The sequence below is a fragment of the Electrona antarctica genome, assembly GCF_951216825.1.
Source record: "Electrona antarctica genome assembly, chromosome: 21".
NCBI lineage: Eukaryota > Metazoa > Chordata > Actinopteri > Myctophiformes > Myctophidae > Electrona > Electrona antarctica.
In genome coordinates this window covers 5,787,511-5,853,337 of record NC_136802.1, presented here as the reverse complement: position 1 = coordinate 5,853,337, position 65,827 = coordinate 5,787,511, and the positions used below count along the sequence as shown (strand labels likewise).

Here is a 65,827-nt window from a genome sequence, read left to right as displayed (position 1 = left end):
TATATTAGCGAGTGAGGCAACCACACTTTGCAATTTCCCAGAATTGCTTCTTTCTAGTTTCCTTTATTTACTGCGGATTGCATTCACACCTGCACCGAATCGTAATCTAGTGCGATTGGAAGCGAAGTGAAACCCCCGTTTTTGCTCGGAGTAGAATGCGGTTCTTTGATACGCATTAGGATTCGAATGAGCCTTCACACCTGCCAAACGAAGTGCACTTTCTGACAATGCACAGCAGGATTCGTTTTAATCGCAGCAAAGCTTTCTGGTGTGAATGTCACCTAAGTGACCAGATTTCACTGAGCTAAAGTGGTATTGCAGGCAAATGAGGCAATTCAACGGGGTGCTCGAACAAAATAATAAACTGCAAAAGAAGGATGTGTAGAATGTATAGAAAATCTATTGAAAATAGCCGATCTACAAGCTCACAATGCGTCGCAACGCGACGCATTGTGACATTAAATGTTGACATTAGATGTCAACATTTAATGTCTACATCCCAGTAGACATTGTAAAATGGAAGACATTTCAGAATATTCATCTATGTTTCCTATGCAAAGGTGGATCCAATACCAGTGCTGGTGCTTCAGTGGGAGAGTCCAGTGTTCGCTCAGAGGAACTAGCAGGTACAGAGCAACAACCATACAGTGGTAGTAAATTAAAGTCAATTCATTGTATTATGCTGGGTTTCCCAGCATGAGATTGACTAAGTGACCAGATTTCACTGAGCTAAAGTGGTATTGCAGGCAAATGAGGCAATTCAACGGGGTGCTCGAACAAAATAATAAACTGCAAAAGAAGGATGTGTAGAAAATCTATTGAAAATAGCCGATCTACAAGCTCACAATGCGTCGCAACGCGACGCATTGTGACATTAAATGTTGACATTAGATGTCAACATTTAATGTCTACATCCCAGTAGACATTGTAAAATGGAAGACATTTCAGAATATTCATCTATGTTTCCTATGCAAAGGTGGATCCAATACCAGGGCTGGTGCTTCAGTGGGAGAGTCCAGTGTTCGCTCAGAGGAACTAGCAGGTACAGAGCAACAACCATACAGTGGTAGTAAATTAAAGTAAATTCATTGTATTATGCTGGGTTTCCCAGCATGAGATTGACTAAGGTCACATTCCCACCTAATACTTCGGTAGACTCGATGCGAATGGGAGGAGAATTGGGACTTCTTGCATATTTAATTTGCTGCGGGTTGCCTTCACACTGTCATCCGCAGCTATTGGAAACGCAGCAGGGGGACCTTTATCAATGTGTTCCATTCATAAACTATAGCCTACACAGTGAAATCTATGGTGATACAATTATACTCATAACGTGCATGTGTCGTGCCGTCTGGGACTGGACCCCCCCTCTCTCTCTCTCTCTCTCTCTCTCACACTATACGCACGCAGCCACGCACTGTTCTTTTGGGCATGGAGGCACAGCGCTGAGCGCACTGATATAACAGACAGCAGCGCAAAATGTTTACAAGTTTATCGAGATAAAAGTCCCTACTCCCCAGTCCCCACACAGTGACAGCACTCCATGTTTACGGCACGCACAGACAGACATACAGACAGAATATTCTGTAGGCTATAATACACTGCAGTGTTTTTATGTGTTTCCTTAAGCAATTGATTGATGTACTCGTCCTAATTTCGATCAGGGCTTCAGACTCATTCCACCACGTCTATCCACGGTAACGGGACATCTTTGCGCTGCGTAAAATATGCCTTAAGTTCTCCGTCTCCAACTGTGTTCAGCTCCTCACCCGCCACATTGTTTGCTTCATTAGTGTGGTTGCCTATGGGCAACCATACTATTGTTCCCCTTACCTTTTATTGTGGGCTCGCAACAGCGAGCACACACTAGTTATTGCCAGTTTATATTTATTCTTGCTTTATTCCAATTTCCGCCCTTTTTTCGAATTCCTACTACTTTCACACACTTTATGCTAGAAATTTAGTTCAAACTTCAAACTGTTCAGCTCTTTGCAGTTATGTGTGCTTGCATTTAGATTTTTACAATTGTTTATACTTTTTTAACTTTTTAACTTTTTAACTTTTTTTGACATTCTTTATAATGAGAGTCGATGGGAGAAACGTCCCATTTTTCACAGTTGACTTTTTTGTGCTCTTATTACTCTGTCATACTTTCACTTTGAAACTCCATTCAAACTTTAAAATGTTCATCAATCTTTGAATTTTCATTGGTGAAAAAGTTGTTTTGAAAAAGTTTATACTTTTTAAAATATTTAACTTTATTTATAAAATGTTTCTCTCATAGACAATGTATGGGATTTTATCTCTAAATCAACCTCACTTTTGCAGCCTCATTACTCTGGCATACTTTGTCGTAGAAACGTGATTTAAACTTTAGCTAGCTCACACGGCTGTGGACTTTTTCGTGGTTCAAACCGTATTCGAATATGTTACACGGTTTCTCCGATATCGCAGTTCAATCGCAGGCCGTATCGTCTAATTAGTGTGCCCTTAGAGTGCGGGGCCTCCTTGAGTAGAGTGTGGAAACTGAAATGCTTCACCTCGGAAATCTACCAAACAAATTGTCGTCCTGGCCAAAATATTCACTTTACACGGATGTTCTTTGGTCATTTTGTAGCCACACATGTCCTCTTTCACACAATGTAACCACCAAAGCACAGATACATACAGAATGTGAACTACGGCCTTTTAAGTGACACAAATACAGTCAAGCTGCCCATTGACCTCCATTGTATAATTCTTACGAGGAAAGTATCGTGAAGACAATTCTTAACTCGCTCTTATAACCACATTTTCGATCGTACCAACACCACCATCGCACATGTTGTACCTCAATGGCTCAGGCCACTCAAAGTGAAAAAAATATTTGCATTCGACTTTTACTTTTTGCGATAGAGCAATTTGTTCGGGCATAGGTTTTTCCCTATTCAGGCCCATTGAAATCTCCCAGTCATAGTGAAGCACTGTTTTACTCTCCCACAGCTGAGACATATAAGGGCTTAATTACAGGGCTGACATTAGAGTTACAAGATCTCAATGAGTTGCTCTGCGAAACCTTGTGAGCTTGTAGGTCTGCTATTTGTGCAGTCACAGACACACGCATGCATACGCACGCACGCACGCACGCACGCACGCACGCACGCAGCTTGTAGGTCTGCTATTTGTGCAATTAGGCTCTACACACAGAGTCACAGACACACGCATGCATGCTCACGCACGCACGTGCACACGCACGTGCACGCGCACGCACACGCACACACACACACACACACACACACACACACACACACACAAAAACCCTGTCTTTTGCTTGCAGCATGCTACAGTCTTGCAATTTGCTCCATGGGCTTAGACCACCAATAGGAGCACGCTGTACTTAATTAATTGCTTAAGCCCCGCCCTTCTGTCTTCCCATTGGCTGGCCTTTACACAGCTCTAACTTTTGTTTGCAGCATGATACAGTCCTGACAATTTGTTTATGGACTTACACCACCAATAGGAACACTAATATAAACTTAAAAAATATATTTTTTTTAAACTTTTTTTTTTTTAACTTTTTTTTTTTTAACTTTTTTTTTTTTTAACTTTTTTTTTTTAAACTTTTTTTTTTAAACTTTTTTTTTTTAAACTTTTTTTTAACTTTTTTTTTTTAACTTTTTTTTTTAAAAAACTTTTTTTTTTAAAACTTTTTTTTTTTTAAACTTTTTTTTTAAAAACTTTTTTTTTTTAAACTTAAAAAAAAACTTAAAAATAAAAAACTTAAAAAAGAAAACTTAAAAATGAAAAACCAGTGTTCAGACTTGGTGGGTGGTCCCACAGACACAGCTATAACTTTATACATTGCGTTTTTAGCGAGCCCACGCAGTTTCTACAGGAACTGCTTTCTAGTTTCTTTCTTTGTTTTCTTTCTGTATAAACTTTATTTTGATGTGCTACTCCTCCCACAGTTTTTGCCGCACACACTTGAGCTATATGTCAAAACGACCGGCTTCATCGGGAATAGTGTGCTATCTCCTTGCTAAGACATCCGTTGTATAGTTTAATTGATATTAATTAATTAGTGGATTAAATTTCCCCATTGACATGAATGGGAAAATGCAAAAACTCACATTCAAGTATTTTTTCCTCTGAGACCGTATGGGCTACAGTTACAACACTTGGGGGGAAGGTTCATAATAATTACTAAAATTAATAACCTTATAAGTATATTGATCGGCCTCATGGTGGCGCTATAACAGCCCACTTTACGTTTTGGCGTATAACTCTTGAACCGTAGGTCGTAAAATCAAAATTATTTTTTCCTGGATTCCTTGGGTCATGATGCATCTCCCCATATAGGCCACGCCCATTTGCGTCTAGATAGATTTTCCGCCATTTTGAATTTTGTTCAAAACACACTTTTGGATCCTCCACCTACAGATTTTGTCCAAATCTCACAAAAATCGGTACACATGATCTCCGGACCTATTCGATTAAAACAGCACAGTCAGATTTTTGATCTTCCGTATCGTTCTTCCGTAATCGTCTTCCGAAGTTAGTGGGAGGGGCCTATTTTACAAAAAATGCCACAATTCACGCACGCAATGTCCGATCCATCCCAAATCCAAATCACATGTCGAGGGTGGCTTAATCAACGCAGTGCCAAAAGCAATTCCATTTTCATCCATAGGGGGCGCTACAATTGCAAAAACAATTACCCGTTTATTGCAAAAACATGATTTCAAGGGGGAAAAAACACTCTGAATTACTTACACATGATCACAAGGGTGACTTGACATTGTCATTGGCTAGCAAAATTACTGGGAGGGGCCTATATTAGCGAGTGAGGCAACCACACTTTGCAATTTCCCAGAATTGCTTCTTTCTAGTTTCCTTTATTTACTGCGGATTGCATTCACACCTGCACCGAATCGTAATCTAGTGCGATTGGAAGCGAAGTGAAACCCCCGTTTTTGCTCGGAGTAGAATGCGGTTCTTTGATACGCATTAGGATTCGAATGAGCCTTCACACCTGCCAAACGAAGTGCACTTTCTGACAATGCACAGCAGGATTCGTTTTAATCGCAGCAAAGCTTTCTGGTGTGAATGTCACCTAAGTGACCAGATTTCACTGAGCTAAAGTGGTATTGCAGGCAAATGAGGCAATTCAACGGGGTGCTCGAACAAAATAATAAACTGCAAAAGAAGGATGTGTAGAATGTATAGAAAATCTATTGAAAATAGCCGATCTACAAGCTCACAATGCGTCGCAACGCGACGCATTGTGACATTAAATGTTGACATTAGATGTCAACATTTAATGTCTACATCCCAGTAGACATTGTAAAATGGAAGACATTTCAGAATATTCATCTATGTTTCCTATGCAAAGGTGGATCCAATACCAGTGCTGGTGCTTCAGTGGGAGAGTCCAGTGTTCGCTCAGAGGAACTAGCAGGTACAGAGCAACAACCATACAGTGGTAGTAAATTAAAGTCAATTCATTGTATTATGCTGGGTTTCCCAGCATGAGATTGACTAAGTGACCAGATTTCACTGAGCTAAAGTGGTATTGCAGGCAAATGAGGCAATTCAACGGGGTGCTCGAACAAAATAATAAACTGCAAAAGAAGGATGTGTAGAAAATCTATTGAAAATAGCCGATCTACAAGCTCACAATGCGTCGCAACGCGACGCATTGTGACATTAAATGTTGACATTAGATGTCAACATTTAATGTCTACATCCCAGTAGACATTGTAAAATGGAAGACATTTCAGAATATTCATCTATGTTTCCTATGCAAAGGTGGATCCAATACCAGGGCTGGTGCTTCAGTGGGAGAGTCCAGTGTTCGCTCAGAGGAACTAGCAGGTACAGAGCAACAACCATACAGTGGTAGTAAATTAAAGTCAATTCATTGTATTATGCTGGGTTTCCCAGCATGAGATTGACTAAGGTCACATTCCCACCTAATACTTCGGTAGACTCGATGCGAATGGGAGGAGAATTGGGACTTCTTGCATATTTAATTTGCTGCGGGTTGCCTTCACACTGTCATCCGCAGCTATTGGAAACGCAGCAGGGGGACCTTTATCAATGTGTTCCATTCATAAACTATAGCCTACACAGTGAAATCTATGGTGATACAATTATACTCATAACGTGCATGTGTCGTGCCGTCTGGGACTGGACCCCCCCTCTCTCTCTCTCTCTCTCTCTCTCACACTATACGCACGCAGCCACGCACTGTTCTTTTGGGCATGGAGGCACAGCGCTGAGCGCACTGATATAACAGACAGCAGCGCAAAATGTTTACAAGTTTATCGAGATAAAAGTCCCTACTCCCCAGTCCCCACACAGTGACAGCACTCCATGTTTACGGCACGCACAGACAGACATACAGACAGAATATTCTGTAGGCTATAATACACTGCAGTGTTTTTATGTGTTTCCTTAAGCAATTGATTGATGTACTCGTCCTAATTTCGATCAGGGCTTCAGACTCATTCCACCACGTCTATCCACGGTAACGGGACATCTTTGCGCTGCGTAAAATATGCCTTAAGTTCTCCGTCTCCAACTGTGTTCAGCTCCTCACCCGCCACATTGTTTGCTTCATTAGTGTGGTTGCCTATGGGCAACCATACTATTGTTCCCCTTACCTTTTATTTCTTTCTTTGTTTTCTTTCTGTATAAACTTTATTTTGATGTGCTACTCCTCCCACAGTTTTTGCCGCACACACTTGAGCTATATGTCAAAACGACCGGCTTCATCGGGAATAGTGTGCTATCTCCTTGCTAAGACATCCGTTGTATAGTTTAATTGATATTAATTAATTAGTGGATTACATTTCCCCATTGACATGAATGGGAAAATGCAAAAACTCACATTCAAGTATTTTTTCCTCTGAGACCGTATGGGCTACAGTTACAACACTTGGGGGGAAGGTTCATAATAATTACTAAAATTAATAACCTTATAAGTATATTGATCGGCCTCATGGTGGCGCTATAACAGCCCACTTTACGTTTTGGCGTATAACTCTTGAACCGTAGGTCGTAAAATCAAAATTATTTTTTCCTGGATTCCTTGGGTCATGATGCATCTCCCCATATAGGCCACGCCCATTTGCGTCTAGATAGATTTTCCGCCATTTTGAATTTTGTTCAAAACACACTTTTGGATCCTCCACCTACAGATTTTGTCCAAATCTCACAAAAATCGGTACACATGATCTCCGGACCTATTCGATTAAAACAGCACAGTCAGATTTTTGATCTTCCGTATCGTTCTTCCGTAATCGTCTTCCGAAGTTAGTGGGAGGGGCCTATTTTACAAAAAATGCCACAATTCACGCACGCAATGTCCGATCCATCCCAAATCCAAATCACATGTCGAGGGTGGCTTAATCAACGCAGTGCCAAAAGCAATTCCATTTTCATCCATAGGGGGCGCTACAATTGCAAAAACAATTACCCGTTTATTGCAAAAACATGATTTCAAGGGGGAAAAAACACTCTGAATTACTTACACATGATCACAAGGGTGACTTGACATTGTCATTGGCTAGCAAAATTACTGGGAGGGGCCTATATTAGCGAGTGAGGCAACCACACTTTGCAATTTCCCAGAATTGCTTCTTTCTAGTTTCCTTTATTTACTGCGGATTGCATTCACACCTGCACCGAATCGTAATCTAGTGCGATTGGAAGCGAAGTGAAACCCCCGTTTTTGCTCGGAGTAGAATGCGGTTCTTTGATACGCATTAGGATTCGAATGAGCCTTCACACCTGCCAAACGAAGTGCACTTTCTGACAATGCGCAGCAGGATTCGTTTTAATCGCAGCAAAGCTTTCTGGTGTGAATGTCACCTAAGTGACCAGATTTCACTGAGCTAAAGTGGTATTGCAGGCAAATGAGGCAATTCAACGGGGTGCTCGAACAAAATAATAAACTGCAAAAGAAGGATGTGTAGAATGTATAGAAAATCTATTGAAAATAGCCGATCTACAAGCTCACAATGCGTCTTGTGACATTAAATGTTGACATTAGATGTCAACATTTAATGTCTACATCCCAGTAGACATTGTAAAATGGAAGACATTTCAGAATATTCTTCTATGTTTCCTATGCAAAGGTGGATCCAATACCAGTGCTGGTGCTTCAGTGGGAGAGTCCAGTGTTCGCTCAGAGGAACTAGCAGGTACAGAGCAACAACCATACAGTGGTAGTAAATTAAAGTCAATTCATTGTATTATGCTGGGTTTCCCAGCATGAGATTGACTAAGTGACCAGATTTCACTGAGCTAAAGTGGTATTGCAGGCAAATGAGGCAATTCAACGGGGTGCTCGAACAAAATAATAAACTGCAAAAGAAGGATGTGTAGAATGTGTAGAAAATCTATTGAAAATAGCCGATCTACAAGCTCACAATGCGTCACAACGCGACGCATTGTGACATTAAATGTTGACATTAGATGTCAACATTTAATGTCTACATCCCAGTAGACATTGTAAAATGGAAGACATTTCAGAATATTCATCTATGTTTCCTATGCAAAGGTGGATCCAATACCAGGGCTGGTGCTTCAGTGGGAGAGTCCAGTGTTCGCTCAGAGGAACTAGCAGGTACAGAGCAACAACCATACAGTGGTAGTAAATTAAAGTAAATTCATTGTATTATGCTGGGTTTCCCAGCATGAGATTGACTAAGGTCACATTCCCACCTAATACTTCGGTAGACTCGATGCGAATGGGAGGAGAATTGGGACTTCTTGCATATTTAATTTGCTGCGGGTTGCCTTCACACTGTCATCCGCAGCTATTGGAAACGCAGCAGGGGGACCTTTATCAATGTGTTCCATTCATAAACTATAGCCTACACAGTGAAATCTATGGTGATACAATTATACTCATAACGTGCATGTGTCGTGCCGTCTGGGACTGGACCCCCCCTCTCTCTCTCTCTCTCTCTCTCTCTCTCTCTCACACTATACGCACGCAGCCACGCACTGTTCTTTTGGGCATGGAGGCACAGCGCTGAGCGCACTGATATAACAGACAGCAGCGCAAAATGTTTACAAGTTTATCGAGATAAAAGTCCCTACTCCCCAGTCCCCACACAGTGACAGCACTCCATGTTTACGGCACGCACAGACAGACATACAGACAGAATATTCTGTAGGCTATAATACACTGCAGTGTTTTTATGTGTTTCCTTAAGCAATTGATTGATGTACTCGTCCTAATTTCGATCAGGGCTTCAGACTCATTCCACCACGTCTATCCACGGTAACGGGACATCTTTGCGCTGCGTAAAATATGCCTTAAGTTCTCCGTCTCCAACTGTGTTCAGCTCCTCACCCGCCACATTGTTTGCTTCATTAGTGTGGTTGCCTATGGGCAACCATACTATTGTTCCCCTTACCTTTTATTTCTTTCTTTGTTTTCTTTCTGTATAAACTTTATTTTGATGTGCTACTCCTCCCACAGTTTTTGCCGCACACACTTGAGCTATATGTCAAAACGACCGGCTTCATCGGGAATAGTGTGCTATCTCCTTGCTAAGACATCCGTTGTATAGTTTAATTGATATTAATTAATTAGTGGATTAAATTTCCCCATTGACATGAATGGGAAAATGCAAAAACTCACATTCAAGTATTTTTTCCTCTGAGACCGTATGGGCTACAGTTACAACACTTGGGGGGAAGGTTCATAATAATTACTAAAATTAATAACCTTATAAGTATATTGATCGGCCTCATGGTGGCGCTATAACAGCCCACTTTACGTTTTGGCGTATAACTCTTGAACCGTAGGTCGTAAAATCAAAATTATTTTTTCCTGGATTCCTTGGGTCATGATGCATCTCCCCATATAGGCCACGCCCATTTGCGTCTAGATAGATTTTCCGCCATTTTGAATTTTGTTCAAAACACACTTTTGGATCCTCCACCTACAGATTTTGTCCAAATCTCACAAAAATCGGTACACATGATCTCCGGACCTATTCGATTAAAACAGCACAGTCAGATTTTTGATCTTCCGTATCGTTCTTCCGTAATCGTCTTCCGAAGTTAGTGGGAGGGGCCTATTTTACAAAAAATGCCACAATTCACGCACGCAATGTCCGATCCATCCCAAATCCAAATCACATGTCGAGGGTGGCTTAATCAACGCAGTGCCAAAAGCAATTCCATTTTCATCCATAGGGGGCGCTACAATTGCAAAAACAATTACCCGTTTATTGCAAAAACATGATTTCAAGGGGGGAAAAACACTCTGAATTACTTACACATGATCACAAGGGTGACTTGACATTGTCATTGGCTAGCAAAATTACTGGGAGGGGCCTATATTAGCGAGTGAGGCAACCACACTTTGCAATTTCCCAGAATTGCTTCTTTCTAGTTTCCTTTATTTACTGCGGATTGCATTCACACCTGCACCGAATCGTAATCTAGTGCGATTGGAAGCGAAGTGAAACCCCCGTTTTTGCTCGGAGTAGAATGCGGTTCTTTGATACGCATTAGGATTCGAATGAGCCTTCACACCTGCCAAACGAAGTGCACTTTCTGACAATGCACAGCAGGATTCGTTTTAATCGCAGCAAAGCTTTCTGGTGTGAATGTCACCTAAGTGACCAGATTTCACTGAGCTAAAGTGGTATTGCAGGCAAATGAGGCAATTCAACGGGGTGCTCGAACAAAATAATAAACTGCAAAAGAAGGATGTGTAGAATGTATAGAAAATCTATTGAAAATAGCCGATCTACAAGCTCACAATGCGTCGCAACGCGACGCATTGTGACATTAAATGTTGACATTAGATGTCAACATTTAATGTCTACATCCCAGTAGACATTGTAAAATGGAAGACATTTCAGAATATTCATCTATGTTTCCTATGCAAAGGTGGATCCAATACCAGTGCTGGTGCTTCAGTGGGAGAGTCCAGTGTTCGCTCAGAGGAACTGGCAGGTACAGAGCAACAACCATACAGTGGTAGTAAATTAAAGTCAATTCATTGTATTATGCTGGGTTTCCCAGCATGAGATTGACTAAGTGACCAGATTTCACTGAGCTAAAGTGGTATTGCAGGCAAATGAGGCAATTCAACGGGGTGCTCGAACAAAATAATAAACTGCAAAAGAAGGATGTGTAGAAAATCTATTGAAAATAGCCGATCTACAAGCTCACAATGCGTCGCAACGCGACGCATTGTGACATTAAATGTTGACATTAGATGTCAACATTTAATGTCTACATCCCAGTAGACATTGTAAAATGGAAGACATTTCAGAATATTCATCTATGTTTCCTATGCAAAGGTGGATCCAATACCAGGGCTGGTGCTTCAGTGGGAGAGTCCAGTGTTCGCTCAGAGGAACTAGCAGGTACAGAGCAACAACCATACAGTGGTAGTAAATTAAAGTAAATTCATTGTATTATGCTGGGTTTCCCAGCATGAGATTGACTAAGGTCACATTCCCACCTAATACTTCGGTAGACTCGATGCGAATGGGAGGAGAATTGGGACTTCTTGCATATTTAATTTGCTGCGGGTTGCCTTCACACTGTCATCCGCAGCTATTGGAAACGCAGCAGGGGGACCTTTATCAATGTGTTCCATTCATAAACTATAGCCTACACAGTGAAATCTATGGTGATACAATTATACTCATAACGTGCATGTGTCGTGCCGTCTGGGACTGGACCCCCCCCCTCTCTCTCTCTCTCTCTCTCTCTCACACTATACGCACGCAGCCACGCACTGTTCTTTTGGGCATGGAGGCACAGCGCTGAGCGCACTGATATAACAGACAGCAGCGCAAAATGTTTACAAGTTTATCGAGATAAAAGTCCCTACTCCCCAGTCCCCACACAGTGACAGCACTCCATGTTTACGGCACGCACAGACAGACATACAGACAGAATATTCTGTAGGCTATAATACACTGCAGTGTTTTTATGTGTTTCCTTAAGCAATTGATTGATGTACTCGTCCTAATTTCGATCAGGGCTTCAGACTCATTCCACCACGTCTATCCACGGTAACGGGACATCTTTGCGCTGCGTAAAATATGCCTTAAGTTCTCCGTCTCCAACTGTGTTCAGCTCCTCACCCGCCACATTGTTTGCTTCATTAGTGTGGTTGCCTATGGGCAACCATACTATTGTTCCCCTTACCTTTTATTTCTTTCTTTGTTTTCTTTCTGTATAAACTTTATTTTGATGTGCTACTCCTCCCACAGTTTTTGCCGCACACACTTGAGCTATATGTCAAAACGACCGGCTTCATCGGGAATAGTGTGCTATCTCCTTGCTAAGACATCCGTTGTATAGTTTAATTGATATTAATTAATTAGTGGATTAAATTTCCCCATTGACATGAATGGGAAAATGCAAAAACTCACATTCAAGTATTTTTTCCTCTGAGACCGTATGGGCTACAGTTACAACACTTGGGGGGAAGGTTCATAATAATTACTAAAATTAATAACCTTATAAGTATATTGATCGGCCTCATGGTGGCGCTATAACAGCCCACTTTACGTTTTGGCGTATAACTCTTGAACCGTAGGTCGTAAAATCAAAATTATTTTTTCCTGGATTCCTTGGGTCATGATGCATCTCCCCATATAGGCCACGCACATTTGCGTCTAGATAGATTTTCCGCCATTTTGAATTTTGTTCAAAACACACTTTTGGATCCTCCACCTACAGATTTTGTCCAAATCTCACAAAAATCGGTACACATGATCTCCGGACCTATTCGATTAAAACAGCACAGTCAGATTTTTGATCTTCCGTATCGTTCTTCCGTAATCGTCTTCCGAAGTTAGTGGGAGGGGCCTATTTTACAAAAAATGCCACAATTCACGCACGCAATGTCCGATCCATCCCAAATCCAAATCACATGTCGAGGGTGGCTTAATCAACGCAGTGCCAAAAGCAATTCCATTTTCATCCATAGGGGGCGCTACAATTGCAAAAACAATTACCCGTTTATTGCAAAAACATGATTTCAAGGGGGAAAAAACACTCTGAATTACTTACACATGATCACAAGGGTGACTTGACATTGTCATTGGCTAGCAAAATTACTGGGAGGGGCCTATATTAGCGAGTGAGGCAACCACACTTTGCAATTTCCCAGAATTGCTTCTTTCTAGTTTCCTTTATTTACTGCGGATTGCATTCACACCTGCACCGAATCGTAATCTAGTGCGATTGGAAGCGAAGTGAAACCCCCGTTTTTGCTCGGAGTAGAATGCGGTTCTTTGATACGCATTAGGATTCGAATGAGCCTTCACACCTGCCAAACGAAGTGCACTTTCTGACAATGCGCAGCAGGATTCGTTTTAATCGCAGCAAAGCTTTCTGGTGTGAATGTCACCTAAGTGACCAGATTTCACTGAGCTAAAGTGGTATTGCAGGCAAATGAGGCAATTCAACGGGGTGCTCGAACAAAATAATAAACTGCAAAAGAAGGATGTGTAGAATGTATAGAAAATCTATTGAAAATAGCCGATCTACAAGCTCACAATGCGTCGCAACGCGACGCATTGTGACATTAAATGTTGACATTAGATGTCAACCTTTAATGTCTACATCCCAGTAGACATTGTAAAATGGAAGACATTTTAGAATATTCTTCTATGTTTCCTATGCAAAGGTGGATCCAATACCAGTGCTGGTGCTTCAGTGGGAGAGTCCAGTGTTCGCTCAGAGGAACTAGCAGGTACAGAGCAACAACCATACAGTGGTAGTACATTAAAGTAAATTCATTGTATTATGCTGGGTTTCCCAGCATGAGATTGACTAAGTGACCAGATTTCACTGAGCTAAAGTGGTATTGCAGGCAAATGAGGCAATTCAACGGGGTGCTCGAACAAAATAATAAACTGCAAAAGAAGGATGTGTAGAATGTGTAGAAAATCTATTGAAAATAGCCGATCTACAAGCTCACAATGCGTCACAACGCGACGCATTGTGACATTAAATGTTGACATTAGATGTCAACATTTAATGTCTACATCCCAGTAGACATTGTAAAATGGAAGACATTTCAGAATATTCATCTATGTTTCCTATGCAAAGGTGGATCCAATACCAGGGCTGGTGCTTCAGTGGGAGAGTCCAGTGTTCGCTCAGAGGAACTAGCAGGTACAGAGCAACAACCATACAGTGGTAGTAAATTAAAGTAAATTCATTGTATTATGCTGGGTTTCCCAGCATGAGATTGACTAAGGTCACATTCCCACCTAATACTTCGGTAGACTCGATGCGAATGGGAGGAGAATTGGGACTTCTTGCATATTTAATTTGCTGCGGGTTGCCTTCACACTGTCATCCGCAGCTATTGGAAACGCAGCAGGGGGACCTTTATCAATGTGTTCCATTCATAAACTATAGCCTACACAGTGAAATCTATGGTGATACAATTATACTCATAACGTGCATGTGTCGTGCCGTCTGGGACTGGACCCCCCCTCTCTCTCTCTCTCTCTCTCTCTCTCTCTCTCACACTATACGCACGCAGCCACGCACTGTTCTTTTGGGCATGGAGGCACAGCGCTGAGCGCACTGATATAACAGACAGCAGCGCAAAATGTTTACAAGTTTATCGAGATAAAAGTCCCTACTCCCCAGTCCCCACACAGTGACAGCACTCCATGTTTACGGCACGCACAGACAGACATACAGACAGAATATTCTGTAGGCTATAATACACTGCAGTGTTTTTATGTGTTTCCTTAAGCAATTGATTGATGTACTCGTCCTAATTTCGATCAGGGCTTCAGACTCATTCCACCACGTCTATCCACGGTAACGGGACATCTTTGCGCTGCGTAAAATATGCCTTAAGTTCTCCGTCTCCAACTGTGTTCAGCTCCTCACCCGCCACATTGTTTGCTTCATTAGTGTGGTTGCCTATGGGCAACCATACTATTGTTCCCCTTACCTTTTATTTCTTTCTTTGTTTTCTTTCTGTATAAACTTTATTTTGATGTGCTACTCCTCCCACAGTTTTTGCCGCACACACTTGAGCTATATGTCAAAACGACCGGCTTCATCGGGAATAGTGTGCTATCTCCTTGCTAAGACATCCGTTGTATAGTTTAATTGATATTAATTAATTAGTGGATTAAATTTCCCCATTGACATGAATGGGAAAATGCAAAAACTCACATTCAAGTATTTTTTCCTCTGAGACCGTATGGGCTACAGTTACAACACTTGGGGGGAAGGTTCATAATAATTACTAAAATTAATAACCTTATAAGTATATTGATCGGCCTCATGGTGGCGCTATAACAGCCCACTTTACGTTTTGGCGTATAACTCTTGAACCGTAGGTCGTAAAATCAAAATTATTTTTTCCTGGATTCCTTGGGTCATGATGCATCTCCCCATATAGGCCACGCACATTTGCGTCTAGATAGATTTTCCGCCATTTTGAATTTTGTTCAAAACACACTTTTGGATCCTCCACCTACAGATTTTGTCCAAATCTCACAAAAATCGGTACACATGATCTCCGGACCTATTCGATTAAAACAGCACAGTCAGATTTTTGATCTTCCGTATCGTTCTTCCGTAATCGTCTTCCGAAGTTAGTGGGAGGGGCCTATTTTACAAAAAATGCCACAATTCACGCACGCAATGTCCGATCCATCCCAAATCCAAATCACATGTCGAGGGTGGCTTAATCAACGCAGTGCCAAAAGCAATTCCATTTTCATCCATAGGGGGCGCTACAATTGCAAAAACAATTACCCGTTTATTGCAAAAACATGATTTCAAGGGGGAAAAAACACTCTGAATTACTTACACATGATCACAAGGGTGACTTGACATTGTCATTGGCTAGCAAAATTACTGGGAGGGGCCTATATTAGCGAGTGAGGCAACCACACTTTGCAATTTCCCAGAATTGCTTCTTTCTAGTTTCCTTTATTTACTGCGGATTGCATTCACACCTGCACCGAATCGTAATCTAGTGCGATTGGAAGCGAAGTGAAACCCCCGTTTTTGCTCGGAGTAGAATGCGGTTCTTTGATACGCATTAGGATTCGAATGAGCCTTCACACCTGCCAAACGAAGTGCACTTTCTGACAATGCGCAGCAGGATTCGTTTTAATCGCAGCAAAGCTTTCTGGTGTGAATGTCACCTAAGTGACCAGATTTCACTGAGCTAAAGTGGTATTGCAGGCAAATGAGGCAATTCAACGGGGTGCTCGAACAAAATAATAAACTGCAAAAGAAGGATGTGTAGAATGTATAGAAAATCTATTGAAAATAGCCGATCTACAAGCTCACAATGCGTCGCAACGCGACGCATTGTGACATTAAATGTTGACATTAGATGTCAACCTTTAATGTCTACATCCCAGTAGACATTGTAAAATGGAAGACATTTTAGAATATTCTTCTATGTTTCCTATGCAAAGGTGGATCCAATACCAGTGCTGGTGCTTCAGTGGGAGAGTCCAGTGTTCGCTCAGAGGAACTAGCAGGTACAGAGCAACAACCATACAGTGGTAGTACATTAAAGTAAATTCATTGTATTATGCTGGGTTTCCCAGCATGAGATTGACTAAGTGACCAGATTTCACTGAGCTAAAGTGGTATTGCAGGCAAATGAGGCAATTCAACGGGGTGCTCGAACAAAATAATAAACTGCAAAAGAAGGATGTGTAGAATGTGTAGAAAATCTATTGAAAATAGCCGATCTACAAGCTCACAATGCGTCACAACGCGACGCATTGTGACATTAAATGTTGACATTAGATGTCAACATTTAATGTCTACATCCCAGTAGACATTGTAAAATGGAAGACATTTCAGAATATTCATCTATGTTTCCTATGCAAAGGTGGATCCAATACCAGGGCTGGTGCTTCAGTGGGAGAGTCCAGTGTTCGCTCAGAGGAACTAGCAGGTACAGAGCAACAACCATACAGTGGTAGTAAATTAAAGTAAATTCATTGTATTATGCTGGGTTTCCCAGCATGAGATTGACTAAGGTCACATTCCCACCTAATACTTCGGTAGACTCGATGCGAATGGGAGGAGAATTGGGACTTCTTGCATATTTAATTTGCTGCGGGTTGCCTTCACACTGTCATCCGCAGCTATTGGAAACGCAGCAGGGGGACCTTTATCAATGTGTTCCATTCATAAACTATAGCCTACACAGTGAAATCTATGGTGATACAATTATACTCATAACGTGCATGTGTCGTGCCGTCTGGGACTGGACCCCCCCTCTCTCTCTCTCTCTCTCTCTCTCTCTCTCTCTCACACTATACGCACGCAGCCACGCACTGTTCTTTTGGGCATGGAGGCACAGCGCTGAGCGCACTGATATAACAGACAGCAGCGCAAAATGTTTACAAGTTTATCGAGATAAAAGTCCCTACTCCCCAGTCCCCACACAGTGACAGCACTCCATGTTTACGGCACGCACAGACAGACATACAGACAGAATATTCTGTAGGCTATAATACACTGCAGTGTTTTTATGTGTTTCCATGTACTCGTCCTAATTTCGATCAGGGCTTCAGACTCATTCCACCACGTCTATCCACGGTAACGGGACATCTTTGCGCTGCGTAAAATATGCCTTAAGTTCTCCGTCTCCAACTGTGTTCAGCTCCTCACCCGCCACATTGTTTGCTTCATTAGTGTGGTTGCCTATGGGCAACCATACTATTGTTCCCCTTACCTTTTATTTCTTTCTTTGTTTTCTTTCTGTATAAACTTTATTTTGATGTGCTACTCCTCCCACAGTTTTTGCCGCACACACTTGAGCTATATGTCAAAACGACCGGCTTCATCGGGAATAGTGTGCTATCTCCTTGCTAAGACATCCGTTGTATAGTTTAATTGATATTAATTAATTAGTGGATTAAATTTCCCCATTGACATGAATGGGAAAATGCAAAAACTCACATTCAAGTATTTTTTCCTCTGAGACCGTATGGGCTACAGTTACAACACTTGGGGGGAAGGTTCATAATAATTACTAAAATTAATAACCTTATAAGTATATTGATCGGCCTCATGGTGGCGCTATAACAGCCCACTTTACGTTTTGGCGTATAACTCTTGAACCGTAGGTCGTAAAATCAAAATTATTTTTTCCTGGATTCCTTGGGTCATGATGCATCTCCCCATATAGGCCACGCCCATTTGCGTCTAGATAGATTTTCCGCCATTTTGAATTTTGTTCAAAACACACTTTTGGATCCTCCACCTACAGATTTTGTCCAAATCTCACAAAAATCGGTACACATGATCTCCGGACCTATTCGATTAAAACAGCACAGTCAGATTTTTTATCTTCCGTATCGTTCTTCCGTAATCGTCTTCCGAAGTTAGTGGGAGGGGCCTATTTTACAAAAAATGCCACAATTCACGCACGCAATGTCCGATCCATCCCAAATCCAAATCACATGTCGAGGGTGGCTTAATCAACGCAGTGCCAAAAGCAATTCCATTTTCATCCATAGGGGGCGCTACAATTGCAAAAACAATTACCCGTTTATTGCAAAAACATGATTTCAAGGGGGAAAAAACACTCTGAATTACTTACACATGATCACAAGGGTGACTTGACATTGTCATTGGCTAGCAAAATTACTGGGAGGGGCCTATATTAGCGAGTGAGGCAACCACACTTTGCAATTTCCCAGAATTGCTTCTTTCTAGTTAGTGTGGTTGCCTATGGGCAACCATACTATTGTTCCCCTTACCTTTTATTTCTTTCTTTATTTATTGTTTTCTTTCTGTATAAACTTTATTTTGTCGTGCTACTCCTCCCACAGTTTTTGCCGCACACACTCGAGCCATATGTCAAAACGACCGGCTTCATCGGGAATCGTGTGCTATCTCCTTGCTAAGACATCCGTTGTATAGTTTAATTGATATTAATTAATTAGTGAATTAAATTCCCCCATTCACTTGAATGGGAAAATGCCAAAACTCACATTCAACCATTTGTTTCTCTGAGACCTTAAGGGCTGTAGTTACAACATTTGGAGGGGAGGTTCATAATAATTACGAAAATTAATTAACTTATGATTACATCGGTCGGCCTCATGGTGGCGCTATAACAGCCCACTTTACGTTTTGCATTATAACTCTTGAACGGTAGGTCATAAAAACAAAATTATTTTTCCCCTGGATTCCTTTGGTCATGACGCATCTCCCCATATAGGCCACGCCCATTTGCGTCTAGATAGATTTTCCGCCATTTTTAATTTTGTTCAAAACACACTTTTGGATCCTCCACCTACAGATTTTGTCCAAATTTCACAAAAATCGGTACACATGATCTCCGGACCTATCCGATTAAAACAGCACAGTCAGAATTTTGATCTTCCGTATCGTTCGTCCGTAATCGTCTTCCGAAGTTAGTAGGAGGGGCCTATTTTACAAAAAATGCCACAATTCACGCACGGAATGTCCGATCCATCCCAAATCCAAATCACATGTCGAGGGTGGCTTAATCAACACAGAGCCAAAAGCAATTCAATTTTCATCCATAGGGGGCGCTACAATTGCAAAAACAATTACCCGTTTATTGCAAAAACATGATTTCAGGGGGGAAAAAACACTCTGAATTACTTACACATGATCACAAGGGTGACTTGACGTTGTCATTGGCTAGCAAAATTACTGGGAGGGGCCTATATCAGCGAGTGAGGCAACCACACTTTGCAATTTCCCAGAATTGCTTCTTTCTAGTTAGTGTGGTTGCCTATGGGCAACCATACTATTGTTCCCCTTACCTTTTATTTCTTTCTTTATTGTTGTTTTCTTTCTGTATAAACTTTTTTATGCCGTGCTACTCCTCCCACAGTTTTTGCCGCACACACTTGAGTCATATGTCAAAACGACCGGCTTCATCGGGAGTCGTGTGCTATCTCCTTGCTAAGACATCCGTTGTATAGTTTAATTGATATTAATTAATTAGTGGATTAATTTTCCCCATTCACTTGAATGGGAAAATGCAAAAACTCACATTCAAGTATTTTTTCCTGTGAGACCGTTGTGGCTACAGTTACAACACTTGGGGGGAAGGTTCATAATAATTACTAAAATTAATAACCTTATAAGTATATTGATCGGCCTCATGGTGGCGCTATAACAGCCCATTTCATGTTTTGGCTTATAACTCTTGAACCGTAGGTCGTAAAATCTAAATAATGTTTTCCTGGATTCCTTGGGTCATGACTCATCTCCCCATATAGGCCACGCCCATTTGCGTCTAGATAGATTTTCCGCCATTTTGAATTTTGTTCAAAACACACTTTTGGATCCTCCACCTACAGATTTTGTCCAAATCTCACAAAAATCGGTACACATGATCTCCGGACCTATCCGATTAAAACAGCACAGTCAGAATTTTGATCTTCCGTATCGTTCGTCCGTAATCGTCTTCCGAAGTTAGTAGGAGGGGCCTATTTTACAAAAAATGCCACAATTCACGCACGGAATGTCCGATCCATCCCAAATCCGAATCACATGTCGAGGGTGGCTTAATCAACGCAGAGCCAAAAGCAATTCCATTTTCATCCATAGGGGGCGCTACAATTGCAAAAACAATTACCCGTTTGTTGCAAAAACATGATTTTGGGGGGGAAATCCCCTCCGAATGACTTATGCATGATCACAAGGGTGACTTCACATTGTAATTGGCTGGCAAAATTACTGGGAGGGGCCTATATCAGCGAGTGAGGCAACCACACTTTGCAATTTCCCAGAATTGCTTCTTTCTAGTTTCCTTTATTTACTGCGGATTGCATTCACACCTGCACCGAATCGTAATCTAGTGCGATTGGAAGCGAAGTGAAACCCCCGTTTTTGCTCGGAGTAGAATGCGGTTCTTTGATACGCATTAGGATTCGAATGAGCCTTCACACCTGCCAAACGAAGTGCACTTTCTGACAATGCGCAGCAGGATTCGTTTTAATCGCAGCAAAGCTTTCTGGTGTGAATGTCACCTAAGTGACCAGATTTCACTGAGCTAAAGTGGTATTGCAGGCAAATGAGGCAATTCAACGGGGTGCTCGAACAAAATAATAAACTGCAAAAGAAGGATGTGTAGAATGTATAGAAAATCTATTGAAAATAGCCGATCTACAAGCTCACAATGCGTCGCAACGCGACGCATTGTGACATTAAATGTTGACATTAGATGTCAACATTTAATGTCTACATCCCAGTAGACATTGTAAAATGTAAGACATTTCAGAATATTCATCTATGTTTCCTATGCAAAGGTGGATCCAATACCAGGGCTGGTGCTTCAGTGGGAGAGTCCAGTGTTCGCTCAGAGGAACTAGCAGGTACAGAGCAACAACCATACAGTGGTAGTAAATTAAAGTCAATTCATTGTATTATGCTGGGTTTCCCAGCATGAGATTGACTAAGGTCACATTCCCACCTAATACTTCGGTAGACTCGATGCGAATGGGAGGAGAATTGGGACTTCTTGCATATTTAATTTGCTGCGGGTTGCCTTCACACTGTCATCCGCAGCTATTGGAAACGCAGCAGGGGGACCTTTATCAATGTGTTCCATTCATAAACTATAGCCTACACAGTGAAATCTATGGTGATACAATTATACTCATAACGTGCATGTGTCGTGCCGTCTGGGACTGGACCCCCCCCCCCTCTCTCTCTCTCTCTCTCTCTCACACTATACGCACGCAGCCACGCACTGTTCTTTTGGGCATGGAGGCACAGCGCTGAGCGCACTGATATAACAGACAGCAGCGCAAAATGTTTACAAGTTTATCGAGATAAAAGTCCCTACTCCCCAGTCCCCACACAGTGACAGCACTCCATGTTTACGGCACGCACAGACAGACATACAGACAGAATATTCTGTAGGCTATAATACACTGCAGTGTTTTTATGTGTTTCCTTAAGCAATTGATTGATGTACTCGTCCTAATTTCGATCAGGGCTTCAGACTCATTCCACCACGTCTATCCACGGTAACGGGACATCTTTGCGCTGCGTAAAATATGCCTTAAGTTCTCCGTCTCCAACTGTGTTCAGCTCCTCACCCGCCACATTGTTTGCTTCATTAGTGTGGTTGCCTATGGGCAACCATACTATTGTTCCCCTTACCTTTTATTTCTTTCTTTGTTTTCTTTCTGTATAAACTTTATTTTGATGTGCTACTCCTCCCACAGTTTTTGCCGCACACACTTGAGCTATATGTCAAAACGACCGGCTTCATCGGGAATAGTGTGCTATCTCCTTGCTAAGACATCCGTTGTATAGTTTAATTGATATTAATTAATTAGTGGATTAAATTTCCCCATTGACATGAATGGGAAAATGCAAAAACTCACATTCAAGTATTTTTTCCTCTGAGACCGTATGGGCTACAGTTACAACACTTGGGGGGATGGTTCATAATAATTACTAAAATTAATAACCTTATAAGTATATTGATCGGCCTCATGGTGGCGCTATAACAGCCCACTTTACGTTTTGGCGTATAACTCTTGAACCGTAGGTCGTAAAATCAAAATTATTTTTTCCTGGATTCCTTGGGTCATGATGCATCTCCCCATATAGGCCACGCACATTTGCGTCTAGATAGATTTTCCGCCATTTTGAATTTTGTTCAAAACACACTTTTGGATCCTCCACCTACAGATTTTGTCCAAATCTCACAAAAATCGGTACACATGATCTCCGGACCTATTCGATTAAAACAGCACAGTCAGATTTTTGATCTTCCGTATCGTTCTTCCGTAATCGTCTTCCGAAGTTAGTGGGAGGGGCCTATTTTACAAAAAATGCCACAATTCACGCACGCAATGTCCGATCCATCCCAAATCCAAATCACATGTCGAGGGTGGCTTAATCAACGCAGTGCCAAAAGCAATTCCATTTTCATCCATAGGGGGCGCTACAATTGCAAAAACAATTACCCGTTTATTGCAAAAACATGATTTCAAGGGGGAAAAAACACTCTGAATTACTTACACATGATCACAAGGGTGACTTGACATTGTCATTGGCTAGCAAAATTACTGGGAGGGGCCTATATTAGCGAGTGAGGCAACCACACTTTGCAATTTCCCAGAATTGCTTCTTTCTAGTTTCCTTTATTTACTGCGGATTGCATTCACACCTGCACCGAATCGTAATCTAGTGCGATTGGAAGCGAAGTGAAACCCCCGTTTTTGCTCGGAGTAGAATGCGGTTCTTTGATACGCATTAGGATTCGAATGAGCCTTCACACCTGCCAAACGAAGTGCACTTTCTGACAATGCGCAGCAGGATTCGTTTTAATCGCAGCAAAGCTTTCTGGTGTGAATGTCACCTAAGTGACCAGATTTCACTGAGCTAAAGTGGTATTGCAGGCAAATGAGGCAATTCAACGGGGTGCTCGAACAAAATAATAAACTGCAAAAGAAGGATGTGTAGAATGTATAGAAAATCTATTGAAAATAGCCGATCTACAAGCTCACAATGCGTCGCAACGCGACGCATTGTGACATTAAATGTTGACATTAGATGTCAACATTTAATGTCTACATCCCAGTAGACATTGTAAAATGGAAGACATTTCAGAATATTCTTCTATGTTTCCTATGCAAAGGTGGATCCAATACCAGTGCTGGTGCTTCAGTGGGAGAGTCCAGTGTTCGCTCAGAGGAACTAGCAGGTACAGAGCAACAACCATACAGTGGTAGTAAATTAAAGTAAATTCATTGTATTATGCTGGGTTTCCCAGCATGAGATTGACTAAGTGACCAGATTTCACTGAGCTAAAGTGGTATTGCAGGCAAATGAGGCAATTCAACGGGTGCTCGAACAAAATAATAAACTGCAAAAGAAGGATGTGTAGAATGTATAGAAAATCTATTGAAAATAGCCGATCTACAAGCTCACAATGCGTCGCAAACGCGACGCATTGTGAGCTTGTAGATCGGCTATTTTCAAATGGCCGAAATGTATAGGGTTGAAGTGGTCAATGTATGTTTTCTAATCAAAATTAAAATCGCCAAAATAACTATTAGTAACTAAAGTTTTCAAGTAATTGTAGTGAAGTAAAAGTACAAATTTTGGCTCCGAGATGTAGTGGAGTAGAAGTAAAAGTACTGGAAATTGGAAATACTCAAGTAAAGTACAAATACCTCAAAATTGTACTTAAGTACAGTACTTAAGTAAAAGTACTTAGTTACTTTACACCACTGTATAGTAGTGCAGTGTCAATGGGATTTCAATGAATCAAGTAATCCATATTTCCTCACCTTAACAGGCAGAACCCGTGCAACTAGTCAGCAGCCGTCACTCCCAAAAATGGACGCCTCGGGAATTAAGAAAGAAGAAACGGATCAATGTATCAAGGTTAGTATGATCTCAATTAATGTTGTTATCATTGTGTAATTACAGTGGTGTAACACAGGGGTTCTCAACCTTAATGGCCGGGGACCCCCGGAAATGCTTTGGCCATGTCTCGCGACCCCCGCCCCGCCCCCCAAAACAGTGCAGGGTACAGTAACGCACATTTGGCCAAAAGGACATCACCGAAGAAAGACCTTGCGGTCTTGTTTCCATCCGGGTCCCATGCATGCATTCACAACAACATCAACAATAACAACAACAACAATTTAAATATCTCAACAAGACATTAAATCTATGTACGGGTTGGAATAGAAATGAATTGGAGAGGGGAGGGGGGTAGAGTTATGGCTTCTGTTGATCGGATGACAGTGACAGGTGCATTTTCAGTCCTTTCTTAAAGGAAACTAGTGGTTTGCTAGTTTTGAGGGAAGGGGGCAAGGCATTCCACACCTGAGTGGCAGTGTTGTGGAAGGTGAATTTACCCATATTTGTTCTAAAGATTGGTGGTACCAGATCATTATTCACACTCCCTCTAGTGTTGTGGCTGTGGGAGTTGCTTACCTTTTTTAGGTAATCATTTAAGTAAATGGGCACTGATGGCAAGGAGGGCAGATCTGCATTTACAATTTTGAAAGTCAGTCCCATTTTCAATTGCTTGACTCCGGGTCTTCTACCCGGAGCCAACCTATGTTATCAAAATGTGTTACAAACAGGTGGGTCATGGGCCCTAGGCCTAAAATAAGTCGGATTAGTTTGTTTTGGGAGGTCTGGAGCTTAGTTTTTTGTGCCATTGAGATGCTAGAGAACCAGGAGGTGCAAGCATAGTCAAACGAGGGCTGAATAAGAGCTCCAGCTAATGTCCTGAGAGCTCTCTTGTTAACATAGGAGGAGATTCTCCCCAAGAATCTTGTCCTTTGATTTACTCTTATGATTGCTCTTGTTGCCATGCCCTCACCCGTCAGTTTATTGTCCAGGATACAGCCCAGATATGTAACCTCTTCTTTGCTAGAAATCAATATGTCAACAACTCTGACCTTGAATTAATCTACATTTACCCTACTGAGGGAATGGTTAGACCCAAAAAGAATGGTTTCTGTTTTACCAAGATGTCATGAAAGTTTGTTATCAGTAAGCCAAGTTCTGATTTTGGACTGAACTGAGTGCCTCCTCCACCTGCGTTTTGTCTTCTCCCGATATCAGGAGTGCTGAGTCGTCTGCAAACAGGAACAGTTTGCAGTTACAGGCGGCACTCATGTCGTCAATATATACCTGTCCCCAAAAAGAAATCGCCATAATATGTTGTAAAAAAATACATATTTAGACCCATGCTCGAATGCCCCCGCCCCCTGTCAAAAACAGCTAAAATACCTAAAACGAAAGAAAGCAGCAAATGAAAAAAAATAACACTCATCTTTTACTTTCTCAAATAACAACCTAAAACATGAACCTTGGTTGAAAAAAACTAAAGTTGTCCTTTAACAAATTAACTACTCGTGGCGGAACGTTCCGTCAGAAGGAATCCAACTAGCAACTGCTTCTGGCGTAATGTTCCGTCTGATAAGATTTATTATTAATATCAAACCGGATCGCTGATTTCTTTTTTTAAATTGATTGTTGGCTTGGCCTTTCCTTCTTTAGTGATCCTAGACCGGGTTGTGCAACCGCGCTGCCGTCCACCTCCCTTTATTCAGGCTGACTAAAAAGCTGAATAACGGGGGCATGGTGGCACAGTTGGTAGTGCCGTACATAGGACGTCTGAGGACGTCCTAGCGCATCCTCAATGATACGGGGCGAGATAAGAATATTCTGAATTTGTTCCTTTTTTTTAATTTGTCAGTTCGCCTTTCGGCTACCGTATGCTACGCTCTAGGCAATTGTTAGCTTATCATTGACTTAGCCGTTAGCGCGGCGGAAAGAATGACTCGTCTCTCCTAATCCAGGGCGCTCTCCGTGGTGTTGAACGGATCGATATACTGGCGCTTCATTTCTGCTCCTCATCCGTCTCTCCCGCAAAATATGAACGCTTTTTGGATCATATATGATATCGTATAAACTAAAACGATCGCAATGTAAGCTAGCTATGTAAAGTAAACTTTATTTTGGTGGATTGTTTCCGGGTCATGGGTTTCCGAGTAAAAGCGGCCATGTCTTTCCGGCACCCCAGAGCTCCTATTTTGAAGGAATTCCGGCACCGATTGTGTTATATCTTTAGCTGCCATTCGCTAGCATAACAGTCAAAGTGGGACAGTGGCTGCGACCATTTTGAAGATGCGAGCGCATCCACTTGCGCTCTATGGCCCACTTTCAATGACCTGTATCTAAGAAACGGCGCAATGAATGTCGTTTTCTAGTGAAAACAAGGTTTTTCAACGGCCGATAAAACAGGATGGCTCACATCCTGTTTTGGGCGTCCATCTTTAAGCCGCAGACAAAGCCAACTCGGCTCTTGACAAATCATGACAATAAACCAAAAACTAAAAAAGGGCCGGACAAATAATTTGAAAGAAGAAAATAATAATAATAATGCATTGTACCCTGCCAGTTTTTTTCTATAACTCATTTGTTCTTTTCTCAGGAGGAAAAAGGACATCATGACAGCCATTCCTTTGCATATTCCATTGTTGGAAAGAACAGACAGCGAGAGATAATGATAACCTGTAGCACGCCACAGACCATTTTAGATGCACTACTGACATCATCATTCTTTGAACATGAACATAATGCCAAAACGGTTAAAGATGAAGAACTTCAAGAGGTTAAAGACAAAGAACATAAAAAGGTTATAAACATGGAACTTGTAATTCGGAGAGATAACAAAGCTATTAGCTCACACTTCCCATGCTGGTTAATTGGAAAAGAATATCCTCTGACTATTTTATATATAAATGCTGAGGGAAACTCTGAACCCCCGAAGAGTGTAGTCGGTTCTCCACAACGCAAGCCTGTAATCTTTCATGTAAAGACTGAAGGAGGTGAGAATAGAAAGTTATTAAAGTATAACATTCTGAACAATATCAATCTTAAAGACAAAGCTGAGAACGTCAGTGTGTATGCATTTGAAGGAGAAACCATAGAGTTCGCTCTGAAACGAGATGGACGCTTCAAAAGTGATGTGTTTGGTACATTGAAAAACGTAAGCAATGACCGAATCACCGAAATTACCAATCTTGTTAATAATCTTGGAGGCGAAACATTCAAGGTCATACGGGATGAAAAATATGCTTCTCTAAAAAGACGGCCAGAGCCAGTTCCCTGTACCAGTACCAGTACCAGTACCAGTTCCCCACAGCCGTCATCAACACATGTGGCAGATAATATTGACAAGGCAGAGCAAACAGCAAAACGAAATACTTCTCCTACTCTGGCCAAACCATTTCCAATTCCAGATTCTAAGGCGATCCTAGATCTCCTACGTTCACAGTTTAAAGGTTTATTCAAGCACATGAAAGGCAGAGAAGGAAAATTAACACCTGTAGCAAAAAGGCAAGAGTTGCGTGTCGAATATGGAAAGAATGACGAAAGATGCAATACAGTGAAAATGCAGAGGCAGTTAATGGTCCGGGCTGACTCTGTTTGTCAGGTGAGAGTAGAGGGGAAGGCTAAAGGGAGTGGTTTTCTCCTGTTTGATAAGTTCATCCTTACAAATGCTCATGTGATTAAAGACTTTTATAATCGTCATACTAAACAGCTGACTCAGAACGTCACTGTCTCTTTCTGTTTTGAAGATGTAGAGAGCCTGGTGGATTCAGTGCCAGTGAAACCTGAGGTTGTTGTCTTTAATTACAATATGTATGATACAGGGTTTTATTATGATTGGGCGTTGTTGGAGCTTGACTCGGCCAAAAACATACCTTGTGGATTGTTAGAACACTTTGCAACCCCACCTCAGAGCCGGGGGGGAATCTGTATTATCGGACACCCAGACGGAGGAGTGAAAAAGACAGACACATGCCATACCATTCCAGGTGATGAGAGTGAAACGGTTGCACTTGACCGCTATAAAGCCTATCAACACCTCGTTACCAAGCTATACTTTGGCCCTTTTGAGGAGGCACGCCTCAAAAATCAAAGCACAGATTTATCTTATGATACATGCTTTTACTATGGATCATCTGGCTCACCCGTCTTTAATGAGTTCTGTAATGTTGTTGCAATGCACACCGGGGGTTATGTCTATGAGACTGAGGCCCGGAAGGGACAGACCCAGAGTTTCATCGAGTACGCCCAACCCCTGTCCCGCATTCTTCCCAGAATCATCCTCCACATAGTGGAAAGACGTGATGATGTGCTGGAGGCATACCTCCAATACACCTCTGATCACCCGGAACGTAAAGCCACATGGGATCAATTGAAGGAGGAAGTGGTGAGAATTGGGAACATGCAGAATTGTCCCACTATAGTTAAAGAGTTTCTTGAAAGGTATGGCAGACACAACCAATCAGAGGACATGGACACAGATTAAATACCGTAACCATTGTTCCCCCTCGCCGACATATTAAACGATACGACGGAACAATGCACAAAAACTAATATATAAATATAGAATGTTTACTTCTGTAAACCTGTGATGTGACAATCATTAAGGCTGATTTATTCTGATTCAGATTCTCTATTTTGGGTGAAACCATCTTTTTCTTTTCTTGGTTTTTCTTTTTTTTGGGGGGGGGGTGTCTGGTTCATTCTGTATTATTTTTTTATGTCAACTTATATCTTGATTTCATGTTCATAATTATGCATTCAAATTGTTATTAAAGTTCAGACCAAGAATCAAGTGATTTCCATTGTGATTATATTAGTCTAATATGTAGAACCATGGAATAGTATAGTATTGGTCTGTACATACTGTACTCTGTGATGTAAGCCAAATAAAACAAGTGAAATATGCTACAGTAAATCTGTATTTCAGTTGAAAACTATACTCTCGTATAGTGATGATTGAAAACAGGAGATATTGCTTTGTTAAAATAAAGGTAAAATAGCTCTATATTGTTTACTATACTGTCTACCTTGTCCTATAGTCATTAGTCTGGTGTACTGGTGCCCCCTCTTGGCCATGCCCCGTAATGACCTGATCATCAACATGCCTAATAGTAACCATAGACTAAAAATCACACCCGTGTGAACTGAGTGGTGTAATATAGCCTGTCTGACGTAATGAAATCATGTCTGACGTAATGAAATCACACCCGGGTGAACAGGGTGAACATAGCAACCATGCTCATTTTTTCTGCACTAACAAAGCCAGTTGTAGGAGTGGTTTACACCACTCAAAAAGTAACACAATATATATATATATATACAGACGGTTATATAACAGTGGTTTTCAACCCTTTTCGTATCAAGGTCCATTATTTATTGGCATTGAGCCACGGACCACCACTTAGCCCCTCAGACCATTATTTATTATATACTGTAAAATCAATGTTAATTTAACTCTGAGAGTGTACAAATGGAACCAAACGGACCCTACACTCTCAGAGTTACAGACCCATAAGGGTCCATTTGGTTCCAAACTATCATTTTAGCTGGGGACCCCCTGGAACTCCCTCAAGGACCCCTGGGGGTCCCCGGGACCCCACTTTGGGAACCACTGGTGTAGTGGATATATTTCCCCCATAGAGTATATAAAGGATAGAGACCGAACTGGAGCACTAGCCCCGCCCCCAAGCTATTCATTTCGATGAAGTTGCTCAGTGGCGTTTTGAAGCACCCGGAAGACTGCCGGAAGTACCTCCTCCGGACCTCAAATTTGAGGTCAATCTTTGTGTTAGGGAAAAAACAAACATTACTTACTTAAAAGAATGTTCCCTTATTGGCTATTGATGACATCTTGGGTGAGTAAAAGGTACTGTGATTGGTGCAATGTGATCGAGTCGTTGGGTATGTATGTCAGGGTAAAGATAGTGGTCTCTTATTGGCTGTTGATGGTGAGGTAACTAAGGTAAATCCAAGGTTGGTAACTTGGTATAACATCAATAGCATTCATAAATAATTAATATTTAAACTTTATTTCATAAGTTTCTATTCGTGAATAGACATGGATTGGATAACCATTGAACAAAGTAACATTTATAACTGCTCCACGCTATACCAAATTCCCTCCTCGATGTTGTAAGATGAGCGAAGAGCGCCCTCACTTCACACAGGTGTGATTTTTTTGTGCTTACACGTCACAGATCCTCCCCATATATAGGCTTTGTGTGTGTGTGTGTGTGTGTGTGTGTGTGTGTGTGTGTGTGTGTGTGTGTGTGTGTGTGTGTGTGTGTGTGTGTGTGTGTGTGTGTGTGTGTGTGTGTGTGTGTGTGTGTGTGTGTGTGTGTGTGTGTGTGTGTGTGTGTGTGTGTCCTCATTGTCTGCACCACAGTCAAGTTACCGAAACTGTCACATATTCTTAATGGCTGTTATGTTACCTATATTGTACATTGCTAGGCATGACATAATTGTTGACCTATTAGCTAAGGACATGAGTTCATATGTTTCATCATCTGCCAAAATGTAGAAGCACTTTCAACTGCCATGTTCATATCATGAACATGGCAGTTGAAATTAAAATGATGCCTTTTCAGATGTAACTGCTAATAAACAAGATGGTGTTGTTGATGAGGACAGAAGTGACGTGGCGATTCTTATTTGACCACAGCCTGGAAGAGGCATTCCTTACCAAGGTACAAGGCTTAAGTACCAAGTACCACATTTATCATCATAACCTCAATGCATAAAGTGCCTTACAATTTAAAATGTAGGCATTTAGCAGACGCTCTTAATCCAGAGCGACTTACATTAAGCAATAACAAAAGCATGGCATACATCACATATATAAAAAAGTAGTTATCATGAATCATGCGTAAACTAAGAACGTAACAGTGGAGTATCTATGTAAACTATATACTATACTATATAATATATTATACATGTGTACTATAAAGTGCTATGACTACATAAAATGCAATTCTAGAGCTGTCTACGTAACAAGCTATAAGTCTGTTTAAAATACTATCTAAGTCTACATAATGTGCTATCTAAGGGGCTAGGCTAGGGCAAGTGCTACGGGCCATGGTGGAGTCTGAAGAGGTGGGTTTTCAGACTTCTCATAATTTCTTGTCTCGGAACACTATAACCTTAACCAACCTTAACCTTTTTAACCTTTAAGTTTCCAACACCTGTGTCTTATCCATAAGTAATCTGCTGATTAGAGGCTGAGTGTACAAACCTTGTTGCCTAATAACCACTTATATGATGTTTATCAATTTGTATGCAAACATACAGGGTGCTTATTATCTGTATGCAAACATACAGGGTGCTTATTATCTGTATGCAAACATACAGGGTGCTTATTATCTGCCCGTTCTTGCGCTAAAGAGGTGTATAAAATGCGGGTATATGGTTGTGTGGTGAAATCTGGAGGAACTGCGGGTGAGTATACTCTCTGTCTCTCTCTGTCTCTGTCTCTGTCTCTGTCTCTCTGTCTCTCTCTCTGTGTCTCTCTGTGTCTCTCTCTCCCTCGCACACACACACACACACACACACACACACACACACACACACACACACACACTCTCTCTCTCTGAATATAGGCCTACTTACTGTACCTATGGTTGTACCTGCTTCATTCTCTCCTCTTCTATTGAACACAGAACAATTCAAGCTAGAAAGAGTGTTCAACAAGGATGCTGACCTCACCGCCCGTCTTCACTCTCCTCTGCATCCTCTCTATGGTGCAAGCAGAGGTTGGGCCCAACTTCAAGGTTAGAGGCTGCTGTCAGAAGAGAGAGTATATATGTACAGTGTATTTAAAACATCATATCAAATATATAACATTTGATATAATGTTCTATGTTATGTTTTACTTATTATGCTGACAGGAATGTTCGGAGTACTTCTATAAAGACCAAGTGCCAGCGTTGGGGGTTGCCGGTACTCATATCTGCCAGCGTTACAAAAACAGGTGATTATAACAGTACCACACTTTAGGTTTTAACATCTCACAATCTGAACTGTAGTAGCCAACTACAGTGCAGCCAGGGCCAAATTAGTCTGTGGCGTATTTTATCTCGTATTGATATGACTTGTTTTGACTTTAATACGGGCATACAGTAATACAATCCTCACTGTGAATTGAATTCGGACAAATGTTCCAAATTTCACAGATATAATCTGCTCTGAAGAAGTCTCTTGCCGGAAACGCGTCAGCGCTCTCAATAAAATATGAGAAATTGCATCTGAGCCTGTCTTGCATCTTTTATTTTGGAGTGCCGCTTTTTCCATTTAGTTGGTTTATGAGTTAAGTTATTTTCAAAGCCGAAGGGCAGTTTCCAGAGCACCTGCTTTTCTTTCTTTTTTTTGCATACGTTTTTATCCCGTGATTTTGCAACACATTTTTTCACCCAGTGTCAATTAGTGGGTTGAAGAGCTGTATTATATCAGTCTTGTATCATAACCAGTCCAACATATCTCAAACCACCAGATATCACTTTGCTACCCTGTATGATACCCAGCACCGCATCCCTGTCTACTCGGCATACATCTTCAAGCCTGGCAATGGACAGGGTAGGCCAACAACATGGTTTGTGGAGCCTCAGGTTGGTACTGTACTTGTGTGGTTGTGTTGCGTGCGTATGTGTTTGTTTGCGTGCTATGGAAATAGCCAAGAGAGCAAATACCTCGACCTTATAAGACTTCACTGGAAAAGTGAGAACACCAAGTATCAAAACCCAAAAGATGAACTTAGAGTAATGTAAAAAAACCTGAAAGGATTTTTTGACACAAGACACAAGTTCTTAAAGTATTTCTCAGATTTCTTTAGTTTCTTTCTTCAGATTCAGAGCGTGTACAACGGTAAAGGATAGAGGAGAGAGAATTCTCCTAAGTGCTCTGAATGTCATCATATCATTTTGCACAAACATATATACTGAAAAACATGTCATTGATTAGGATTCAGCTGTCACATTTCAATAGGTTGAAAGGTCCCATCAGTGTAAGATGTCATCAGGCTGTCATGGGCGTCCGATGGTCTGAATCCTGTTTCCGACTTTAATCACGTTCCGTGATTAGGATTCTGTTGTTGTCCATTTATCTCATAGGGTGAGAGTGGCTGCACCCCTCATCTTTAAGAGCAAGGTTGTTGTCGTGTTGTTTTCCATTTAATCTTATTTCCCTTTTGGTATAATGACAATGACAATCTGGAGTGGGCGACAGCTGATAGTGGAATTAATACACACGCAAATATTGATATGACATCACTGTGTGACAGGGCAGTCCTGTTCACCAGATACAAGAAGATTTACAAGGTCTTTTTTAACATAGTAACATAGTAATATGAAACAATAAATCATAATGTAAGAAAATACCCATCAGTGCATATTGTAGCAATTTGACTGTTTAAAGGACAACTTTAGTTTTTTTTCAACCAAGGTTCATGTTTTAGGTTGTTATTAGAGAAAGTAAAAGATTGTGTTCATTCATTTTTTTTTATTTTTTTTTTGCTGCTTTCTTTCGTTTTAGGGATTTTAGCTGTTTTTGACAGGGGGTGGGGGCATTCGAACATGGGGCTATTAAAGTATGTATTTTTTTTTTACAAATTATTATGGCGATTTCCTTTATTATTATTTACTATAGTCCTAATAGACCCCAAGAAATTACATCTGGCCACAAAAGATCACAGGATCATCTAACGAATGTGAAGGTAGCCTACTGGGGGAAGTTTGTCATATTCAGTAGATCCTGTGATTTTTGTGGCCAGATGTAATTTCCTGGGGTCTAGTAGGACTATAGTAAATCATTTAAAAAAAATCGCTATACAATTTTGTAAAAAGAAAAACATATTTAGCCCCATGTTCAAATGCCCCCGCCCCCTGTCAAAAATAGCTAAAATCACTAAAACGAAAGAAAGCAGCAAATGATAATAATAATAACACTCATCTCTCACTTTCCTTAAGAACAACCTGAACCTTGGTTGAAAAAAACTAAAGTTGTCCTTTAAGTATGGGTTGCCACAGCCCAGTTATTCGACAAACAGGCAATTAAATAATGATCTGTTTGTCTCTTTGGAGGCTCACAGTCAGATGAGTGTGTTTAACATGTCCCCTGTTCATGTGCCCTGTAGCTGGTGTCCAGTAAATGGTCACCAGAGATGATGTATGAGAGCCAGTGCCCAGATAAGAATAAGGCTTTGCTTGGGAAGAATCAGGCTCTCGATGAAGATTATGACAACCTGCATCGTGAGATCCATCGTGGACACCTCAATCCCTATTCGCACAATATAGGTATTAACTATTTCTGACTTCTTTTTCTTAATAACTCCCTTCCTCACCCACTCCCTCCCTCACCCACCCTAACATGATGTAAATTTTGTTCAAATATTTATATTCATTCAGATATCTTTCGACTTTGTTTCAGTATCATTGATTGTTAGTAGAAATAATGAAAGTTGTTTATCCTCAAGTAAAGTAAAGGTATACCTCAAAATTGTACTTAATGCATTTTGGGTGGGAACCCCTTATGTTATGTTTTAGCTATTGAAAAATAGCAGATCTACAAGCTCATAGCGCGCCACTCGGCTTGTAAGTCTGCTATTTTTGAAAAATCGAAGAACCACTGACATAGAAACATAGCTTTTTCAGAAAGCAGGATGTAGAAGACATTTTTAGAATCTGATCTCAGGTCAAAATGGGTTAAGTACAGTATAGTAGACTTACCATTCTGATAGTTAACCAGTTCATTTAATTTAATCTAATCTAAATTACTCGGTCTCTCTGCTGTCCAGGTGAGAGTGCTATTGCCACCTTCACCCTGACCAACGCAGTTCCTCAGGTAGGCGCAATGAATTCGGGAGTGTGGCGGGTTCACGAGGTGAAGCTCCATACCCTCTTCCAGAATAGGTGCTCCAAGGCCTACGCTGTGGTCGGAGCCATTCCGTCTGCGAACAACTGGATCAACGCAAACAGAGTCAATGTCCCTGATTACCTGTGGAGCGCCTACTGCTGTGTGGACAACAACGGAAAGCCCATAGGGAGCGGTGCTGCTTGGGTCGAAAACAAAAAAGGCGTCAAAGTGGTAGAGGGTTCTCTGGTTCAGCTGGTGCAGTTCTTAAAGTCAGGGGACATATTTGACAAAAACTGCAAATAAGGAAAGTTGTATGAAAATCAATAAAGCCCTCAAAAGGGAGCTTTCATGCAAATGTTGTACTAAGAAAATAACGGGATTAGATTCAATTCAATTGTCTCTTAGTTACAACTGAACAATGTAATAAGGATAGGCATAAAGCTATCAGCTTCCACCTATAGCTTTTCGATCATGTCAAATGAGTTTAAAACATGATTCTTCTTGTAATGTTCCAACGGCATAAGATCGAAATAAACCAAACCATTTATACTGTAAATGTTGTCTATGAGAATATGAAATATGTAGGCATCAGGTTTTAGAGAGAACAATATTAAGGCTGCTTTGGTATTTGTGTGTTTTTGAAAGAAAGGCATACTGTATACATTCAAAAATGCAAAACTACCCCAGGTGGTCTGAAACTACCCCAGGTGGTCTGCCATTGATGATGACATGGATAGAACTACCCCAGGTAAAACTACCCCAGATGGTCTGCCATTGATGATGACATGGATATTAAACTACCCCAGGTGGTCTGCCATTGATGATGACATGGATAAAACTACCCCAGGTGGTCTGCCATTGATGATGACATGGATAAAACTACCCAGGTGGTCTGGGGTCAAAACTACCCCAGGTGGTCTGCCATTGATGATGACATGGATAAACTACCCCAGGTGGTCTGGGGTCAAAACTACCCCAGGTGGTCTGCCATTGATGATGACATGGATAAACTACCCCAGGTGGTCTGCCATTGATGATGACATGGATAAACTACCCCAGGTGGTCTGCCATTGATGATGACATGGATAAAACTACCCCAGGTGGTCTGCCATTGATGATGACATGGATAAAACTACCCCAGGTGGTCTGCCATTGATGATGACATGGATAGGGAATCAACAGAGAGGGAGGCGTGGGCTAAACTACCCCAGGTGGTCTGCCATTGATGATGACATGGATAGGGAATCAACAGAGAGGGAGGCGTGGGCTAACCTTAGCCTGGCTAATAAGCCAGACTAATATCACACAACACTGTCGCGGTATATCAGTCTGGGCTGGCTCCACTTGGATTTCATTTCCCGGGGAACATTTTCTCTTCGACGCAATTGGTCAGAGCTACTGTCAGTCAAAGGTCTCAAGCATTGAACGTCACTGTACCAAAGCCCGCCTATATTGCATACCGTGTCCCGATTGGTCCGACCTGTTCTCGATTGTAGGAAAGAGGCGTGCTACTGAGCCTCGCCAGACCGAAATCCGCTGGTAGGCAACTTTTTTTTGCCAACGGCTGATTCGGTCTGGTTTATTAACCAGGCTAGGCTAACCTGACTCCGCCAGATGGGGCAGCAGAGTGTACTCTCTGCTGCCCCATCTGGCGGAGTCAGGTTAGGCATGGGCATGGGGTTCCTGATTCAAACTGAACAATTTACTGAGAGTAAAATAACTGCAGCATACATTTAGAAAATATTTGAAAGTTATTATTTGTGAAGGGTTTAAATTTCTCCTGGCTACACCATGTTTTGACCACTACATAGTGGTCTAAAAAGTAAAAACTGATGTAATCACTCAGTGCTGTATAAGGCATTACCAGTCCCCTTTGAATTTGTAACCTATAGAGCGCCGAAGTCCTGACGTCACTCGCTCATCCCCTCAATTCCCCTGGTTCACGGAATTAATTTCTCTCTGGAGAATAACATGGGGTGATCTTAATATCGTCTACTATAAGCATTGTGGTCCAAAAATAAACAAGCTGTCTCAGCGTTATTGTCAGGGAGGTGTCTCTGTATCGTTTGCGACAGTCAGTCGGGGGGGAGGGCTAGCGTTTTCCTTTGCCCTGTTTCGCTGTGGTTCTCATCAGTTCATTAAATACTCATTCCCACAGCAGCGCAGCGTTGCTGCCCTCAGTGGGTGGAGAGATGATTGTGCAACCATTTTATTGTGTCATCAAGGCTCTGACTCACTGACAGGAATTACAGGAAACCGAAACCGTACTCCCCACACTGCAGCTCTCTCTCTCTCTCTCGCGCACACACACACACACACACACACACACACAATATGGTTCACCGGCTTCAGATCAAACGCAACTTCCAGTGAGAGAGGACAGACTGTCTTTCCGTCAACAAGTGTGGACTCTATTCTTTTCTCCTTTTAACAACAACCACAGTGAGTGAGAGTAAACTTTGGGGAACATTGTAGAGGGTTGACTGACTTCCTGTATTGAGTGTTTGTAGCTTCACTCAGAGACTAAATGGCTTCCACGTCGTCTCTTCCAGAACAGGATTATTCCTGTCCTGTGTGTTGTGACATCTTTAAGAATCCTGTTATACTGTCGTGTAGCCACAGCTTCTGTACTGACTGTCTGCAGAGATGGTGGAGAGAGAATATTTTAAAGGAATGTCCAGTTTGTAAGGAAATACATCCAACGGAGAATCCACCCCGTAACCTGGCTCTGAGGAACCTGTGTGAGGCCTTCACACAGGAGAGACAGAGAGCTTCGAAACGTAAGAGAACTCCTTCATCAGGGTCTGAGGATCTCTGCAGTCTGCACGCTGAGACACTCAAACTGTTCTGTCTGCGATGTCAACAGCCAGTGTGTGTCGTGTGTCGTGATTCTAAAAAACACACCGACCACAGTTTCAGACCCATCGATGAAGCTGCTCTGGAGCACAAGGAGGAAGTCCAGAAATTACTGAAGACTTTACAGGAGAAACTGAAGATGTTTAATGAGGTTAAAACAAACTGTGACCAAACAGCAAAACATATCAAGGTCCAGGCCCGACACACAGAGAGGAAGATTAAGGAACAGTTTGAGAAGCTTCATCGGTTTCTACGAGAGGAAGAGGAGGCCAGCGTTGCTGCACTGAGGGAGGAAGAGCAGCAGAAGAGTCAGAAGACTCTGAACAGAGACATATTAACCCTTTCAAACAACATCGAAGCCATAGAGAAGGAGCTGAGAGCCGAACACGTCTCATTCCTGCGGAACTACAAGACCACCATGGACAGAGTCCAGCTCACACCGCCGGACCCACAGCCGGTCTCGGGAGCACTGATAGACGAGGTCAAACACCTGGGCAACCTGGCCTTCAGAGTCTGGGACAAGATGAAGGACATCGTCTCCTACACTCCCGTCATTCTGGACCCCAACACGGCCAGTAGAATCCTCACCCTGTCGGATGATCTGACCAGCGTGAGACAGGAATGTCGGGATGTTCCGGACAACCCAGAGAGGTTTGACTCCTTGTCCAGGGTCCTGGGTTCTGAGGGCTTTAACTCAGGGACTCACAGCTGGGATGTTGAGGTCGGAGACAATACACACTGGCACGTGGGTGTGTTAGCAGAGTCTTACCAGAGAAAGGGAAGCGAAGAAGGTCCAGAATGGAAAATATATTTATGTGGTGGCGTATACATGGCACTGCCGTCATACACTGTTCTCTCATTGAAGCAGAAACCTCAGAGGATCAGAGTCCAGCTGGACTGGGATGAAGGAAAGCTGTCATTCTATGATCCTGATACTGACACACACATACACACCTTCACACACACCTTCACCGAACCACTCTTTCCATTCGTGGTCAATTATCATACTGTCCCTCTGAAGATATTACCAGGGAAGATCAGTGTAACTGTGGAGACATGATGATGATGATGATGAATATGATTATGATGATGTTTATGATGATGAGGATGTTCATGACGAAGATGATGATGGACAGTCAGACATTGAGTCTTAAACACATTCTGGACGGGAACCCCTTTTTGCTGTTTTAAGCATTATTTGTTATACTTTAGCTATTGAAAAATAGCAGATCTACAAGCTCATAGTGCGGCACAGAGTTGCAGTGATACAAGCTTGTAGGTCTGCTATTTTTGGCGCAAATGTTTGAACATAACATATACTTTCAGAGCGAACGTTTTTAACTCAAATCTTTGCTTCTGGGGGGTGGTCCCTGGAACAACATATTTTCAGATGAGGGTCGGCAGCCAGTTACATATAATTCTGGGGGTCCTTGACATGAATGTGTGTTGACTGTGTGTGTGTGTGTGTGTGCGTGCGTGTGTACACTTTAAATGATGTAAAAGTTATTTGGGATCCTTGTGCCTTTTAATGATGTCAGCAAATTGATGATCATCACAAGCTGTACCTCTTTTCTAATCGGACTCTGTCTATTGTGATTGGTTGATTACTTTTTCAAATGTTTGTATATAAGTAAGGCCAAATCCCAATCCACTCCCTTGCTGACTCAATGAGCCCTCACTGACTTAGCTGTGCGTTCATGTGAAGTCTGCGAGGGCTTGAGGGATGTCCCATTTGAAATCGGTATATCAGTGAGGGCTCAGCCCCGCCCCTTTATGTGCCCTTTGCCAAAGTCAGCATCGATGCTGACTTTGGCTGATTTTGGCAAAGAAATTACCCACAGTTCATAGCGTTACCAGGGGGATCCTCCGAACGTCAATCGTATGCAAATTAGTTATGTATCGCGGTTAGAATGGCATTTCACTGTGCCACTGACACTGAAGTGAACTTTATATATATTATTTGATGCTTGATTCAAGTTGATTGATAATTGGTTGACTCCATTGCAGGGAGCAACTATCAGCTGTGGGGTGTGGGGAACATACCAACAGTATGAGGGTTTGTTTAGAGTTTATCGTTGTGTATATAATGTGTGGAATATTATGTAACACTTTAAATGTGTGTCTATGAAATGTGATGTCTCTGGACATTGAGTAACTGGGGAAATTGTGGAATCAATTTAGGGTTGGTATGGTCCGTGGGAGGGGCTTAGCCTATATAAGTAGGGAGACTTCCCACTGCCAGTCAGTCAATGCAGGACTGCAGAGGTGTGTGGACCTAGGGCCAACCTGCCCAGTTGCTATGTAAATACCTTCGTTCAGTTTTGATGGTCTGTGAATAAAGAACCGACTTCTCTGCATCCAAGGTCTCTGTCTGACAGTTTTCTCCAACTTTTGGCTGTTCTTCCTACATGTGCTTTATATTTTCGGCAAACACTACCCACACTATAGGGCAAAGTGTGACAGTTAAACAATGTTAAACTCACTTTGCCTGTTGCTTTGCCACTCGCTTTGCCATTCACTTTAAGCATGCGCATACCCTCTATAGTGCTTTCTCACTGTTCTCAAAGGGAGACGGAATGGAAGGATAGGCTATATATTTAATAACAATAATAATAATAAGGCCAGGGAAACATGATGAGAAATGACTAATGACTCAGCAAAGTAAAATAATATGGAAATGCAATTTATAATGAATATTATTATATATGAATATTACAACCCATATCACACAGGAAAGTGTATTTATGAAACTAATAATAACTATCAGCTTAAATACTAAAATAGACGTGATAGACATGTATAAATAGGCCAAGCATGTAGTTAGGCACTGGCTGTGAATAAGGACAGTTTGTATAAAGTGATGCAAAGTGTCATGAATGGTGGACTCATCTCCAAAGTGTCATGAATGGTGGACTCATCTCCAAAGTGCTGTCCCATTTCTTTCACAACAATGTGGAGCCCTTGCAGCCTCTCACCCTCAAGCACTTACAGCTGACGTCACTAAAGTCAATGAGGGTTCAGGGCTTGAGGGAGGCAATTGGGATAGGCCTATCTCACAGCCCCCTTTCCACGCCCACTTCCGGTAGATAGTGGTGTCATTTAACATTAGGCATTTACACTTTTTTTCTCTGGAGAATCTAAGTACATTTCCTAATGTTAAAATGTCGTATCTCTAAGTAACAACTAAATATGTACGCAAGCCATGTGGCAGCACTAAGTCCTAGGAGCAGTCTACTAACTTTGTTATCATGGCTGACCGGGTTGATTTCATCGACAATTTACTTTTATTTATTTAGAGCGGGCCTCCTTGCTTTGGGTAATTTGACAATGCACCAGAGTGGTGTACACATCTTTCATGCCCCCTGTTGCGAAGGCTTTCACTTAGAGTTCCATATATGGGATAACCCATAGTCCCATATATGGAGACAACAGCGATATCCAGCGCTGACATCAGATTAATGTAGAAACTCCAAAGATGGATAATACACAGTGGTGACATCATCGTAACACTAGACTTGCACAGCATAAAAGGCGGCTCCCATGGCTTCTAAACCTGATTCCAGGCAACGCACGCGGTATCTCCAACAGGTCAACATATACGAATCAAGGTATCTGGCTTTACAACCCATATACCTTGAATGGCTGGTATTACCTTGGGTACGAGTCTTCTAGATGAGACAGAATAACTGGCTAATGGCTAAGCAACTCGTAGAGCATTGAAGTAGAGGTTTCCACATCCCGGTTAAGTTCGTATCGAACACCACTGTAGCGGGTCCTAACGAAATAATCAGCACTGGTTCGAGCTATTTTAAACCCCCCTTATATTTACATCTTTATAAAGATATGAACTGTTAATTGATATATACATTTAAAGAACATTTAGTCAGTAAAATATATTCATATGGATGTCAATAATTTACAAATGTATAGATCATTTAATAATCAATAAACTGTACAGATATTTAAATACAATGCATGTACTATCATACTTACTATCAAATATATCAAACAATCTTTGCAGTAAACAATATCTGATAAATAAAAAAATATCAACATCTGATAAATGCATACATTGACAATACATAAATACATACATTGACAAGATAACATTTACTTCCTAGTGTAGAAACCGCTCGTTTTCATTGGATCCGGGAGCTATGACATCATTTTATGCGACTATACATTATTTTAGGAACAGTCTACTAGTTACGTTATGCCTTTAACAGTCGTGGTGCAACTCAATTTAGTAAGCCACTAGTTACAAACTAACTAGTAGTTACTAAGCCTCTAGTAAGGACTTTAATCCACAACTTAAGACAGAATTTACGTTCTGGTGGTGCGACCACGTCCTTACTGCTCTCTAAATGCATTTAGAGCTGCACCCGATGTAGTACGAGAGCTAACATGCATGTATGAACCCATTCTGGGCGGGAACCCCTTTTGGTGTTAGCATCATGTTATGCTTTAGCTATTGAAAAATAGCAGATCTACAAGCTCGTAGCGCGCCACCGAGTGGCGCGCTACGAGCTTGTAGGTCTGCTATTTTTTGAAAAATCGAAGAACCACTGACATAGAAACATAGCTTTTTCAGAAAACTGTCAGGATGTAGAAGACATTTTTAGAATCTGATCTCAGGTCAAAATGGGTTAAGAAGAACAAGTAGAACATTTATAGCCCAGAATCAAATAGGCTTATGTTGCATTTGCTGTTAAATAATTATATGTAATAATAATAAAGCTTTATTTTCTATAGCACCTTTCAAAACAACGTTACAAAGTGCTTTACAAAAGGAAACGGCAAAAGTAAACAGCACACAGCAGGAAAAACACAGAAACAATGCAAAGCAAATAATAATAATACAAGGCAGAGTAAACAATCAATAGAACACAATCAGGAGAAATCAGAATTAAAAGCTAGTCTATAAAAATGAGTTTTAAGTAGAGATTTATGATGTGGAACCGACTCAGCGAGCCTGATTTCCAGGGGCAGAGCGTTCCATAGGGTGGGAGCCCTGAAGGAAAAGGCCATGCGACCGGTCGAGTTCAGGGGCCCCTTTGGTAGGGCTAGGAGTGCTTTATTAGAGCACTCCTAGCTCCTAGCACTCCTAACTCCTAGCTCCTAGCACTCCTAGCTCCTAGCACTCCTAGCTCCCTCCTTAGTAGAATTAAGGAGGGATAACTTGGAAAACAAGTAGCAATTTCTCCACATTATTTAGACTGTGTTTGTACACAATATGTACCAATATCAACACAGGGCAGACAGATGTGTTTGCACAACTGCATGTACGTTTCTATAGATTTCAGATGGATGGTTGACCAACATTTAGATATATTAAAGCGCATCTTCTACAAATATATGAAAAGTTACATTATGTACTTTAATCTGTTAAAAAGATGAAATAAGACCAGAGTTCTGGAGGAGGATCAAAGCACGTGGAGTCACTCACTGAGACCATCTTTTTATGCACTACCCTACCTATCCACAGAGTGGCGCCAGAGGCTTATAAACATTAAATGTGGCCCTCTGCCTGCCTAGCTGTCTGTCTGCCTGCCTGCCTGCCTGCCTGCCTCATGTCTGTCTGTCTGTCTGTCTGTCTGTCTGCCTGCCTGCCTGCCTGCCTGTCTGTCTGCCTGCCTGCCTGCCTGTCTGCCTGTCTGCCTGCCTGCCTGTCTGTCTGTCTGTCTGTCTGCCTGCCTGCCTGCCTGCCTGTCTGTCTGTCTGTCTGCCTGCCTGCCTGTCTGTCTGTCTGTCTGTCTGTCTGCCTGCCTGCCTGCCTGTCTGTCTGTCTGTCTGTCTGCCTGCCTGCCTGTCTGCCTGCCTGCCTGCCTCATGCCTGCCTGCCTGCCTGTCTGCCTGTCTGCCTGTCTGTCTGTCTGTCTGCCTCATGTCTGTCTCTTCACATCACTTTGATTATCAATAATGTTCCGTTATGTTGTTGTTTATGTTTGTGTGTCATTTTTCTGAAACAAACAAACTCAATGTGTAAACAGAACATAGACGTGACAACATATCAGGTTCTTACTTTATATCTTTGGCTCTTTTGTTTTTGACTCGTGGAACAAAATATGACTTTTAGAGGCAAAGGCTATTCCAGCAACAACAACTGACCTAATGTGCGTTCCAACACAATGTTAAGTTGGCAGTAGGTCACTGGCATGCAGTGGTCCATGTGCCATGGTCATGACACTGACACCAGGAATACGAGACTGCTCGCCCCTTTACCAACTCGCCCCGGGCGTACAGCCGGCGGAACAGCGCGGCCTGGTATTCCTAAAGTAATCTAAGTAAATGATGCTTAAACGGTTAAACCTAACCTTATTCCTAACCTCAACCTCAGTAAAACGATGCCTAAACCTAACCCTATTCCTAACCTTAACCCCAGTAAAACTATGCCTAAACCTAACCTTATTCCTAACCTTAACCTCAGTAAAACTATGCCTAAACCTAACCCTATTCCTAACCTTAACCTCAGTAAAACTATGCCTAAACCTAACCCTATTCCTAACCTTAACCCCAGTAAAACTATGCCTAACCCTAAACTTATTTCTAACCTTATTCTCAGTAAAACAAAATAAAGAATACAAGAACCGCCGCTCCGAGCTGTCTGCGTGAGGTCGGCGGAAAAAATCTGGGGCGAGTTGGCAAAGGGGCGAGATGACCTGTTACCGACACCAGTTGGGGTTTTCTTAGCAGCAATTTGCAACGCTAGATTTTTTTATAATGGGATGAATCTAGAGTTGCAATACCCTCCATTGACTCCCCGCTCATCCAATTTGGTTTGCGATCTGCTTGTCTTAAACAACGTTAAACTCACCAACATTGCAGCTGTAGTCCAAGCTTGAATTATCCTCTTTCAATCTGCCGAGCTTGTTTTTCATAAAAATCCACCGTAGACATGTTATGAGCTACTTTCTGTCAAGACATCCTCTGCGGGTGATTCTTTGTGTGCAGTTTGGAAGCACTCGTTTTTGTTAACGGGTCGCGCTGCTGCCTCCTGCATTATGTGCAAATTCGAAACAGGTGGTACGCAGGGCCGTTCAGTGACCCAGCACTCATAAAAAGAATCACCTGCACAGAATTTCTTGACAGAAAGTAGCTCATAACATGTCTACGGTGGATTTTTATGAAAAACAAGCTTTGCAGATTGAAAGAGGATAATTCAAGCTTGGACTACAGCTGCAATGTTGGTGAGTTTAACGTCGTTTAAGACAAGCAGATCGCAAACGCAATTGGATGAGTGGGGAGTCAATGGAGGGTATTGCAACAAGGTGTTTTTATTTAATTTCTTTTAGTAATAGAGGGCAAGTATAATGTTTAAAGACATATTTGTCTCATTAGCCAGGGATCCTTTTAATGCTTATCAGCAGTGGTGGACAAAGTACTCAAACCCCAGTACCGTCAAAGTCAAGTATACCGGTAGATAGATCTATACTAGTCTGACTCCTGGTCAAATATTACTACAAACTAATGTGGAAATACACGACACTAACAAATAGTCAAACGAAGTTGCTGTGCTGAGATTTAGAACATGCCATCATAATTATCAACGCCACTCCCTGTTCTCGATCACCTCCCGCCTTCACTCTAGTAGACTCTCGTAGTAGACTCTCGTAGATGTATTTATCGATTCTGACATTTTGACATCCACGAGAGTCTTTAAAGCTATCATTTACACATGCGGTTCAGAGGATTTCTCCCCCCTCTGACCTAGAATTGCTCTCAACAACATGTACAAAGGCTAAATCTAAGGTTATACCCGGCTGGCCCACTTGTCAGGTCGGCTTGAGTCCAGTGTTAAAACCTGTAGGTCCGTAGTTTTCAATTAAAAAAAAAGTGTTTCGATCCACTCTGTCTCAGCAATGCGGAATCTGTCATCCATCTTGGATCTCTCTGCGCAACAGCGCCCCTGGCGGTCAGGGTTGCGCAGCCAGTTGCACTCATTGAGGAGACGAGGAGAGATCCAAGATGGATGACAGATTCCGAAACAGAGTGGATCAAACACTTATCAAAATACTTTGTCATAAAACAGTATAGTGTCCTGCAAAAATGGTGAAAATATCTACAAACTTACGTGTCACAATGGGAGCGTTGTGAACCTGTAGATCTGCTATTCAGTTATTTTGTTAAAAACACAATGACGTAAATTATATTTTTTTACAATTACTTAAATTAATTACTTTGATTAACTGTTGCACCCATATAAGTTAAACAGATAAATACAACCAGTAAGACGCCCGAGGGCGAGAAGCGACCTCGGTCACGTGCACGTCGTGCACGCATCTGCCTGGGTGACAGCAGACTGCTGGGTGAGCGCTGGCGCTTTGGCATGGGGGGGGTCAGATCAACATACAGTATGGAATGAATTATGTACTGGCCATATATGGAGCGTGTCTTGAGTGTACAGGGTTTGATGAGGTCAGATCAAGATGTTGCATAGAAGAAGCTGAGTTTGGTTTGGTAGGGTCGGTCGGGCCTTAATTTTCGGGCCTGTTGACAACTCTAGTTTTTGCCGGCTGCCGGGCGCGGCTGCACTAAAAACTTTGGGGCGGACCCGTCTAGAGTTTAAATGGACAAGTTATCAGAAAAAATAAATCGATACAAACACGTGACACACACACACACACACACACACACACACACACACACACACACACACCCGCATCTGGCATGCAACAAACTGCCTGGCAAGTACAGTTTGTATAGAGATAGAAAAGAACAGGGTGTGCAGATGTCATGGTTGGAAGACAGATGGTGTGATGACATTTAGGAGTTTGGCAAGTCGATCATCTGACTCAGCAATGTCAAAACGAACACTCGCATAAAAAGACACGCTGTACCAAAGTAGCATTACCGTAATCATATTTAGAGCCTGCAACTATAACAATTTTCTTAGTGAATATTCTATCGATCATTTTTTATCTTGAATCGTGTTTTGACCTGAGGACGATTCTTTCAGTCCTCAGAAAAACCCATGTTTCTATGTCAGTGGTTCTTATACATTTTCATGTCAAGGACCCCAAAAATTATATGTAATTGGCCGCCGACCAAAGCCGAAGGGCAGTTTCCAGAGCACCTGCTTTTCTTTCTTTTTTTTGCATACGTTTTTATCCCGTGATTTTGCAACACATTTTTTCACCCAGTGTCAATTAGTGGGTTGAAGAGCTGTATTATATCAGTCTTGTATCATAACCAGTCCAACATATCTCAAACCACCAGATATCACTTTGCTACCCTGTATGATACCCAGCACCGCATCCCTGTCTACTCTGCATACATCTTCCAGCCTGGCAATGGACAGGGTAGGCCAACAACATGGTTTGTGGAGCCTCAGGGCATTCAAACATGGGGCTATTAAAGTATGTATTTTTTTTTACAAATTATTATGGCGATTTCCTTTATTATTATTTACTATAGTCCTAATAGACCCCAGGAAATTACATCTGGCCACAAAAGATCACAGGATCATCTAACGAATGTGAAGGTAGCCTACTGGGGGAAGTTTGTCATATTCAGTAGATACTGTGATTTTTGTGGCCAGATGTAATTTCCTGGGGTCTAGTAGGACTATAGTAAATAATTTAAAAAATATCGCTATACAATTTTGTAAAAAGAAAAACATATTTAGCCCCATGTTCAAATGCCCTGTCAAAAATAGCTAAAATCACTAAAACGAAAGAAAGCAGCAAATGATAATAATAATAACACTCATCTCTCACTTTCTCTAAGAACAACCTGAACCTTGGTTGAAAAAAACTAAAGTTGTCCTTTAAGTCTGGGTTGCCACAGCCCAGTTATACGACAAACAGGCAATTAAATAATGATCTGTTTGTCTCTTTGGAGGCTCACAGTCAGATGAGTGTGTTTAAAATGTCCCCTGTTCATGTGCCCTGTAGCTGGTGGACAGTAAATGGTCACCAGAGATGATGTATGAGAGCCAGTGCCCAGATAAGAATAAGGCTTTGCTTGGGAAGAATCAGGCTCTCGATGAAGATTACGACAACCTGCATCGTGAGATCCATCATGGACACCTCAATCCCTATTCGCACAATATAGGTATTAACTATTTCTGACTTATTTTTCTTAATAACTCCCTTCCTCACCCACTCCCTCCCTCACCCACCCTAACATGATGTAAATGTTGTTCAAATATTTATATTCATTCAGATATCTTTCGATTTGTGTAAGGAAATAAGTAAATGGCTTTACTTTGTTTCATTATCATTGATTGTTAGTAGAAATAATGAAAGTTGTTTATCCTCAAGTAAAGTAAAGGTATACCTCAAAATTGTACTTAACGCATTTTGGGTGGGAACCCCTTATGTTATGCTTTAGCTATTGAAAAATAGCAGATCTACAAGCTCATAGCGCGCCACTCGGCTTGTAGGTCTGCTATTTTTGAAAAATCGAAGAACCACTGACATAGAAACATAGCTTTTTCAGAAAGCAGGATGTAGAAGACATTTTTAGAATCTGATCTCAGGTCAAAATGGGTTAAGTACAGTATAGTACAGTATAGTAGACTTACCATTCTGATAGTTAACCAGTTCATTTAATTTAATCTAATCTAAATTACTCGGTCTCTCTCCTGTCCAGGTGAGAGTGCTATTGCCACCTTCACCCTGACCAACGCAGTTCCTCAGGTAGGCGCAATGAATTCGGGAGTGTGGCGAGTTCACGAGGTGAAGCTCCATACCCTCTTCAAGAATACGTGCTCCAAGGCCTACGCTGTGGTCGGAGCCATTCCGTCTGCGAACAACTGGATCAACGCAAACAGAGTCACTGGGCCTCATGCGCCAATAAGTTCCTAACTTTTCCTCTTACATTTCTTCCTAAGTGAATTCCTAAGAGAAGTCCAGTCAGATTCATGAAATGTTCTTAAGTAGGCAGAATTGTTCGTAAGCATGTTCTTATGATGATGAATCCAAATCCTCGTAACTTGAAGGGGTGTGCCAGTTCATTCAAATGATCATAGGTAGACGCCCCACATATCCTAATTAACATCCTAATTACCATAGGGAACCGCCCCACCAATCCCATATAAGGCATTGGGAATTCACTTTCCTACCTGTGTTCACCCAGGTGGGTGTGGTTTTGCATGACTCCATGGCCTTGCCTGCAGTCACACCTGTGTGTGATTGCAGCACACAGAAATCACAGGACCTCACACATAGAAATAAAGTTGAGTGAAGTCAAGAATACCTAAACTAAAGTCTAAATATGGTGGAACACCAGACTCCAATAATACTGTGGAGGTACTGAAGTGAACAGAACATTTCAATATTTTCAATAATCATGAATGTATTTCATTATTTATCTCACAATAGTCAACTTGGGGGGGGGGGGGGGGGGGGGGGGGGGGGATGATGGTGGGTGCATGGGGTGGGGGTTATGTGGTGGGTATGGTGCGTTGGGTTGGGTTGTGAACTCTAAACCAGTGGTTCTCAAACATTTTCATGTCAAGGACCCCCAAATTGACATGCATTCTGCAGACCCCCATATGAAAATATTTTCTGCTAGGGAAATGTTTTGAAGATTTATCAAAATGTTTCGAAATTAGCCGATCTACAAGCTCAAAATGGGCAGTAATGGGACGCGTTTGTGAGCTATTTACAAAGTATAAAATGGGATTAAAGTGGTAAATGTTCCATATTTTGCTGTGGACTGCCTGGAACTTCCTCAAGGACCCCTTGAGGTCCTCAGACCAAACTTTGAGCATCATGCAGATGGCGCTGTTTTTCCTTTATGTTTTCAGATTGCACTTAAGAACGAAAAATGCACCCTAAGAGTGCTCCACAGTGTGCGTAGATTCTGTTCTTACCTACGAACAAATCACAGCTAAGAAAAGATTGAGGGATCCCAAAAGCTTCTTAAAAACTTCCTAAGTGGGTCTAAGAACAAATTTCCTCTTAAGAACTTCTTAAGAACGGTTGGCGCATGAGGCCCACTGTCCCTGATTACCTGTGGAGCGCCTACTGCTGTGTGGACAACAACGGAAAGCCCATAGGGAGCGGTGCTGCTTGGGTCGAAAACAAAAAACAAAAAGTGGAAGAGGGTTCTCTGGTTCAGCTGGTGCAGTTCTTAAAGTCACACAAGTTCCCTGCAGTAAGGGACATATTTGACAAAAACTGCAAATAAGGAAAGTTGTATGAAAATCAATAAAGCCCTCAAAAGGGAGCTTTCATGCAAATGTTGTACTAAGAAAATAACGGGATTAGATTTTCAATTGTCTTTAGTTACAACTGAACAATGTAATAAGGATAGGCATAAAGCTATCAGCTTCCACCTATAGCTTTTCGATCATGTCAAATGAGTTTAAAACATGATTCTTCTTGTAATGTTCCAACGGCATAAGATCGAAATAAACCAAACCATTTATAAATGTTGTCTATGAGAATATGAAATATGTAGGCATCAGGTTTTAGAGAGAACAATATTAAGGCTGCTTTGGTATTTGTGTGTTTTTGAAAGAAAGCCATACTGTATACATTCAAATGCAAAACTACCCCAGGTGGTCTGAAACTACCCCAGGTGGTCTGCCATTGATGATGACATGGATATTAAACTACCCCAGGTGGTCTGCCATTGATGATGACATGGATATTAAACTACCCCAGGTGGTCTGCCATTGATGATGACATGGATAAAACTACCCCAGGTGGTCTGCCATTGATGATGACATGGATAAAACTACCCAGGTGGTCTGGGGTCAAAACTACCCCAGGTGGTCTGCCATTGATGATGACATGGATAAACTACCCCAGGTGGTCTGGGGTCAAAACTACCCCAGGTGGTCTGCCATTGATGATGACATGGATAAACTACCCCAGGTGGTCTGCCATTGATGATGACATGGATAAACTACCCCAGGTGGTCTGCCATTGATGATGACATGGATAAACTACCCCAGGTGGTCTGCCATTGATGATGACATGGATAAACTACCCCAGGTGGTCTGCCATTGATGATGACATGGATAAACTACCCCAGGTGGTCTGCCATTGATGATGACATGGATAAACTACCCCAGGTGGTCTGCCATTGATGATGACATGGATAAACTACCCCAGGTGGTCTGCCATTGATGATGACATGGATAAACTACCCCAGGTGGTCTGCCATTGATGATGACATGGATAAACTACCCCAGGTGGTCTGCCATTGATGATGACATGGATAAAACTACCCCAGGTGGTCTGCCATTGATGATGACATGGATAAAACTACCCCAGGTGGTCTGCCATTGATGATGACATGGATAGGGAATCAACAGAGAGGGAGGCGTGGGCTAAACTACCCCAGGTGGTCTGCCATTGATGATGACATGGATAGAAACTACCCCAGGTAAAACTACCCCAGGTGGTCTGCCAAACCTACCCCGGGTGGTCTGCCATTGATGATGACGTGGATAAAACTACCCCAGGTGGTCTGCCATTGATGATGACATGGATAGGGAATCAACAGAGAGGGAGGCGTGGGCTAAACTACCCCAGGTGGTCTGCCATTGATGATGACATGGATAGGGAATCAACAGAGAGGGAGGCGTGGGCTAACCTGACTCCGCCAGATGGGGCAGCAGAGTGTACTCTCTGCTGCCCCATCTGGCGGAGTCAGGTTAGGCATGGGCATGGGGTTGCTGATTCAAACTGAACAATTTACTGAGAGTAAAATAACTGCAGCATACATTTAGAAAATATTTGAATGTTATTATTTGTGAAGGGTTTAAATGTCTCCTGGCTACACCATGTTTTGACCACTACATAGTGGTCTAAAAAGTAAAAACTGATGTAATCACTCAGTGCTGTATAAGGCATTACCAGTCCTTTTAATTTGTAACCTATAAGAATTTCGCGGGCCTTCGGCCCGCTCATCCCAGAGTTGCGTTGCCCCGCGTTGCGATACAGAAGTCCACAGATACAGAAGTGCACAGTGACACGCGTTGTATGCAGCTGTTTTGTGTTGCAGCGCGCGTGTAGTGTTGTTGTTGTTATCCATATATGCGCCTCGGTTCGTCCCGTTTGTTCCACGCCAGGTGTCGACGCAGTCGTCGGCGCAAATTTGTTATTATTTTAACTGTGTATGTAATCGCGGCTAGTAGCACACATTTTTTTTTAGGAGCACGATGAAAAGTTATCAAATAATGTGTTTGAGGGCCCTCCTATATACAGCTTTAGTCCCCACACGTCTCAATATTTGCCATTGACAAAGAACAGAGAAATTAGGGCGAAATGCCGCTAAATATGACGTAAATGAAAATGTGTTATATATATATCTTTTTTTAATTGAATGTAAATACTTTACTTATAAAAAAACCTGGCAACCCGCACCCCGCGGTCATTTTCCGCTAACCGGAGCGGTGCTCCCTAGCCTGCTGGAGGGGTTCACTTCACATCATCCCATGCACCCTCGAGAGGAAAAAGAAGGGAAATAAATGCAGCCTTGAGCCTACCTACCAATGTGGTGTTGTGGAGCTTGATCACCTCCTCCTCCTCCTTGTCTCCCCAAATTGCCAATCCCAATAAATGCAAAAGTTGCCTAGTGTGAATAGTTCCACAGCCTAATTACTAAAGGAGAAACTATCAGTCTTCTCCGAAATCGGTCAATGTTTGTCAACTCTGCACGTGTTGACAACGCATAGTAAACAGAAGCCGTGTGTGTGTCACACCAAAAGTGGTGACCTATAGAATCCTGTACATAGAAGCATCACGCAATCGTCTCCCTCCCTGTGTGGGTTTTTCAAATGTATAATAGATAGAGCGCTGAAGTCCTGACGTCACTCGCTCATCCCCTCAATTCCCCTGGTTCACGGAATTAATTTCTCTCTGGAGAATAACATGGGGTGATCTTAATATCGTCTACTATAAGCATTGTGGGCCAAAAATAAACAAGCTGTCTCAGCGTTATTGTCAGGGAGGTGTCTCTGTATCGTTTGCGACAGTCAGTCGGGGGGGGGGCTAGCGTTTTCCTTTGCCCTGTTTCGCTGTGGTTCTCATCAGGTTCATTCCCACAGCAGCGCAGCGTTGCTGCCCTCAGTGGGTGGAGAGATGATTGTGCAACCATTTTATTGTGTCATCAAGGCTCTGACTCACTGACAGGAATTACAGGAAACCGAAACCGTACTCCCCACACTGCAGCTCTCTCTCTCTCTCTCGCGCGCACACACACACACACACACACACACACACACAATATGGTTCACCGGCTTCAGATCAAACGCAACTTCCAGTGAGAGAGGACAGACTGTCTTTCCGTCAACAAGTGTGGACTCTATTCTTTTCTCCTTTTAACAACAACCACAGTGAGTGAGAGTAAACTTTGGGGAACATTGTAGAGGGTTGACTGACTTCCTGTATTGAGTGTTTGTAGCTTCACTCAGAGACTAAATGGCTTCCACGTCGTCTCTTCCAGAAGAGGATTATTCCTGTCCTGTGTGTTGTGACATCTTTAAAAATCCTGTTATACTGTCGTGTAGCCACAGCTTCTGTACTGACTGTCTGCAGAGATGGTGGACAGAGAATATTTTAAAGGAATGTCCAGTTTGTAAGGAAATACATCCAACGGAGAATCCACCCCGTAACCTGGCTCTGAGGAACGTGTGTGAGGCCTTCACACAGGAGAGACACAGAGCTTCGAAACGTAAGAGAACTCCTTCATCAGGGTCTGAGGATCTCTGCAGTCTGCACGCTGAGACACTCAAACTGTTCTGTCTGCGATGTCAACAGCCAGTGTGTGTCGTGTGTCGAGATTCTAAAAAACACACCGACCACCGTTTCAGACCCATCAATGAAGCTGCTCTGGAGCACAAGGAGGAAGTCCAGAAATTACTGAAGACTTTACAGGAGAAACTGAAGATGTTTAATGAGGTTAAAACAAACTGTGACCAAACGGCAAAACATATCAAGGTCCAGGCCCGACTCACAAAGAGGAAGATTAATAAACAGTTTGAGAAGCTTCATCAGTTTCTACGAGAGGAAGAGGAGGCCAGCGTCGCTGCACTGAGGGAGGAAGAGCAGCAGAAGAGTCAGAAGATCGAGGGTCTGAACAGAGACATATTAACCCTTTCAAACAACATCGAAGCCATAGAGAAGGAGCTGAGAGCAGAACACGTCTCATTCCTGCGGAACTACAAGACCACCATGGACAGAGTCCAGCTCACACCACCGGACCCACAGCCGGTCTCGGGAGCACTGATAGACGAGGTCAAACACCTGGGCAACCTGGCCTTCAGAGTCTGGGACAAGATGAAGGACATCGTCTCCTACACTCCCGTCATTCTGGACCCCAACACGGCCCATAGTATCCTCACCCTGTCTGATGATCTGACCAGCGTGACATGGGAATATCGGGATGTTCCGGACAACCCAGAGAGGTTTGACTCCTTTCCCAAGGTCCTGGGTTCTGAGGGCTTTAACTCAGGGACTCACAGCTGGGATGTTGAGGTCGGAGACAATACATACTGGCAAGTGGGTGTGTTAGCAGAGTCTTACCAGAGAAAGGGAATCGGAAGAGGTCCAGAATGGATAATATATTTATCTGGTGGCGTATACATGGCACTGCCGTCAGACACTGTTCTCTCATTGAAGCAGAAACCTCAGAGGATCAGAGTCCAGCTGGACTGGGATGAAGGAAAGCTGTCATTCTCTGATCCTGATACTGACACACACATACACACCTTCACACACACCTTCACCGAACCACTCTTTCCATTCGTGTTAATTTTGGACCGTACTGTCCCTCTGTCCCCCCTGAAGATATTACCAGGGAAGATCAGTGTAACTGTGGAGACATGATGATGATGATGATGATTATGATGATGTTTATGATGATGAGGATGTTCATGACCATGATGATGATGGACAGTCAGACATGGAGTCTTAAACACATTCTGGACGGGAACCCCTTTTTGCTGTTTTAAGCATTATTTGTTATACTTTAGCTATTGAAAAATAGCAGATCTACAAGCTCATAGTGCGGCACAGAGTTGCAGTGATACGAGCTTGTAGGTCTGCTATTTTTGGCGCAAATGTTTGAACATAACATATACTTTCAGAGCGAACGTTTTTAACTCAAATCTTTGCTTCTGGGGGGTGGTCCCTGGAACAACATATTTTCAGATGAGGGTCGGCAGCCAGTTACATATAATTCTGGGGGTCCTTGACATGAATGTGTGTTGACTGTGTGTGTGTGCGTGCGTGTGCGTGCGTGCGTGCGTGCGTGCGTGCGTGCGTGTGTGCGTGTGCGTGTGTGTGTGTGCGTGCGTGTGTACACTTTAAATGATGTAAACGTTATTTGGGATCCTTGTGCCTTTTAATGATGTCAGCAAATTGATGATCATCACAAGCTGTACCTCTTTTCTAATCGGACTCTGTCTATTGTGATTGGTTGATTACTTTTTCAAATGTTTGTATATAAGTAAGGCCAAATCCCAATCCACTCCCTTGCTGACTCAATGAGCCCTCACTGACTTAGCTGTGCGTTCATGTGAAGTCTGCGAGGGCTTGAGGGATGTCCCATTTGAAATCGGTATATCAGTGAGGGCTCAGCCCCGCCCCTTTATGTGCCCTTTGCCAAAGTCAGCATCGATGCTGACTTTGGCTGATTTTGGCAAAGAAATTACCCACAGTTCATAGCGTTACCAGGGGGATCCTCCGAACGTCAATCGTATGTAAATTAGTTATGTATCGCGGTTAGAATGGCATTTCACTGTGCCACTGACACTGAAGTGAACTTTATATATATTATTTGATTCAAGTTGATTGATAATTGGTTGACTCCATTGCAGGGAGCAACTATCAGCTGTGGGGTGTGGGGAACATACCAACAGTATGAGGGTTTGTTTAGAGTTTATCGTTGTGTATATAATGTGTGGAATATTATGTAACACTTTAAATGTGTGTATATGAAATGTGATGTCTCTGGACATTGAGTAACTGGGGAAATTGTGGAATCAATTTAGGGTTGGTATGGTCCGTGGGAGGGGCTTAGCCTATATAAGTAGGGAGACTTCCCACTGCCAGTCAGTCAATGCAGGACTGCAGAGGTGTGTGGACCTAGGGCCAACCTGCCCAGTTGCTATGTAAATACCTTCGTTCAGTTTTGATGGTCTGTGAAAAGGTGAATAAAGAACCGACTTCTCTGCATCCAAGGTCTCTGTCTGACAGTTTTCTCCAACTTTTGGCTGTTCTTCCTACATGTGCTTTATATTTTCGGCAAACACTACCCACACTATAGGGCAAAGTGTGACAGTTAAACGATGTTAAACTCACTTTGCCTGTTGCTTTGCCACTCGATGTGCCATTCACTTTAAGCATGCGCATACCCTCTATAGTGCTTTCTCACTGTTCTCAAAGGGAGACGGAATGGAAGGATAGGCTATATATTTAATAACAATAATAATAAGGCCAGGGAAACATGATGAGAAATGACTAATGACTCAGCAAAGTAAAATAATATGGAAATGCAATTTATAATGAATATTATTATATATGAATATTACAACCCATATCACACAGGAAAGTGTATTTATGAAACTAATAATAAAACGATCAGCTTAAATACTAAAATAGACGTGATAGACATGTATAAATAGGCCAAGCATGTAGTTAGGCACTGGCTGTGAATAAGGACAGTTTGTATAAAGTGATGCAAAGTGTCATGAATGGTGGACTCATCTCCAAAGTGCTGTCCCATTTCTTTCACAACAATGTGGAGCCCTTGCAGCCTCTCACCCTCAAGCACTTACAGCTGACGTCACTAAAGTCAATGAGGGTTCAGGGCTCAGGGCTTGAGGGAGGCAATTGGGATAGGCCTATCTCACAGCCCCCTTTCCACGCCCACTTCCGGTAGATAGTGGTGTCATTTAACATTAGGCATTTACACTTTTTTTTCTCTGGAGAATCTAAGTACATTTCCTAATGTTAAAATGTCAAAGACCGATAATAATATGAAGAAAACACAATGGTATAACAACTCAAATAAGTAGAATAAACCTTACCTTTACAAAACGGTAGTTTGTGGCTTGTGAAAATACCTCTTTTAACATGGAAGCCTATGGACCGCAAAAGAAATAACACCACTATCTCCAAAAGGGGGCGTAAAAAGGGGGCGGGGAAATGCTGTGAGATAGTCCCGCCCCCTACCATGGACCAGGAAATGATTCTCCGTTCATTTTCCTCATAGACATTTCAGAAAGTATTTATTTAAAGACGTTTACGCCGCGGACAAAGCCAACTCGAGTCGTGACAAATCATGACAACAAAAAAAAAATTGGGCCGAACAAATAATTAGAAAGAAGAAAAAAACGGCAGGTTACAACACTTTTTTTGTTGTTTTTCTTCTTTGTAATTATTTGTTTGGTCCAAAATATTGTTTGTGTTGTCATGAGTTGTCACGACTCGAGTTGGCTTTGTCCGCGGCGTAACCGTCTTTAAATAAATACTTTTTGAAATGTCTATGGGAAAAATGCATTGGGATTCATTTCCTGGGCCATGGTAGGGGGCGGGACTGCGACGCTCTATAGGGCCTTGTATGCCTACAGCTCTGGGGTGAGGTTGCACCACCTTGCACTAAGTTCAAACGTAGCCTAGTAATTGCTTAAATGGCCTTTACGTCAAGACTTATGCATTACTAAAATTTAAGCTGTTGCACCACACAAATTAGTTATGACGTATCTCTAAGTAACAACTAAATATGTACGCAAGCCATGTGGCAGCACTAAGTCCTAGGAGCAGTCTACTAACTTTGTTATCATGGCTGACCGGGTTGATTTCATCCACAATTTACTTTTATTTATTTAGAGCGGGCCTCCTTGCTTTGGGTAATTTGACAATGCACCAGAGTGGTGTACACATCTTTCATGCCCCCTGTTGCGAAGGCTTTCACTTAGAGTTCCATATATGGGATAACCCATAGTCCCATATATGGAGACAACAGCGATATCCAGCGCTGACATCAGATTAATGTAGAAACTCCAAAGATGGATAATACACAGTGGTGACATCATCGTAACACTAGACTTGCACAGCATAAAAGGCGGCTCCCATGGCTTCTAAACCTGATTCCAGGCAACGCACGCGGTATCTCCAACAGGTCAACATATACGAATCAAGGTATCTGGCTTTACAACCCATATACCTTGAATGGCTGGTATTACCTTGGGTACGAGTCTTCTAGATGAGACAGAATAACTGGCTAATGGCTAAGCAACTCGTAGAGCATTGAAGTAGAGGTTTCCACATCCCGGTTAAGTTCGTATCGAACACCACTGTAGCGGGTCCTAACGAAATAATCAGCACTGGTTCGAGCTATTTTACACCCCCCTTATATTTACATCTGTATAAAGATATGAACTGTTAATTGATATATACATTTAAAGAACATTTAGTCAGTAAAATATATTCATATGGATGTCAATAATTTACAAATGTATAGATCATTTAATAATCAATAAACTGTACAGATATTTAAATACAATGCATGTACTATCATACTTGTAAATATATCAAACAATCTTTGCAGTAAACAATATCTGATAAATAAAAAAATATCAACATCTGATAAATGCATACATTGACAATACATAAATACATACATTGACAAGATAACATTTACTTCCTAGTGTAGACACCGCTCGTTTTCATTGGATCCGGGAGCTAGCTATGACATCATTTTATGCGACTATACATTATTTTAGGAACAGTCTAGGCACTACTAGTTACGTTATGCCTTTAACAGTCGTGGTGCAACTCAATTTAGTAAGCCACTAGTTACAAACTAACTAGTAGTTACTAAGCCTCTAGTAAGGACTTTAATCCACAACTTAAAGGGATAGTTCAGATTTTTTGAACTTAAGTTGCCATTAATATAGTGGTTGCAACTGTATTAATTGATTGCCCGAGTCCCATGGTGGGAGTGCTGCTCTGGTTTTGGTGAAATATCAAGTAGTTCCGGTCATTTTGTGGGGGGCACTGGGGGCCACGCAGTAAAAGTAAATCAATCCACAAAACTAACGTAATTTGTATTGTTGACCTATTTCTAAAATATTAGTGCAACTTCCGTTCTTTTTTAACCCCTCTATCACACACAACTATGTTTTTTGTGTCCATATCACTACGCCCAAAAAATAGTTCCATGTGATAGAGGGGTCAAAGTTGAACGAAAGTCGCGCTAATATTTTAGAAATAGGTCAACAATACAAATTACGTTCGTTTTGTGGATTCATTTACTTTTACTGCGTGGCCCCAGTGCCCCCCACAAAATGACCGGAACTACTTAATATTGACCAAAACCAGAGCAGAACTCCCACCATGGGACTCGGGCAATCAATTAATACAGTTGCAACCACTATATTAATGGCAAGTATTTCATACAACTTAAGTTAAAAAAATCTGAACTATCCCTTTAAGACAGAAGAAGACTTACGTTCTGGTGGTGCGACCACGTCCTTACTGCTCTCTAAATGCATTTAGAGCTGCACCCGATGTAGTACGAGAGCTAACATGCATGTATGAACCCATTCTGGGCGGGAACCCCTTTTGGTGTTAGCATCATGTTATGCTTTAGCTATTGAAAAATAGCAGATCTACAAGCTCGAGTGGCGCGCTACGAGCTTGTAGGTCTGCTATTTTTGAAAAATCGAAGAACGACTGACATAGAAACATAGCTTTTTCAGAAAACTGTCAGGATGTAGAAGACATTTTTAGAATCTGATCTCAGGTCAAAATGGGTTAAGAAGAACAAGTAGAACATTTATAGCCCAGAATCAAATAGGCTTATGTTGCATTTGCTGTTAAATAATTATATGTAATAATAATAATAATAAAGCTTTATTTTCTATAGCACCTTTCAAAACAACGTTACAAAGTGCTTTACAAAAGGAAATGGCAAAAGTAAACAGCACACAGCAGGAAAAACACAGAAACAATGCAAAGCAAATAATAATAATACAAGGCAGAGTAAACAATCAATAGAACACAATCAGGAGAAATCAGAATTAAAAGCTAGTCTATAAAAATGAGTTTTAAGTAGAGATTTATGATGTGGAACCGACTCAGCGAGCCTGATTTCCAGGGGCAGAGCGTTCCATAGGGTGGGGGCCCTGAAGGAAAAGGCCATGCGACCGGTCGAGTTCAGGGGCCGCTTTGGTAGGGCTAGGAGTGCTTTATTAGAGCACTCCTAGCACTCCTAGCTCCTAGCACTCCTAGCTCCCTCCTTAGTAGAATTAAGGAGGGATAACTTGGAAAACAAGTAGCAATTTCTCCACATTATTTAGACTGTGTTTGTACACAATATGTACCAATATCAACACAGGGCAGACAGATTCATAGTTTGTAAGTGTTTTTTTTAAATTATGCTGTGTTTGCACAACTGCATGTACGTTTCTATAGATTTCAGATGGATGGTTGACCAACATTTAGATATATTAAAGCGCATCTTCTACAAATATATGAAAAGTTACATTATGTACTTTAATCTGTTAAAAAGATGAAATATGACCAGAGTTCTGGAGGAGGATCTACCCTACCTATCCACAGAGTGGCGCCAGAGGCTTATAAACATTAAATGTGGCCCTCTGCTTGCCTAGCTGTCTGCCTGTCTGTCTGCCTGCCTGCCTGCCTCATGCCTGTCTGTCTGTCTGTCTGTCTGTCTGTCTGTCTGTCTGTCTGTCTGTCTGTCTGTCTGTCTGCCTGCCTGTCTGCCTGCCTGCCTGACTGCCTGTCTGCCTGCCTGCCTGTCTGTCTGTCTGCCTGCCTGTCTGCCTGCCTGCCTGCCTCATGTCTGTCTGTCTGTCTGTCTGCCTGTCTGCCTGCCTGTCTGCCTGCCTGCCTGCCTGCCTCATGTCTGTCTGCCTGCCTGCTTGCCTGCTTGCCTGTCTGCCTGCCTGCCTTTCTGCCTGCCTGCCTCATGCCTGCCTGCCTGCCTGTCTGTCTGTCTGTCTGTCTGTCTCTGTCTGTCTGTCTGTCTGTCTGTCTGTCTGTCTGTCTGTCTGTCTGTCTGTCTGTCTGTCTGTCTGTCTGTCTGTCTGTCTGCCTGCCTGCCTGTCTGTCTGTCTGTCTGTCTGTCTGTCTGTCTGCCTGCCTGCCTGCCTTTCTGTCTGCCTGCCTGCCTGCCTGCCAGCCTGCCTGCCTGCCTGCCTGCCTGCCTGCCTGCCTGCCTGTCTGTCTGTCTGTCTGTCTGTCTGTCTGTCTGTCTGTCTGTCTGTCTGTCTGTCTGTCTGTCTGTCTGTCTGTCTGCCTGCCTGTCTGCCTGTCTGCATGCCTGTCTGTCTGCCTGCCTGCCTGCCTGTCTGTCTGCCTGTCTGTCTGCCTGTCTGTCTGTCTGTCTGCCTGCTTGCCTCATGTCAGTCTCTTCACATCACTTTGATTATCAATAATGTTCCGTTATGTTGTTGTTTATGTTTGTGTGTCATTTTTCTGAAACAAACAAACTCAATGTGTAAACAGAACATAGACGTGACAACATATCAGGTTCTTACTTTATATCTTTGGCTCTTTTGTTTTTGACTCGTGGAACAAAATATGACTTTTAGAGGCAAAGGCTATTCCAGCAACAACAACTGACCTAATGTGCGTTCCAACACAATGTTAAGTTGGCAGTAGGTCACTGGCATGCAGTGGTCCATGTGCCATGATCATGACACTGACACCAGGAATACGAGACTGCTCGCCCCTTTACCAACTCGCCCCGGCCGGGCGTACAGCCGGCGGAACAGCGCGGCCTGGTATTCCTAAAGTAATCTAAGTAAATGATGCTTAAACGGTTAAACCTAACCTTATTCCTAACCTCAACCTCAGTAAAACGATGCCTAAACCTAACCCTATTCCTAACCTTAACCCCAGTAAAACTATGCCTAAACCTAACCTTATTCCTAACCTTAACCTCAGTAAAACTATGCCTAAACCTAACCCTATTCCTAACCTTAACCTCAGTAAAACTATGCCTAAACCTAACCCTATTCCTAACCTTAACCTCAGTAAAACTATGCCTAAACCTAACCTTATTCCTAACCTTAACCTCAGTAAAACGATGCCTAAACCTAACCCTATTCCTAACCTTAACCCCAGTAAAACTATGCCTAACCCTAAACTTATTTCTAACCTTATTCTCAGTAAAACAAAATAAAGAATACAAGAACCGCCGCTCCGAGCTGTCGGCGTGAGGTCGGCGGAAAAAAGCTGGCAAAGGGGCGAGATGACCTGTTACCGACACCAGTTGGGGTTTTCTTAGCCGCAATTTGCAACGCTAGAATTTTTTATAATGGGATGAATCTAGAGTTGCAATACCCTCCATTGACTCCCCACTCATCCAATTTGGTTTGCGATCTGCTTGTCTTAAACAACGTTAAACTCACCAACATTGCAGCTGTAGTCCAAGCTTGAATTATCCTCTTTCAATCTGCCGAGCTTGTTTTTCATAAAAATCCACCGTAGACATGTTATGAGCTACTTTCTGTCAAGACATCCTCTGCGGGTGATTCTTTGTGTGCAATTTGGAAGCACTCGTTTTTGTTAACGGGTCGCGCTGCTGCCTCCTGCATTATGTGCAAATTCGAAACAGGTGGTACGCAGGGCCGTTCAGTGACCCAGCACTTAGAAAAATAATCACCTGCACAGAATTTCTTGACAGAAAGTAGCTCATAACATGTCTACGGTGGATTTTTATGAAAAACAAGCTCGGCAGATTGAAAGAGGATAATTCAAGCTTGGACTACAGCTGCAATGTTGGTGAGTTTAACGTCGTTTAAGACAAGCAGATCGCAAACGCAATTGGATGAGTGGGGAGTCAATGGAGGGTATTGCAACAAGGTGTTTTTATTTAATTTATTTTAGTAATAGAGGGCAAGTATAATGTTTAAAGACATATTTGTCTCATTAGCCAGGGATCCCTTTAATGCTTATCAGCAGTGGTGGACAAAGTACTCAAACCCCAGTACCGTCAAAGTCAAGTATACCGGTAGATAGATCTATACTAGTCTGACTCCTGGTCAAATATTACTACAAACTAACAAAGTTGCTTTTAATAGTCAAACGAAGTTGCTGTGCTGAGATTTAGAACATGCCATCATCATTATCAACGCCACTCCCTGTTCTCGATCACCTCCCGCCTTCACTCGAGTAGACTCTCGTAGTAGACTCTCGTAGATGTATTTATCGATTCTGACATTTTGACATCCACGAGAGTCTTTAAAGCTATCATTTACACATGCGGTTCAGAGGATTTCTCCCCCCTCTGACCTAGAATTGCTCTCAACAACATGTACAAAGGCTAAATCTAAGGTTATACCCGGCTGGCCCACTTGTCAGGTCGGCTTGAGTCCAGCGTTAACCCATTTTGGGCGGGAACCCCTGTTGGTGTTATACTTTAGCTATTGAAAAATAGCAGACCTACAAGCTCGTAGCGCGGCACTCGGTGCCGCGCTACGAGCTTGTAGATCTGCTATTTTTGAAAAATCGTGAAAATGTGGCGAAAATCTTTGAATGTATATTCTTTCGGAGCGAACGTTTTGAACTCAAATATTAGGTCCCTTAGGGAATTACAGATCATTTCTGGGGTCCTTGACATGAAATAGTTTGAGCACCACTGACAGAAACATAGGTTTTTCAGAAAACTGTCATGATTTGAAGGCATTTTGTAATTTCGACATCAGGTCTAAATGGGTTAAAACCTGTAGGTCCGTAGTTTTCAATTAAAAAAAAAGTGTTTCGATCCACTCTGTCTCAGCAATGCGGAATCTGTCATCCATCTTGGATCTCTCTGCGCAACAGCGCCCCTGGCGGTCAGGGTTGCGCAGCCAGTTGCACTCATTGAGGAGACGAGGAGAGATCCAAGATGGATGACAGATTCCGAAACAGAGCGGATCAAACACTTATCAAAATACTTTGTCATAAAACAGTATAGTGTCCTGCAAAAATGGTGAAAATATCTACAAACTCACGTGTCACAATGGGAGCGTTGTGAACCTGTAGATCTGCTATTCAGTTATTTTGTTAAAAACACAATGACGTAAATTATATTTTTTTACAATTACTTAAATTAATTACTTTGATTAACTGTTGCACCCATATAAGTTAAACAGATAAATAAAACCAGTAAGACGCCCGAGGGCGAGAAGCGACCTCGGTCACGTGCACGTCGTGCACGCATCTGCCTGGGTGACAGCAGACTGCTGGGTGAGCGCTGGCGCTTTGGCATGGGGGGGGGTCAGATCAACATACAGTATGGAATGAATTCTGTACTGGCCATATATGGAGCGTGTCTTGAGTGTACAGGGTTTGATGAGGTCAGATCAAGATGTTGCATAGAAGAAGCTGAGTTTGGTTTGGTAGGGTCGGTCGGGCCTTAATTTTCGGGCCTGTTGACAACTCTAGTTTTTGCCGGCTGCCGGGCGCGGCTGCACTAATAACTTTGGGGCGGACCCGTCTAGAGTTTAAATGGACAAGTTATCAGAAAAAAGAAATCGATACAAACACGTGACACACACACACACACACACACACACACACACACACACACACACACACCCGCATCTGGCATGCAACAAACAGTTGCAAGTACAGTTTGTATAGAGATAGAAAAGAACAGGGTGTGCAGATGTCATGGTTGGAAGGCAGATGGTGTGATGACATTTAAGTGTTTGGCAAGTCGATCATCTGACTCAGCAAATGTCAAAACGAACACTCGCATAAAAAGACACGCTGTACCAAAGTAGCATTACCGTAATCATATTTAGAGCCTGCAACTATAACAATTTTCTTAGTGAATATTCTATCGATCATTTTTTGATCTTGAATTGTGTTTTGACCTGAGGACGATTCTTTCAGTCCTCAGAAAAACCCATGTTTCTATGTCAGTGGTTCTTATACATTTTCATGTCAAGGACCCCAAAAATTATATGTAGCCTAATTGGCCGCCGACCCCCGTCTGAAAATGTGTTGTTCCAGGGAGCAAAGAAGCAAAGATTTGAGTTAAAAATGTTCGTTCTGAAAGAATATATTCAAAGGTTTGCGCCACTTTTCCACGATTTTTCAAAAATAGCAGATCTACAAGCTCGTAGCGCGGCACTGTAGGTCTGCTATTTTTCAAGAGCTAAAGTATAACATAATGCTTAAAACACCAAAAGGGGTTCCCGCCCAGAATGGATTAAGGCTGTTCCCCTTGTGGTAGTAAGTATTGAATATAATCTAATCTAACGGTAGGTAATTGCTATACCTGGGAATTCAAGCCCATGCGGGTCTCAAGTGAGTGTGAGAACAAACCCAATTATTTGAGACAATATCTTTTTTTTTTCTTTCATGATCGTCATAAATCGTTTCCATGCTGAAAAGTCTGTCTGCTATTTTTGTGCAACATGGTTGTGTGATGAAGCATAAGACAGGTCTTAAGTGGTTAATCGATTTAGGTTACTATGAAACGTTAAAAGATGGTGTCGAGTCGATGTATGAAACTTTAAAAAAGAATAAAAGCAATAAGAGCTTCTCGATTATTCGACTAATTTAACAATAGAATAATCGCTTTCCAACAGCTGTAACGCATATTTGACGTTTTCCTGCAGATCGATCAGCTTTCAATCAAATCCCAATTCAAATAATCTGAAAGTCAGTGAGCCTGTTTTCTCAGACCAGACGCTATATGACTCCACAAACTGTGCAGTCAGCAGAACCGTGTGTGTGTGCGCGTGTCCGTGCGTGCGTGCGTGCGTGCGTGCGTGCGTGCGTGCGTGCGTGCGTGCGTGCGTGAGAGAGCAAACCTGCATGTGCCAGTGCATGTACAAGGATTT

The 65,827-nt window shown here is 42.1% G+C and overlaps 4 protein-coding genes across 4 annotated transcripts; all 4 read left to right on the top strand.

The window, feature by feature from the left end:
• The first annotated feature begins 27,625 nt into the window (after positions 1-27,625).
• Positions 27,626-28,886, top strand: LOC306913669 (serine protease FAM111A-like). Its single transcript, XM_079490469.1, has 2 exons — positions 27,626-27,632; positions 27,828-28,886. Exon 2 carries the CDS (start codon positions 27,917-27,919, stop codon positions 28,838-28,840), a length of 924 nt encoding a protein of 307 aa, XP_079346595.1. The 5' UTR covers positions 27,626-27,632; positions 27,828-27,916; the 3' UTR covers positions 28,841-28,886.
• Positions 28,887-32,012: 3,126 nt separating this feature from the next.
• On the top strand, positions 32,013-35,595 carry LOC306914569 (endonuclease domain-containing 1 protein-like). The gene is made up of 5 exons (XM_079491665.1): positions 32,013-32,123; positions 32,241-32,323; positions 32,843-32,957; positions 34,481-34,640; positions 35,141-35,595. Exons 1-5 carry the CDS (start codon positions 32,046-32,048, stop codon positions 35,500-35,502), a joined length of 798 nt encoding a protein of 265 aa, XP_079347791.1. The 5' UTR covers positions 32,013-32,045; the 3' UTR covers positions 35,503-35,595.
• A 1,953-nt stretch (positions 35,596-37,548) lies between these two features.
• Positions 37,549-39,205, top strand: LOC306914563 (E3 ubiquitin-protein ligase TRIM35-like). Its single transcript, XM_079491653.1, has one exon. The coding sequence runs from the start codon at positions 37,727-37,729 to the stop codon at positions 39,113-39,115; it is 1,389 nt and encodes a 462-aa protein (XP_079347779.1). The 5' UTR covers positions 37,549-37,726; the 3' UTR covers positions 39,116-39,205.
• A 14,086-nt stretch (positions 39,206-53,291) lies between these two features.
• Positions 53,292-54,842, top strand: LOC306913821 (E3 ubiquitin-protein ligase TRIM35-like; the record flags this gene model as incomplete). The annotated part of the gene is made up of 1 exon (XM_079490632.1): positions 53,292-54,842. Exon 1 carries the CDS (start codon positions 53,436-53,438, stop codon positions 54,840-54,842), a length of 1,407 nt encoding a protein of 468 aa, XP_079346758.1. The 5' UTR covers positions 53,292-53,435.
• Positions 54,843-65,827: the final 10,985 nt, after the last annotated feature.

Excerpts from the sequence above, each read along its gene's own strand:
- LOC306913669 (XM_079490469.1), top strand. The coding sequence starts at position 27,917 with ATGCAGAGGCAGTTAATGGTCCGGGCTGACTCTGTTTGTCAGGTGAGA.
- LOC306914563 (XM_079491653.1), top strand. The coding sequence starts at position 37,727 with ATGGCTTCCACGTCGTCTCTTCCAGAACAGGATTATTCCTGTCCTGTG.
- LOC306914569 (XM_079491665.1), top strand. The coding sequence starts at position 32,046 with ATGCTGACCTCACCGCCCGTCTTCACTCTCCTCTGCATCCTCTCTATG. Across the intron at positions 32,958-34,480 it reads CATGGTTTGTGGAGCCTCAG|CTGGTGTCCAGTAAATGGTC; the intron begins GTTGGTACTGTA and ends TGTGCCCTGTAG. Across the intron at positions 34,641-35,140 it reads TCCCTATTCGCACAATATAG|GTGAGAGTGCTATTGCCACC; the intron begins GTATTAACTATT and ends TCTGCTGTCCAG.